This window comes from Micropterus salmoides, unplaced genomic scaffold (genome assembly GCF_014851395.1).
Source record: "Micropterus salmoides isolate LMB-PRFRI ecotype aquatic unplaced genomic scaffold, ASM1485139v1 Ms_hic_scaffold_12, whole genome shotgun sequence".
Lineage (NCBI taxonomy): Eukaryota > Metazoa > Chordata > Actinopteri > Centrarchiformes > Centrarchidae > Micropterus > Micropterus salmoides.
The window spans coordinates 28,380,690-28,450,002 of record NW_024040263.1 but is presented as its reverse complement, the minus strand read 5'-3'; the positions used below and the strand labels follow the sequence as shown (position 1 = coordinate 28,450,002).

Sequence of the window (69,313 nt, the reverse complement as noted above, 5' to 3'; positions counted from 1 at the left end):
GTCCACTCAGCAGCTCCAGGAGGTCTTCATTGTTTCTTGTAGAAAATGTTTGATTTCACTAACACCACTTATTTTGTCCAGACGTCTCCAGACAAAGTGGACTACGAATACAGTGAGCTACTGCTGTACCAGAACCAGGTGCTGAGGGAAGCAGGTCTGAACAAGGAGGCCCTAGAGCATCTGTCCAACTACGAAAAGCAGATCTGTGACAAACTGGCTGTGGAGGAGACACGAGGTGGGTCACTGAATCTTTGAAAATCCCTTGTTCGTCTCAGGAAAATGCATATGTACAGAGCTGTTATAGTCACACAAACTGTAGTAAATATTGACACAAACGTCCAGCCTCAGCAATGCCCTTCTTCATGGCAAAGATGAAACAATGTTGGCATATTTACTCTGTGCGTACAAAAACACAAGGTGATGTTTGTTTATGTTGTTGTCTTAATGCTCAACAGAGCAGGTGGCCTGTGAGAATGTGTAAAGTGAGCTGTCTGGTTATGTTTGTATTAGGCTCGGTTTATACTTGCAGTGTTGGGCTTCTCTGGCCTTTTTTTTTCTCCTTAACTTTCTCTAACTTTAAACAGTCGGTTGTGGTTTGAAGTTGTGCAGCTTTTGACTGTTTCTGTGTACTTTGACCGGAGCTCCTCCCTCATGTTTCTATAGGAGAGTTACTGTTGAGGTTGGAGCGTCTGGACGAGGCAACAGAAGTCTACCGACGTTTGCAGGAGAGGAACCCGGAGAACTGGTCCTATTACCGCGGCTTGGAAAACGCCCTCAAACCAAGTATGACACATTATCCTTTCTATTAGAAACGCCATCATCATCATCACTGACCACTGGCTATTAAATTATCCACATTCACTGTACAAGCTGTATTTGTCAACACTACTGAATGTTTATGTTGTTTTCTCCAGGCAGTGTAGAAGAGAGACACAAGATCTATGAAGACGCCTGGGAGAAGTTCCCCAAAGGACTGGTTCCTCGTCGGCTGCCCCTCACCTTCCTCTCTGGTGTGGCCAACAATACTTCTCCTTTCTACTAAAACAGTGACTTCAGTCAACCTTTCCATCCATGACGTAGGAATTGAATGAACAAGCTAGTAGCTGTATTAAGCTTCAGTTGATTGAGTGTATTCAGCCTGTTTCCCAGTTTTTGTTTCGCTTTTTACTCCATATTTTTGGTTTTTGTTTGGGGTTTTTTGGGCCCGTTAATGAAGTTAACCGTGCGTTAGAAGTGGGATAAAGTTCTCTGATCGTCTCCATATACCCTGTATTTGTCTGCAGGTGAGAAGTTCCGAGAGTGCCTGGACAGGTATCTGAGGATCAACTTGAGTAAAGGTTGTCCGCCCGTCTTCACCACCCTGAAATCACTGTACAACGACAAAGAAAAGGTAACAGTGCTGCTGTTGGAGATGTCAGATGACTGATCTAAATCACAGTGACGCCGTTAGACTTACGTAATGCACTGAAAGAAAGTAAAAGTGAGAAGAAAGAGGTCAATCTGACTTTTACTCTGAAGCATTCACTCACAGATGTGTACTTCATACTGCAGGTGAGGTAATGTGCTGTGTCTTCTTTCTCTTTGCAGGTGGCAATAATAGAGGAGTTGGTGGTCGGCTATGAAACCTCATTAAAAAGCTGTAGAATGTTCAACCAGAACGGTGAGGCGAGACTTTCTAAATCATCATGATGATGATGAATTTGATGCTTTCTCATCAACTGTATTGAGTGTGAAATGTAATGGGCAGTTTTTAAAAGTTGTAATCCTTTCAATCCTTCGCTGATCCGCTGACAAAAACAACGCAGACACTGACAGTCGTGTTTTGTCAACACATTTTTGATGAATGATTGTTAGTGCTGACCTTGACAGTAAAGGCCGCCATGGATAAACACTTCTAATGTGAAGCAGTAGGAAGATTTGTGTTTTCATTAGCAGTAACTTAATCTGACGCAGCTGTTGGAGAGTGAACATTAAACAGAAACACTGAGTTACATGCCGTGTTATTTCCTGTGAATTCTACTTGCTCTGGTAGGTAATTTGAAACCAGTGCGGGAATAGTGAACTCCACCTTTAACAATGCAAACTAAAGAATAAGTCGCGTAACTGCAGAATGTAAATACAATAAATAACTTTAAAAAGTGTCCAAAAATGGGGTTGGATTTGAGTCTGAGGATTATAACTTTAAAACTGAATCAACCCAAGTATCTAATTTTTATAAATGTACGCATTTGACTGTCTTTTGTTTACAACCCTGAAGACATAAACTTTCATAATGTCCTTGCACTGTCATAGATGACGGTAAGGAGGAACCACCGACCACATTGCTCTGGGTGCAGTACTTCCTGGCACAGCACTACGACATGGTAGGCCAACAGACACTGTCTCTAGAATACATCAACGCGGCCATTGAGAGTACGCCTACGCTCATCGAACTCTTCCTTATCAAAGCCAAGATTTACAAGGTAACACACGCCGCACATTTGTTTGTGAGTTTATTGTTTTAACAGAGGAGTGTAGTGTTGTCATGACTATTGCATTGACCTTTATCCTCCCGCAGCATGCTGGGAACATCAAAGAGGCTGCTCAGTGGATGGATGAGGCCCAGGCTCTGGATACGGCTGACAGATTCATCAACTCCAAGTGTGCCAAGTACATGCTGAAGGCTGGCATGATCAAGGAGGCCGAGGAAATGTGCTCAAAGTTCACGCGGGTGAGGAAAATCTGTGTGTGGGTGTGCACACGAGTACACACTGACTGCTGAGGAAAACGTTTGGTAATGTCAAAACAAAATCATGGGTGTGTTTCCTGTTAATCCTGATCTAATACCACCTGCAGATCTCATAGTGTATTGCCACCCTGCAACCTTAAATAACTGAGGGTGGAAATCTTTCTTTGCAAATGATTCACTTATGGCAGATTCACACAGGATTAACAATACAAGACTTTTAATATATAATGTCATATTTAGAAGTGATGTTAATAATAATAATGATGATGTTAATGGTAAGAGGACCACAAGTAAAAAGAGCTTATGTTTTCATTATATTTAGAAAATGGGGGGGTGTTAATGTAAGTATATCCCTTTAAAAGTAAATTTTCTCCTCATTGCTGGCAATGTTGACTTGCTACACGTGCTTTTCAGAAGTCCGTTAAAAAGTTGCAGCAAGCAGTGTGGCTGGCTATTGGCTAGTCAGTCGCTGCTAATGTTAGCTCTCTGAGAGGGTCAAAAACGAGCACTCGCTAATGTGAGCAGAAAACTGCAATGGCGAATAAAATAGATGAGGTCAGCCAGCATTGGTGGGTTGTTGAAACAGACCGCTTCAAACTCTCCTCTCCTCACCTCAACACGTAAGTTGACTGACCACGTTTTGGCATGTAGCGTATGACCATCAATAGTATCACACGTCTGATTGACCCTCGCTGTCCACTGCCGCTACAGTTATCTAGCTAGTTCAGTGTTTCCGCTGGTCATTTATTTGTGATAAGTTGTTCGCAATTCTGCTGTGAAGATGGCAGAAGGACGCTGTAGTAACAAACGGTGACTTTTTATTTGTCTTCTGTGGCAGCGAACACGATACTTTCAGTTAGTATTATCCTTAAATGGCCACGTTATAGCCCCCGTTACAGCATACACTTTCCTCTGACTGCGTGCTGGTACTTCTCTCACACACCGGGAGAGACTCGGGCAGTAGTGGAGGAAGTACTCCGATCCTTTGCTTCAGTTAAGTAAATGTTGGAAATGTTAAGTAAAGCTTTGTAAGTATAAGCAGGAAAATGTACTTAAAGTATTAAAAGTAAAGTACTCCAGCAGTCTAACCCAGTTAACAATAAATCAAACGGGTTAAAATGAAAAAGCAGCAGTCTCCACATTTGCCAGGCTGGGACCATGTAATGTTTTTACTGTTATCAAAATAGTTGATCGTAACGTTGCCCCCCAGGCAAAAAGAAAATCAAGCCCTTCAGGAACACTACATGTGCCCAGGCTTGCATCACACGCCATCACCTGGAGCTCCATTCATGCCAGAATTTGCCACACTGCTGACTGGAGTAGATCCAGAAATTAGTGCCCATATGTACTGAATCGTGACCTCAAGACACGTAGTTTGAAGAACGAGATGAGTAAGCTATAACAAAACCAAGGCAATAATAAAATATAGTAAGATCAAACCCATTTCAAGAAAAAATCCACCTAACTGTTAACCGTAAAACTTCAATTAATAGCCGAGTCCCAAATAGCCGCCTATCCCATTTACTGGCCTGGTGTGGGAACACATTTTGACAAATAAACGCCTGCCTCAATTTAACGTCTGGTCTAGTTTTTATAAAAGTTGTTTGGATGTATAAAACCTCTTAAACCCCGCGGCTTCATCATTAATACAAATATTAATGTTTAAACGTATGGACATGCTACACATCGTTAGATTCTCCACAGTTCAGTAGTTCAGTTCATTTAAGGGAAACAACGAGCCCCAAAGTCTAATTCTTATAGATTTACCGGTGTAACCTGCCTGGTTCTAGAGAGGAAAGGGGGGGGGGGGAGTGCTGACTGCCGTTACCTTTGAAACGCTCGTTAAGTCCGAATGTGTCCTTCCTTGATTATTTATATTCCTTTAGTCTGTAAGGGTCCACCCATCAAAAGAATCAAAACAGCTTTTCATAAAAATGAATCCAAGTTGTGAATCCTGTCATGTGAAGTCCATCGCTCTCTGTCTGCTAACTTCTCTCATCGCACCGTAAGCCGTCTGTCAGAGCAAGATCAAATGAATGATGTGTATTTGATATTATTTGATCATTTTTATCAAGTATTATTCTGTTTCAAATAAATAAACTGTTTAATAGTAGTTTCAGTTTTGTGCAAAAGGAATTAAAGGCCTGTCCCAAATATAGGCAGGGTCAATTCAGCCCGGGCTGCTATTCAAAGGTTTACAGTATATTCACGGTGTAATTACATCTGATATGCTTTCTTAATGTTTAATTAGTGTTTACAAATGCATCAAAAATGTTAAGATCAAATGCTTTGCTTTCTGGTTCTTCTCCAGCTCATAGTAGACGAAACAACATTTTTCATTTTATCATTTTCTTTATAAAATTGTAATTATTGTAACACATTTTTAGGTGTAGATGTGAAAGTACTTGGTTCTGTTTTGAAAATTGTGATATGCAACAAAAGCCTGTATCACTCAAAAACTAAAGGATCCTTCATGTTCTCCTAAAAGTCCTGTCTAATTATGACAACATTGATGCTGTAGTCCTATTAATGAAATTTGCAGCCATGTCTGCAAATGAGTTCACACAGTGTGAACCTAAACGAGCTCGGTCACTTGTGTCACCATATTTCTAGACATGAGTATTTATAGATTTTCACTAACACTAAATGACCGTTCTCTCACACCACATAATTGAGCCCTGTTTTGTCACTGACTTTGCTCATGCATGTGTCTGTGTTTTTGCCTTTGCTTTGTCCAGGAGGGCGCGTCGGCAGTGGAGAACCTCAACGAGATGCAGTGCATGTGGTTCCAGACGGAGTGCGCGCTCGCCTACAAGGCCATGAACAAGTTCGGGGAGGCACTCAAGAAGTGCCACGAGATTGAACGGGTGAGTGAGCCCGTTACATGCCATATTTGAATGAGAGTCCTTAGCTACCCACATTAAGTTATGTTTCATGTCTGTGTCAAATCCTTGACTGTTTTTTAATATTCCTTCCTCTCATCACTTTCTTCAGCATTTTGTGGAGATCACAGACGACCAGTTTGACTTCCACACCTACTGCATGAGGAAGATGACGCTACGCTCCTATGTGGACCTACTGAAGCTGGAGGACGTGCTCCGGATGCATCCCTTCTACTACAAGGCTGCCATCACGGCCATCCAGATCTACCTGAGCCTCCACGACAATCCCCTAGCTGACGACAGCAAGGAGCTGCAGGCCGACACTGGTGAGGGGCAGAGAGTGAGGATGTGTGTCTGTGTACAAGGGAAAAAACTTGAGTCTCATTTGCACCAATGAGTTAAATGCTCTGCTGGACAGAGTAAAAGAGGAAATGGGTGCGTTTTGTCCTTCATTAACGCCTTTTCGCTGCTCTCTTCTCCAGCTAACCTCTCAGACAAAGAGCTGAAGAAGCTGAGGAACAAGCAGCGGAGGGCCCAGAAGAAGGCCCAGCTGGAGGAGGAGAAGAAGAACGCAGAGAAGGAGAAGCAGCTTAAAAACCAGAAGAAGAAGAAGGAGGATGATGACGAGGAAATCGGGGGGCCTAAAGAGGAGCTAATTCCTGATAAGCTGGTCAAGGTTAGAGAGAAATACACGAAGAGTCATAAAAACTGAATTGTCCGTAGGGCGGTGAAAATCTTTCTGTGGCGTGGCTCACACAGGTGCACATAGGAAGCGATAAATTGAGCGGAATCGGTTAATGTGATGTTGACTTTTGTGTCCCCTCTCTGTCACATCCTGTTTACAGGTAGAAAATCCACTGGAAGAAGCCGTCAAGTTCCTGATGCCTCTCAAACACCTGGTCAAGGACAAAATAGACACACACCTACTGGCCTTTGAGATCTACTTCAGAAAAGGTTGGCAAGCACACTCATTTCAGTGATGCTTCACTGGCGTTCCTTGACATTTTACCGTATAGATACGGTCTCTTACCTGTCATTTCTGCTTTACAATCCATCTTCTCTTTTCAGAAAAATACCTGCTGATGCTCCAATCGGTGAAGAGAGCGCTGGCCATTGACCCAGACCACCCATGGCTACACCAGTGTCTAGTACGCTTCTTTAAAGGAGGTACGAGAGAGGGTTCTGTATTAATACCACAGCTGTTAAAAGCACCACATGTAGTCGATCGTTTTCCATTTTCATGTCTTTGTTTCACGTCCTTTGCGTTTTTAAAGTACCTTTTATTCCTATATTCTTACTTCCTTTATTTTTCTAACGTACTTCCCTCCACATCTTCTTCCCCTTTTTGCTACTTCTTTGTCTCTGTCTTTTGTTTTCTACATTCCTCCCACCATTACTCGCATCTCCTTCCCTCCCTCCCTCATCCCCCCCCCTTCGTTCAGTGTCCGAGAGCAAGGAGCTGCCAGAGGTGGTCAGGACGGTGCTGAAGCAGGAGATCACCCGGTTGTTCGGAGACAGCAACGCGAAGAGCTTCAACCAGGCCTACCTCACCAAGCACTCAAACTCCATACCACACCGACTGGCTGGTAGGCTCCTCTCTCTCTCACACACACACACTCTCACACACACTCACAATGAATAGGTTCACATTTTCAATAGTGAGGTTAACATGATACTGACAGAGCTTTAAAAATGTTGTGCTCTGGTTTTAGCAGTGTCCTTGTGGTTCTTTTCTCAGAACGTGTGAGCTCCTCACTATCACAGGTGGCTGTGTGTTGTGCCTCACCTATATTGTACCAGTCATCTTTGGATATTTCAATCTTGAGTTCTGTCTCCTATTTATCTCTAATGTACAGGGTTGAGCTTCCTCTGTCCATCAGCAAACCTTCAACCTTCAAACCTACAACACTGAAATCACTCTACCAACACTTGTATGCGTTGCACTGTGTCACAACTACTCTAGAAATCGTCCCTTTCTCACAATATGATCTTAGTTTTAGACGCCTAAAAACAGTCTTAGTTTTACAAGCTTTTGGTTTTGCGCCTGTCGTAAACACACACATTCCTGGAAACTGACGGGAACTCTTCTCTCCCTCCTGCAGCTGCTAAGATGATGGTGCATCTGGACTCATCAACTGAAACGAAGGCAGCAGAGCTGGCCACTGCACTAGATGAGTCACTCGACAACAGAACCATACAGGTATGCAGTCATGGAACAACAGCTGTGTGGAATACATCAGTGTTAGTAATAATACACAGAGGAAGTACTTTTATCAATCCAGTCCTTTTAGTGCGGAAGAAAAGCCTTTTTAACCTGAGCACAGCCCATATTTCACTTGTAAATTGTGTACGGCTCGGTTGATGGATCAGTAGTAATTAGGGGGGGATGTGTAGAATTTCCATTTAAAGTTTTCTTCTTCCTCCATCAGATCTGCACAGAGACCCTGGAGTGTCTTCGGAGCGGCCTCCTGGGCGACTGTAAGGAGCGTGCGGAGTCGTACCGCGCCGATTGTCACAAGCTTTACCCCTACACGTTAGCTTTCGCACCGCCCGGATACGAGGAGAACGCCAAGATCGCCAACGGAGACGTTTCCACGGAAACCGAGGAGCTAGCCAATGAGATGTGAGCGCGACAGAACAACAGCGGATGAGAAGAGGAATTGGGCCGAGCACGGAGCCTTGTGGTACGCCTGGCAGCCATTTTGTAGAGCCAGACACGGGAAGCGAAAAATGGGTGTTTCGTTCGTTGGCTCAGCTTAATCGGGTCTGACCTGGCATGGCTTGGCGCTCTCTCCCACACGGTGAAAATCAGGACTGTGTGTGTGTGTGTGTTGAGAGCATGTGTGCAGTTGTGTATATTTGTGGGAAAGGGGGTGGGGTGGGGGGGGAAGAGGAAGATAACAGAATGGCCATTTTACTTTTTTAATAGAGCTGACAACCGTGCTGAATATGAAAAATAAACAATAGTTATTGGCAAACTGTTGGGAGAAACTGTGACGGACTGATGCGGACTGTCAGTTTCCTCTGAGATGATCGATAACAGTGACAGAAACCACTCGAGTTTGACTCAGTGCTGCTCCGACACTCGCCCATCGCGTAACTGTGTTCCCCTTATTTTAAAAAGCTAATTTAAATGAAAATAGGACACAACTGTCACTGGGGGTCGGGAGACTGAGCTGAGTGGATCTGATCTGTGACAGATCTGTAGGAAGCTGAGCAGGAAGAGTTACTGAGGACCCCGACACTGAGGACATCCAGCAGCCACCGGTGTGTCTGTATCTGCTGTAACACCCCAGAAAGCCTCTGATCTACATGTGGCAGTGCAGTGGGGGGTGTGAGGGAGGGAAGGCCCGGTCTCTGCGTGAACAAAGTTGCCTCACATGTGAACGTTTTCTGGGGGGTCAGACTGTGCTTCCTTCACGGTTCCTGGTTAAACTGGGGAATATGTAATCCTCTGTCTGTTATTACGGAGCACCTTGTAGCACAGATTTAAAAACTGTATTGTGTGTTGTGCTCCATTTCATATACACTGCTACTCTAAACGTTTTTACATAGTTCTGAGAGAGCTGGATAGATCTAAGCAATACCATAGACACCTTCCTGTCCATAATGGATCAATGAAACTCTTGTTGATAATCATTTCTAGATCTGGTTACACTGAGCCTCCTGGCAGAGTCCCCTGTACTGCTGCTTTGTCACCGTTACAAATGGTTTTATCTGCATGTACACAGGGACTCTAACAGTCAGAGTGGAAACGAGTACATCTGGTACACGTACTGTACATTTTACTTCAGAGGGCTTTTCTGTGCTAATAAAAATGACTCTTCTGAAGGTCACAGTTCAGCATCCAGGCCCGTCGCCTGAGGTGACAGAAATGAAAACGTTCCAAGGCGAGTAAACGAACGAGCACCTGGAATTTGTTTGAGTTTTTCTGTTTCCCCATCTTTTTCTGCCAAGTAATCTCTTTTCTTCCCCTTTTTCCTCTAATTTGGGTTCTAATGTGAAAGATGAAATCTGAGATGGCGATGTATGATATCTCTGGATTTTTGTATTAAAACCAAACGAAAGAAAACAATCTGCTTCTTTGCATCTGTATGTGTAGGGTTTAGTTACGGACCAGGTCAAACCAAATGCAGGTGTAAAATACATTAAGTCGGTTAGTTAAAATTAGGATTTTATATTTTTAACCAACCGAAAGCCAGATTTTATGTCAGTCACTTGGTATATATATATTTTAGTATGAAGTCAAAGGATAGTTTTGTAATGGATGTCTCCCCTGAGTTTAGCACTTGTCTTCATGGCATCTTATTTTATTACATTTGAAGAAACGGATGAATTCTGTTGCCTGTTGAGGTTATGTCTATGGGCTTCCTGCTGGGTTTTATTATCAATAAATCACAACAACAAATGAAGACAGTGCTGCTGTTGAGCCGGACAGGGTTTTTACCAAAAGTTTGAATGGAAATGACAACTTACAGGCGAGCAGTGGCTGTGGGGGCCGGTGGGACAGCAGGTTACAGGTAGACAGAAATATGACTGTAAAGGGAACCTACCAGTAGGGGGCAGCAGCGTGCTGTTTTGAGGGGGGATCTGAGGAGACATGTCCCCACCACATTTTGAAATGGCTGATTTTGTCCCCACTTTAAGCATTTGTTCAAAATGTTCTGAAAATAGTGAACATTTCTCGGTGCAAGCTAAAAAAAGTAACAAGCTGCTGATTACTGCAGTATATTACGTTATATTTATGAAATGTCACCTGCTAGCTGTTTCTCCATAATAGACATTTTCACCATATTGGAAGCAGAAAATGTCTCCAGGATGCAGGAAATTGTGAAAAGTGTTTAATGCTTCAAACCTCTCCCAGACCCCCGTTCATGTAGGCTCATTTCAGCATTTCCTGTTTCTTCATAGTATTAAAAATCTTGTTGTCACGTCTCGTGGCCCATGGTGTAACATCACGCCCCTAATCTAAGCCCTTATGTCCCCACAACTTTCCAACACAAAGTAACGCCCTTGCGAGACACGTCACGCATTCACCGTGAGACACACGCAATTTCAGCCAGTTCACACGCCACACTTTGTATCCTCGAAGTTGTCATCATCATCATTTCTTCCGAGTTCATAGCTTTATCTGTAGCCTACTAAACGCCAGAGCCGTTAAGCAGGTAAGAAATTAAAATGTGTCGTTTTCGGGTGAACTCTGGAAGTTGGAAGCGCGAGACCCGATGGATGCGGTACCTGTAGGTTCCCCCCAACAGCATTTTGATTTTTCGTTTCCTGGACGAAATCACTTGCCTGTGATCAAAGATAGTGAGAGCGGCTGATGTTGGGGAGTGGAGCCAAATGCGTGCTGAATTATTATTCATGATGCAGTCAAAAACTCTCCAACCTCTTTGCAACCAGAAGCTTTGGCTTTTTTTAGCCAGTTGTGAACAAAGTAATTAGGCCTATTCAGATACTTTTTCTTTTTTTTTTCTTCAAAAACATACATCACTGTAAAATACTCTGCAAGCACTGCATTGAAAAAGTTTTAGTAAAAGTATGTAAGTAGGCTATAAGCAGAAAAATGTAGAAGAAGCCTATTAAAAATAAAAGTAGCCTACTCAAAGCAGAAAGAAAAATGTCCCATATGACTGTTATACTTTTATATATTATATAATTAGATTATTATTCCTTGTGCATTAATGTAGTTGGCTGGGGTTGAACTATTTTGTATCAGACTGCAATTAATGATTATTTTTATGTATTAATCATACGGTATTTCCCTTTGAGATGTGGTGAAGTAGAAGTTAGAAAGTGGCATGAAAAAAAATACTCAAGTTCAGTACAAATATCTTGTGTGCTGAAGTACAGTGTTACTTTGTTACTGTCCACCACTGGGCTTAGCTTTGGCTACCTGAAACTAAGGAAAGGACAAGAGAAGTTTTTCTATATTTTGTCTCTGGACAGAAAGCTATCATCCATCATGATGGTGAAAATGGCTGACCTTGAGACACAGTGCTTCAAGTGGGAGCCCCTTACAAGGCTTGTTCCAATTGGCGATTGGATCGACAATTGAAGGGATGATCAGCAATTGGTTTCGTCATGCGCCAATATTAAGGTGATTTTAACTAGGCTATATATATATATATATATATATATATATATATATTATTTTGGTTTTTGGTTTATGTTTCTCAGTATACAGTATTAAACAACTATATTTCTAATACAATAATAATATGTAATGCAATACATCCTAATTTGTTCCATTCACATTTGGGTTTATTGTAAAATGCTACAACAGCTTTCATTTTGTGCGTGTGTGTGTGTGTACTGTTATTGTAAGATGCTTACTATGAACAGTCTTAGTGGAGTGGTGCAGAATGACTGAGAAATCTGTGACTTATATATGTTGAAACTGGTGTATGAAACTCAAATTTGAACTTGTAAAACATTTTTGTTAATCTTAGAGTGACCTTCTAACAATAAAGCCACAGTATTGGAGCGAGTGAGCTCTCAAAGGTTAATTGGTTACTTTAAAATGAACTGTGGGATGCAAATAAGTATTGCAACCATATTTTAGCTTAACAACATTTAAACTTAAATGTGCCTAGTAACTATTTTTAGTCATGACAATAACTTTAATGCTGATGCAATAGTGCAGCAAAATAATCTTTTGTATTACACACATGTGAGATTGAATCAGCAGAAATATGTATAGTTTTGACAGCAAATGATAAGAGAGATGAGCAAGAAATTTCCATTTTAACATTTTTATTGATTGATTTATTACAAATTTAGAATTATGAAACCATTTTACTTTTTTGTGGTAATTTAAAATGATCAATTGCTAAATTGTCTTGAGGAAAGTGGAAACCGGAGCACCGCAGTAGGTAACACACAAACTCAGAAAGGTTCAGGAGCAGGACATGAACTTTTGCCTTCTAGCAATGCAGTCACACTGCTGCAGTCACACTGCTGAGGTGGCCCTCAGAGGTCCAGTCCTGTCCCACATCTCAGTTAACCAAGTTAACCTCCTGCTAGTGCCTCAATGATGGACAGAGGCCAGTGGAGGAGAGAGTAATCTGGACGTGAGGCAGGACTTAAGCTCTCTATAGAATTCATTTTGAAGGAAAAAAAGAGAACACCAGACATTTTTTTTTTCCTTCAAGATGAATGTTACATTTAAACCATGCCACCACAGTAGGCAACCCACAAACTCAAAAAGCCTCAGGACCGGGGCTCGAACCTTCACCTTTTAGCTATGCGGTCCCACTGCTAAGATGGCCCTAAGAGCTCAAGTCCTGCCCCACATCATGGTAATTTAGAATGATCAATTGCTGAATTGTTTTGAGGAAACAACGAAACAACAATGAGTCATGAACATTTTTAAATCATTTTGCAGAAAACAAACTCCAAAATACTCTCAAAGAATACCCTACAAAACAAGATTTTCTGTCATAGTTGGGCCAGAAACTAGCACATTGCTAAGGTGAAGTGCTTCAATGTTTAACATCTAAAGCGTGTAGTTATCGCTTTGCCCAGAGCTGAGAAGAACTTGCTGATGGAGCTTCTCCTACTGTATGGCTGTGGTTGAAAATAAACTCTCAGCAATGCCGTACAGTTCACACCGGTCCATGAAAACAGCCGCTGTGTGGTTTTCAAATGTGTTTGGGGGATATCAGAAAAACATTTAGGCATGTAACTTTGAATTTCTTATTTGCTTCCTCGATGGTCAGCCAAACTAGTCTTTCTGCAAGTAAACCGATGTCTATTTTTCATCCTGAGGTTTGCATGAATCCTTCATCTTGAATTCACTTTCAATGTCGTGTTCAATATTTTTCAATTTAAGGTCCATCTTTCTCTGAGCGTCTGCGCTGTGATAATTCTGTAGAACTCTGTGTACAACTGTTTCTGGTCAGGTCTACAAAATAATAAATAATTTATCAATTACCCCTTTATATAATGTTCTGTGACCTAACAAAGGCGCGTCAGGAGACTTAAAAGGAATGACTTGTTTGTTCATGACATGACATGTACTTGTTTTTTTTTGTTTTCGTTTAAAAGTTGCTCAAAACGAATAAACCACAAGGAACTTCACCTAATCATTACCTATCCTGTAGCCTACCTAAAGTTGTTGTTCATATGAGGGGGAAAATGCAAGAAAGTTTTGCCTACCTGCCGAGATTTGCATCCACCTCTTTTCTCAGCATAAATGACCGATAGCCTATCACCTGCGAGGAGCATGCGATTCTCGGCAGGCAGGCAGAATTCGGCACAACACCGGCTGCCGGTGTGACAGTTTAAATGGTGGTTAAATTAACTGGTGATAGCCCCAGGCTTGGTTTCAGGATCCATAGACTGCTAACCAGGAAATACGATCCGATATCTACTTAATGTATCGTCATGTAGATAATGTTTCTGAATGTAGTTTGTAGGCTGCATCGTTAGCTGCACGATGATGCACAGGGACCTCATTAAAACACTGCAAAACGTCAATAAACCGTCCAAATGTTCATGTTGTCTGTCTGATACGGTCGGTTTAAATGTGTTCTTACTTACATACGGGAAACAGGCAGAGGTGTTTGACGCTCAGAAGGAGACAGGGAAAATAATATAAAGAAATATAAACAGAAGGACAGGTTTTCTTATACCATCTTTGCTGCATACAACTTTCTGTGCCTTCTCAGACAGGTCCCTCACCAATTAAACATTTTGGACAAATTAAAAGTTTGGAGGACAAACACATGGACCAAAATAATTTTCAGAGCAATTCTTCGTGTGGATCTGCCTAGAAACTAAAGCCTTATGCTGATTGCTGCTCGTCATTTCATCAACTCTCCACCCTCAGACTTCATCACCATGCTGCCAACTGAAGAGCAGAGAGGGAGGCAGGCTCGCTCCCTCTCCTCTCATTCACGCTGCTCAACCCCGTGGACAGTTTACAAGAAGAGGTTTGGCGTAAATGTCAGACTAAACCATCAAAAGAAACTATATTTTTGCGTAACAGTCAACCTTAGAAACCTTTCCTGGGGATAACGTTTGACGCCGTTTTTGCGCTTTGTTTTCTATTGAGTTTGCTGTGGGCGACGGGTAAATGGAGTCCTCTCTTGAGTTTTCCAGCTCCCTGGGCAGCGTGTCCTCGCTGCTGACTCGCTGGCGGACCTTCAAGGTGCTGGTGATCGGAGACTCCGGGGTGGGGAAGACCTGCCTCACACACCGACTCTGCGCCGGAGAGTTCCCCAGCAGAGCCGAGGCCACCATCGGGGTGGACTTCCGCGAGAGACTTCTGGATATTGATGGAGAGAAAATTAAGGTAACTGGTGAGGTTTATGCATCACTTCAAACAACACAACGAGACGGAGGAGAAATGCCTTTTTACGCACAGTGGTGGTCCTCCAAATGTTTTAAAAACCGAGTGCTAATAAAGTTGTCCTTGAAGATTGGCCCTTTGGGGTTTTATGTTAATCACCTGCAATTATCTAAATGAATTGGGTGGTATTCAAAGGCCCAATTCAACTAAAGAAAAAAATACTGAACCACCTGCAACTGCTTGTTGAAAAGAGGACAAAATAGTCCTGTGCTTTTAAAACTTTATCATGCTTTATATTGCATTTATCTCCCCTGTTGGCTCTAAATGTTCTAGAGGCTCTTAAAAAATGTCCTGCACTGCAGTGTGGCTCTGCTGAATTCACACAGAGTTATTTGTCCCAGACTGAATGACCCAGAGAATTCTCTGGATGGCAGAGCTGCCTGAGTTTGCAGGACTAATGCAGCCTGTAAGTCACTGTGAGGATTGCATGCTTCTTGATTATAGTGGCATTTTTGCTGTTTACATCAACAGCCTCATAAATCATCTGATTCAGCTTAGATTTTTTTAATCCTGCAGTTGTGATGTGAAGTTTAATTTGAACGCATCTTGTAAACACAATAAGGGACTCTGCCTATTTCATGATTCTATATTAAAACTGTGGGTGTTAGTTGGATTGTGCTATTTCCTGAGTGTTTTGAAACCACCACATGACAGAGGAAGTGCCCGCTAGTGTGGATTTGTTGATATAGGGTAGAGGCGATTTCGAGCTTTGTTTCCAGAACAATAAATTGATAAGGTGATTGGACAGTCCTATGTGTCTTTGGTTCACAGTGAATGTATAATGTAAGAAAGGTCCCAGGTTCTTAAAAAAGTACTTGGATGTTGAACAAAACTTGATCACAGTAACCAGAGCTGTTTTGTTAGACCTCTTGGGCAAGTCCAAGTCAAGTCTCAACACAAGTCTCATGTCAATCAAGGTAAGTTAAATAACAAATCTCAAGTCACAAGTCCTCATAAGCAAATTCACAGTGTGTTGCAGATTTTTCTGGTCTCCAAAGGCTGACGGTTAAAATGACTGTATCTGTACGTGTTTACTGTGTTTATACAAAGTTGAGACTGAGTTCTTTTAAAGCATAGACCTAATTATCAAATAGTTAAGTGTGTGGCTGTGCAAGGCCGGTCCCTCGTCAGTTAAAAAAAATCTGTTGTCAAATGTATTATTATTTTAGAGAGAGCCACATAGTTGATCCCTGATTTGAACTGACATTAAGAACTTAATTTATCTCATTCAAAGAAACCGTGACAAAGCCCAGCAGAGAGATCTGACTTTCTAATGATCAGATCAACTTGTTGATTCCTTTTCTTTGTTCCATTTCAGTGATGACACATCGCGCGTGTGTGTGGGAGTGTGTTTTTTCCCCTGGTTTGGGGTATTTCAACACACGATTTCTTTTCCCAACCGTGCCTTCCTCCTTATTCATTTCCTCTTTCTCGTGTTTTTGTCTCTACCACCTCCTCCTCTGTGCCAGCTGCTGAGAGAGAGAACCTACACGCAAATGTCAGTCGCTCACTTTCTCCTTTTCATTTTCCCTCCTCGCCACCAGCTCCAGCTGTGGGATACAGCGGGACAAGAGCGTTTCCGGAAGTCCATGGTGCAACACTACTATCGTAACGTCCACGCTGTGCTCTTCATATATGATGTCACCTGCCCTTCCAGCTTCAGCAGCCTGTCTGCATGGGTAGAAGAGTGCAGGCAGAACTCCCTCGGACAGGAAATCCCCAGGTAGCTACATCAGCTCTCTGCATGTACTGCTACTCACTAAAGGACAGGAGTCTTTGATTTAATCACATGGAACACTTCTACTTCATCCTACGACCATATTACTTTTTTTTTTTTGTGTAACTCTTAATATCATCTCCCTTTATTTGTCCCTTTCTGCTACCTATTCTCCTCCCAGGTTCCTGGTGGGTAATAAGAGTGACCTCCGTGACCCCCACAGGACGGACGGCCAGGTGGGGCAGGAGCGAGCGATGAGCTTCGCCAAAGCCCACGGCATGATGTTTTTTGAGACGTCGGCCAAGAACCCGCCAAACAAATGTGTGACCGGTCGCCGGGGTAACGGGGAGGTGCCGTATCAGCAGGATAAGGTGGAGGACATCGTTGTTGCTGTTGGTGCCAAACTGAAGAGGCAGAAGAAACCTTCAGCGGTGAACACCCTGACGTACAGCGGGTCCTTTAAACTCATAAACAAGACAAACCCAAAGAAAGAGCTGTGGACCTGCTGCTGAGAGAGAGACAGAGAACTGTTGGCCTTTTCAAATGGAAGAACATGACTTTTTAGCTCTTTATGAGTGAATGACCACATTGTGCACAATTTTCATTTTTGACCAAAGACACCAAAAATGCAAAACCTTTACATTTGAAATACATTTGCTGTTACTCCCACACACAACTTTAATATTTATACTCTTAACTAGATGTCCTTCTTGGAAGTGTTGTGTATATTTGTGATCTTCTTGTTTACAATAGCTGCAAAATAAAGACTGTGAATGTAAACATTATTCTGAGCCAACTGACCTTTTAGTGCGGTGATTATGTGTTTATTTTAGCATGTGTGGGAACTACTGGGAACTAGCTGTGGCTGAGTGTGAATCCCCTCACAGTATCAGAACACTATCCACTATCGGGCAACTCAGTTCTGTGAATGCAGAGTTGGTGGTGTGAGGGTTGAAAATACTGTTCATTAGCAGAGTAGCTCCGTAGCTATTAAATCTGGGTTTAATTACCTACGAAAGATGGACCTTGGCTGACGTGAGGCGTCCATGTTTGTTCACTCTTACAAATTATTTAGCGCAAACTCAGATAAACTGGAGTTCACAGAAGAATCTGTTCCCAAGTCAAAATCATGATTTGGATGTTGACATAAATGTCAGAAACTACAAATGAAACCAACTGAAATATGATTTTGTGGTGGACCACAATTTGACCAGCATCATGTGAACACCATGATGTCACGGTAGAAAAGGGGCTATAAACATACACAGCAACCTCTACTCGCTTTCAGCCACCAACTGTCTTAGGCCCTGTAACTATTTCTATAAAACTAGCTCTGCTAAACGTTAGATCTCTAGCTAACATACTTTTTGATGAATGACCTTATTACAAATTAAAACTTAGGTGTTATGCTTTTAACTAAAACCTGGTTAGACACGAATAACAATGCATCTCTGACATCTGTCAGCGAGACAGGAAAAAAGAGGGGGCGGAGTCGCCACTGTTCACTCAAAACTGTTTTGCGATACAAAGGTGCACCTGGGTAGGTTTTCATCGCTTGAATATCTTGCCCTTGTGCTCCAGGCAGAACAAGCAATACTCATTTTAACATTATTCGGGCCTAAACAGCTGTTTGTATTTGTCCCATTATTCTCCCAGCTGGCTGCGCTTCTTTTCACCAAATGTAATCATCTTAAAGGGAGACTGACTCTAAGGCTATGAAACTTAAACTGTGAAAGCCTTGAAAGTGGAAAAAAATATTATTAACAAAGATTACATATTTACAGAGACTGCTACAGTAATACTGGACACATTGCCAGGAGGGCTATACTTTTCTGAGATCATTACAGTTCATTTCCTACTATTGACAGACAGTTGAATCCTTCCCCCCCTCCTGACCTCTGCCCCTAGATGAGAGGAAATTGCAACTTATTTTAACAATAAAATCACAACCCTCAGAGCTGGCATTGCTAAATCTGCCTGTGACCCGTGCATTCAACCTTGTGAAAGGCAGGCAACCATGAGCAAACTCACCAGCATCTCAAGCCCGAAACTTTGCAAGATTGTTACTCTGAGCAAACCGTCCTCATATCGTCTTGACCCCGGTCCCCTCTCTACTCTTCAAGAGTCTCTCAAACTCTGTCTTAAACATTTTAAACACATCTCTTGAAACTAGAGTTTATCCGGAGGCTTTCAAAACTGCTGTTGTGAAACTTCTACGGAAGAAGGGTTGTCTAGACTGTGGACTGCTAACAAAAACAGAGAGAGAACACATCACTCCAGCTACACTGCGCTGACTCACTGTTGCCTCGAGAATTGATTTTAAATTAATTAATTTTTTGTGTACAAAGCTCTCAACAGCTTAAGACTGGCCTAAATCACACATTCCCTGTTGTTTTATATTCCTTCAGGGTCCTCTACTGATGTTTTTTAGTTACACAAAACTGCAGAAAAAAATGGAGATGCAGCTTTTTTTCAGCTATGCTCCCAACTTGTGGAACAGCTTACTCAAATATATTAGAGAGGCAGGCTCTGTTTAAATTTTAAACAGCACTTTAAACAGATCTCTTTAACCTAGCTTTTTTCTAGCACCACTGCTTATGACATGCATGCATCACGTGGAGTCCCACATGCCGTTTTTAAATGGACTTTTTTATGCCTTTAAATGTCCTTCTTTTGATCTTTCAAATGGCTTGCTGGCTCTGTAACGCTAAGCACTTTACCTTTACCTATCTTTTCTCTTTAATTTGTTTCCTGTTGTTATGTCTTTTTAAATGTAAAGCACTTTAAACTCCCCATGTGTAGAAGAAGTACATCTCTGACTTTGGTGCTCCCAGTAGTCCATCAAAATCAAAACACAGCACACACTCTTCTCTGACACACCATGCCTTATTCAAGTTTTTAGCTATTCTGCCTTTACTAGTGGTGATACTACAAAGGGCACTGTTCCAGTCAACAAAGCACAATGCTAATGCACATGTAGATTGAGCAAATTGTCACAAATCATTTGATTGGATCCGCTTATGTAGGCTATATGCTAGATGAGTCATCACAAGTATTAGTATTTTTGCATGAAGAGAAAGGAGCTGGATTTTTAAATATAAGTATTATATATGTATATAGTGCCACTCTTTTAACATGTATTTGACAAAGAGATCGCAGAACAGACTGCCCACAGTGCAGTCATGCACCGGTCTTGTGCATGAGCAGTGTGGGCAGTGTGGGTGTTGGAAATGTATCACATGTGTTGTGATTCTGTGTCCAATCGATGATTCAGAGGTCTTCACATGATGAGGGCAAACCTCCTCTGGTCATTGGTCTAGACAAATGTATATCCTGCAACACAACAGGGGTAACGGCAGCCGGTGTGTGTGTGTGTTCACATGCAACTGTCATATTGGTGCAACATTCGACAGCCAATTGGTAGATGTCCCTCTCCAGACTCAGGAAAGACTAGAGGAGCGGATGTCCCACGGCAGTTCTTTTATGTTCGTCTAATTTGTAAATTTATAGAACTCTAAAATAAAATGCAATGTACTGAATTAGTGGGAAAAGTGGAAATAATGTGTAGAAAATAAAAAATCCTTTATTTTGCTGACTATTTAATGTTATCATTTCAGAAGCGTATTTTTGGCCATCTGACAGTCTGTAACAGATACTTAAGAGACGGCCTAGTTAAGTGAGAAAATGAACAGAACAGCACTGACACAGTTAGAAACTGGGAGCGTAGAAAGACATGGGAGTTTATCGGGCAGGAAGAGACTTTTCAGAAGACACAGTGGAGTTGCAATACGGGAAATGTGGGATCCAATGTTTTTAGAGCTTCAGCACAACTAGGGAGTAAAAGTCAGGATATCTCTACGTCTGCTGCTTCGATTTTGACCAAATACATTTTATATGTGTCTGTTTTTTCATCGCATTTACAAATGAAAAGCAATACAATGCCCCTTTTCTAAATTCAATACACTCAGGGATGTTGCCTCTACAGTCCTACTTGGTCTAGTATGACCAGTAGCCTATCGTCATTGGCTAACGCCAACTGTATTGCTGTGTAACTGATAATACAGAGAGACAAGAGTTCTTTCCACTTGTGCTACTGTTACACTAGCACTAACATCATCCTGTACCTGTCACTCCTGGCAACAATTAAGCAAAAGTACATTGTCTTGCTTTAAAATTACTTTTGAAAGTTACTAAATACAGTAAAAAAGAGAAATAGACCATCACAGATGGCTAAATTCCCAAATTTACACTGGTATTCTGTTGGTGTTGTTGCCTGTTCAACCACTGGAGGGCGACAGAGACACTACATGGGAAGCAATTCTAGGTCCTGTTTTGCCTTTCTACAAGCCCCTCATTATGATTTAAAACAAAGAGAACAGCAACTTTCTCCCTCATCTTTCCATCTAGTTTTGGCTTCGACCCTGCCAGTCAGAGTCAGAGCTATACACAGCTGCAGGGCCAGGCTCACAATAGTTTTGAGACAGTGTGATGCAACCTACAGTTCACTGTCTCTTTCCACGCAACAAAATGGGACTGTAATCCACTTTAAACCAGCGTGAGCGATGTCTGATCCCCCACGCAGTCACAGCACGGTCAACAGGAGTTAGTCTCATTTTGGGATTGATTTCAATGGATAACATCAAGTAGATTATACAGTATGTCACATACCTAAAAATATAATATAATAATATAAAGTCAATTTAAATCCATAACATCACAAAAAAATGAATACTTGAGAATATTTATGCTAAAGTAACCCACCGCAGAACTATTGGAGATCTTTCCAGCCTCACATGATTCTGCGTGTGCGCGCCTGTAGGGGGCGCGCTAGTGCACTAATCTGTTCTCTTTTTTTAAAGGGGGGCGTCCTCTTTGCAATCAGCATTGGAGAGCATCTGAGTGCTCCTTCTCATTAATCTTGAAAACCTGCCGCAAACACACGGACACGCACTCGCATAGCTGCTACTGATAACCGAGCGAAGATGTTCTGCAGACGGGCATGGCAGAGAGTCGGGCCGCTGGCACGGAGGGCTTTCAAGCCCACACCCACGAACGGTGAGTCGGGTTGTCAATTACCGACTTCTAAATGGTCCCACCTCATTTGTCACCAAATTAATTAGCGAGATTAAAGTAGAGTTTTTAAAAAAGCGTTTTCGTGCGTTTACCAGCACGTCTGGGCACAAATGCACTCCTTTAAAACGTTTTCTGAATCTCACAGGAAAACTGTTCAAAGTGTGTTTAGGCTACTCGTACAAATCCAATGGCCTTAAAAGTTGATTTCTGAAGCAGAGATTCCTTTCAAATCTTTGCGTTGTATTGGTTATGTGGAAGTAGCCTATGTGAAAAGTCCTATAAAGAGATTCATTAGTGGGTTTTCATTGTGCAGGCAGTCAGGAGGAGGTGTGTCCTGCTTTGGGAACACGCAGTTCCAGGCGCACTGGTTATGAAAGGGCTCATCACAGAATAGGCCTGCAACCTTTTCGTTTTAAGTTTTATAACCAAGTTGCATCAAGTGTACTTTAGTTTTAATGCAGGTGTTTAAGTCTCAAGCACGTACTTAAGCCCAGTATTTGTCAAGAAATAACAATTTATAAGCGATTCTTTGTCTTTTCTATTTTCTCTTATTGGATGGGCCACAGAAGTTCCAGCCCTCCCGAGTATGACAATTATATAAAAATGTTATTTATGCCTACATAATACTTAAAATGTACAGCCAGTGACTTTGCATCCGTTGCACCTGAAATGAATGGGATTTGACACTTGTATTTTTAGGACGTTTTTCCTCTTTTCACGCATCCTTGCGGATCAGCCATTACTTTTGCATCTGAGCATGTGGAATTCAGCCTGAGGGCGAAGTGCTGCTTTAATTTCCTGTTTAAAAAAAAATAAAATAAAAAACGTGTTGAAGCTCTGACTGGTGCAGATGAGGAAAAATTCTACCTGCAATACCAGAGGCGTTGTTTTTGTAGAGTGGAAAAAACCCCAACAAAAATAGCATGTGTGATGGGGCCTCAGTCCTGCCCTGTAGGTCCAAGACTATCCTCCCTCAGTCTGCCTCAGTGAGCACATGGTAGTTGACAGACAGTAGCAGGAGAGCATACATGTCCACACACATGTGTCACTGCTACCATAGCAGCCATTTTGTGTGCTGTTGCCTGACATGCGTGTCCATTTTTACAGGCTTGAACCTCACTGCAGGGATTAACTGATTACTTGTATAAATAACCTGTACTTGGCCTTGTCCCTGCATAGTGCTGCTGTGTCATGGGTATTAGAGGAAGGAGGGAGGATTTACTGCTATGTTGGCTCAGCATCCACAACAGGACTGTGTCCAGCTCTGTTTTGGTTTCATTCAGTTGTCTTTATTCATCACCTGTAATTTAGTGATACTACATTAAATATGTACCTTGAGCCAAGAAACGGGGATAAAACTGGTCAGAAGGTAACAATCTGCCCATGAGCACCTCTAAACATCACTAAAATGTTATATATTATCTTATTTGTTTCGTGAGTACAAAAACCGAACATAAAAAGGACACAGTGTGGGTTTTATGGAGGTTATGTCAGACTGTTTCTTGGCCCAAAAAACACAATTAGTCATTTTTAAACTATGGTTTTTGTACAGATTAAACAAATATGACTGTTAATTAGTGTTCTTTTAGAGGTTGAACAGAGCCAGTGTGGCTAGTTTCCTGTTCCCAGACTTTATGCCAAGCTAAGCTAACCGGCTGCTGGCTTCAGGTAAGTTACATAATTAGCGGACAGACGAGAATGGTATCAATTTCACATCATAGTCACAAAAAATTAGTGAATTGACCAAAATGTCAAACTATTCCTTAAATGAGAAGATTTTTTTCTGAAACAAGTTGTGAACACATTAACAATGTTGAACAGTTTCATATTTAAACATCCAGAAGTTACAGTGTAACATTATCGTGATTTGTTTCTAACCACCAGGTGTATGCAAGTCCAATAGCTAAACTCTTTGTAGCTGTGTTTTTGGTCTCTTCCAGCTCTTAAACGTCAAGCTCTTCAGCTTCTAAACGCTCCACTCTTTTCACCAGCTAGCTGGTAGTTTACAGTGAGTTTTTACTGAAAATAAGATGCCTAATCCAGACAATGCTGTGAAAGTGAACCAAAACATTAAAGTTGCGTGCGGCCAACGTCAAGTGTGACCGTGTGTTGGATTGATGTAACTTGGAACAAGCCATTGTTGCTATTAAATTTTTTTTTTTTTTCCCCAATTGTTATGATTTGTGAAAACGAGGCCAATTACCTGACATTATCTAGATGCTGCATATTTTTATTACATTTCTGATAGCCTGTCTCAGAAATAGTGACCTTTTTGGTCTGAGAGTAAAAAGGTTGCTGCATCCAGTAATTATCAGGTACTTGGTGTTTCTCTCACCTTCTTTAAAGGTGCAGTGTGTAAGAATTCAGACTATTCTCCACCTGTTGAATTCATTCTGGGTGAGCGGGCAACAGAGCCAGGCTCAGCAGCCTCCCAATGAGCACAGCTGGGCCTGTACCGAATACAGCCTTCAAAACCAACAGGGCTAGTTTGACAACTAGGAACAGCACCCAGGTAATTTACTGCGACTCTGACCAGGACCCTGACTTGGGGACTACAAAGACGCACTCCTTTTGGCATTGTCATTTGATTTATTATTAAAATATTGGTTTAAAGGTGTTATAACTTTTAATGTGAAGATAAAGGTGTGGTATTTGTTTTAGGCCATTTTATTGAAGGGTAAATGAACTGGGTCTTACAAATGTGTAATCTATGAAATGGTAACCTTTTACCTGTGATGCAACACCAGCTCCTGTAAAGTTATTAAACAAATGTTTTAATGATAGGAAAAGCCACGCGACAATGCAGGTGGAATTTGATTTCGGTACAGTATGTTTAAGCTCTGCATCATGTGTATACACCACAGATGTTTGTGAAGCGTTTGGTCTTGGTGGAGAGTGACCTGTAGCGCCTCCCTGAGGGGAAGGCGATGGAAGAGGTGGCGAGCAGGATGTGAGGGGTCGCAGATGATTTTCTTTGCTCGCTTCACAGTCCAACGTGTAAAGAGGGAATCAACTGAGGGCAGTGGTTTTCCTATGATCTTGGATGCTTTGTTGACAGTCCGCTGTAGTTTTTTCTGTGTTTGACTGTCTGTGCTACCATACTGTGATTGATGATGTAGTAATGGACTCGATGATAGCGGAGTAGAACAGAACAAAGAGTTGATGATGAGAGCTGTCGGTGCAAAAATCACAGGATGAGTTAAGATTTGCCTGGACACATCATGAAATATGGGAAGGGGCAGAAATTGGCAGCGTGTGCTGTACATTGTGTTCTTTTGCTGCTTCAGACGGCCTCCTCAGCGGCATGTGCACATACAGAGGATGTCAATCATTCTAAAGATGGTAGATGTACTGTAACTTTTGGTGTTGCTGTTTAAGGTCTAGTTAGAGTTTGGACTCGGACTGTGTTTGGGATGCAGGGTGGTTTTATTTATGGCCTCTCCTGCATGCACCACTGGCAGTTCTTCTTCAAACACTAACAAATCTCTTCACAGGGCGCACTGGCTCCAGGCAGCCACACCCACCTGCACACACCACAACAAAATAGCCTATTAATTATTCACAGATCCTCAATAAGTCCTGACATGTGTCAAGAGAATAGTTCCTATGCATTGTAACCCACTAGATCATTTTAAAGTTGTTTATTTATTTTCTTTGTGTTGCAAGTTGAACATCGTCAGGCAGGAAGTGTTCGTGTGTGCTGGGGATTTAATCTAAGGGACAGTTTGGTGTTTAGCTTGGCTGCTGCTCCATCTCCTCTGATACAAATGAGCTGGGCTGCATTGTGTAACTGGATTAAGGGATGGAGACATGTTGACGTTATCAGAGTGCACTGACCTTTGTGCAGAGTCATACTTTTATTGGGACGGTTTCTTCAAAACGCCCACAAATGATCAAATGCATATTACATTCTCTTATCTCAGATTTCCATTCCAACTTTTTTTAATCTTATTAATTTCAGCACCATGTAAACCCCTTTGCTAAAGGTCAGCTGCGAATCAAATTTCCAAACTAACTCTGCGCTGCTGTCTCTCAGCAGCTCCAGTGCGATACATGGCCTTTGGGGTTCCTGGTGGTTCCACCAACATGGCGTACTTTGTTCTGTGTGGAGGAGGCCTCACTGCTGCAGTTGTCTATGTGAGTATCTGTGTGACATTTCACCTTCAGCCTTGTTGTTGATGACTTGGAAGTCTGCACTAATACCCGTCCTCCTGCTGTGATTTCATGAAGTGTTGTCCCACTTAAAATCTGTCCTTAAATATCTGTGCGGATATTGGGTGGAATATTACGTGAGTGCTCCAATGTAAATAACATTTAAAAAGTGGGAATTAGTCTTTCCCTTCTGTATATACTGAGAACATGAAGTCCAATGTCAATATTAAAATTATTTAATTAAATTTCAATGTCCTTTTCCATTAGATGTTTGACAAAATGTAATATTCATAATAAGGGAAGGGTGGAAGATGAAGGATTCTGGTCAGTAAAAAAGGGTGGGAGAAAAAAAAACCCCATCTTGCCTACAGGTTGGTATAGACAAGATTGATTCAAAGAAAACAATAGAAAAGCAAACTGTATACAATCTTTATTTCATATAGCCTTAATTTCTGTACTTTATATTAATATCACAGGACATGTATTGGTAACTATACATTTCTTATCCAATGGAAACATTACGGTACTATGCAGCAAAATAATGCAGATCTGTTGATTTTCCTGCTGTGCCAAATTGTGAAATTTATGTTAAGTAGACTTGTTATGTGAAACTGAGCCCAGAAAGCACATAGTCCTATACTGTCACTCTACGATCATGTATTAATACTTTACATACACTTGGATAAATGAAGGTTGGCATCATCCACAAGATATGTAACGACTGTGTAAGGACTACCCAGTCCTGATTCCAAACCATAGAGAGCTGCGCTGGCTACTTGTGATTGTCCCTCTGTACTTTGACAGTGTTGTGTCGTGGCTGCATATAAACTGGGAGCCAGTTAAATACGCAGCCTCAGGACAGACTGGTCTGCGTGTAGCAGACATCACCACAGCTCAGACACCGAAAGGTCCTTTGCCCAGACAATAGCTGTGTGTAGAAAGCACACATTTGTTCCTGTTTACTGTCTGACTCAAGCACATATCAGCTGTGGTGGTTCATGTTAGACAATGTCATTGTAAGTTGGTGTTTTGAAATGCTGTTACTGTTTAATACTCTTATCTGTTGTGTGCTGGAATATAATAAGTGCATATCTGCCTTCTTTTCTCTCAGGCCTACAAGACAGTCAGTGGTGATAGTGAGCGCTATGAGGACAGACTCTCCAACATGGGCTCCACAGCAAAGGGTCAGTTGCTGACACACACACATGAAATTCCCACTCAACCTCCTGAGCACAATTTGCATTTAGCATGCTAACATTTGTTAATTAGCACTAAACACAAGGTCTGTTAGTTTTGCAGATATTTGGTCATAAAACCAAAATACTGGGCCTATTGTTGACCTGATGATGCCTAGTTGAAAAGTTAAGGGATCACCAAAGTTATTACAATTCATCCCCTGGGGATCATGAGCGTCAGCTATCCAATTGCGATATTTCAGTCTGGACCCAAGTTGTGGACAGGCATCGTCATCCCTAGCATTGCTAAAGATAAAGACTACATACAGTTTGTCTGTCTAGGGGAACAAAACTGGATACAGAAAGCCAAAGCAAGGTAACTTTAAAAATATTAAATAACCAATTTGATCACCGCTACACAAGAATATTGTAAGGTTTTTTTGAGGCATTTCATGAAAGATTGATAGTACTACACACAAGAAGGTGCAACTCACGTTTGCCAGATCAGTCATACGAAAGAGTCAGAGAGCCAGTTTTTAATTCATGAATACACGAATAACTGGACAAACTTGTTTCTGGTTCTAGGAAACTAAAATCAGAAGATCCTAATGCATTTTTGAATCAGTTCTGGCTTCACCACACACATTTAAAATACGGTAGAATGATCACTCTCAATAGCTTTATCTTGCCTGTCTGTTTCGATTTCTGTCTGCAAATTATTTGACTATTCAGCCAGTTTGAGTCCAGAGAGATCATGGCTCTGTGCCCAGAGCAGCCAACTAGTCTGTAATGGGTGGGAAACGCAGCAGCTGCCACTGGCTCAGTTGTGTACATGGAGCCTGGAAGTGTTGTGTTTGGTCTCTAACGGAGCATGAAGCTCTGCTCTCTACAGGGCTAGAGATTGTACTGCTTTGGCTTTAAACTGGCCAGTGTATTATTATGTAATCAAGCAAACATTTCCGGGAAACAAAGTCACAGAAACATCTTGATGTACATGGTGATTAAAGTGATTGTGATCAAGGATCATATTGTCCTGACACATTAATCTGAGGACACATCAGAGTATCATTACAGTGCAATTTAGTGTTCTTGAGCTGTTGAGGTTATCATAATGGACCTAAACAGATATTAAGCTACTGTGTAGAAAGGTCAGCAATTAAAGTTGAGGCATACTGTTGGACACAAGACTGCATTAATAACTTTGCTGTCAGGGCCGATGTTCTCAACTATAGCATTTTATTTTAGCCTGATATTATGCCACATACATTCCTGTGTTGGACCAAGCAGATTTGAAGAACTACAGTTACCCGTTATTTCAAACTCAGATCCCAAGTACCTAAAGCTAGTAACATTTAGCAAGCTGTAGCTTTCCTTTTACAAAGTTGATTTTTTCTGTAATATAGACCATAGCACTACTATGCAAGGATGAGCTAAATCTTGTCTAGTTTCTGCTGCAGCACATGGGGCTGTGCGATATGACCAAAAACTCATATCTCAATATAGGTCACTTTATATTCCAAAAATGATGCATATACCAATAGAACATTTTCTGTAGTCAATTAATAAATAGTTTATATAAAATGACCACATGGAGAGGTCAATTTCTTATCACATTTCGAATTATATACAAATAAAAGGTACTTACTCATATTTGATATTTCAAATTTTATTCAGCAAATCTTCAATTAAGCATGTATGAGTGATAAACGATGGTATGTATGTATCATCATATCACACAGCCCTACTCACAAGTAGTGTGAGTCAACTGTTTCATTTCAGCACAGCCCTGGTGGGGACTCAAACCCCGAACCTTTGAATGCCTCCTCTAATGTCCTATTTATAACACCACTGTATGACTTCAGGCAACAGCACAAATGACTAATTATGTTCCAAAAAAGGAACAATTGTATACCCAAATATTCAGTTTACTGTCACAGAGGAGGAAGAGGGGAGGCGGAAAAAAACAGAAAATATTCTCATTGAAGAATCTGAAATCTCTTTCCTTTTAAAAATAGACTCAAAGCAATAAATTGATTGTCAAAATAGTTGGCAATTAATTTAATAGTTAACAACTAATAGACTAATTGTTGCAGCTCTACTTTACTCATTATGCTGCTTTATCCAGCTCTTATCCTTCAACCCTATGTTACCTATTGAAAGGAGTCTCTAACCAAATACTTCAAATCGGACTTTCATATAGTTTTTATTGCCCAACTGGATTGTTTGGACCTGGTGTGGTCATAATTTTAGATTCTGAAACTTTTTTTTTTTTACCCCTTTGGATTTCCAGTGTCATGAAAGTTTATTTAAGGCCATCAGAAACGTGGTTTTGTGTTTGTTTTTTATTTTATAGGAACCTATATTCAAGCCCAGACAGTGTTGTTCTCAGAAAACTGTAGCTGTGTTGCAAATGTGATTAAATCTTGTGGCACTGATCGAGAGGTGATTTACATTTCTAAACAGCCAAAATTGCCATAGAAATCTAAGGTACATCATATTAGCTGTTCCCTCAAATTAGTTTTGGTTAAATTTATAGCAGTGAAGAGAAACGAGTCCAGAAAGGTTGCTTTAATTTCTGTTCCCAACCTCCCTTAATCGCCAGCTCCAGAGGCAGCAGCTCCGGTACGAGAAGCAGCAGAACCAGAGGCAGCGCCGACCACCGAGGTCGTCACCGAGTCTGTCGCTGCTGCTGCAGAACCAGTAGCAGAGACCGCTGCTGAACCTGTCGTCGAGGCCGTGTCTGAAGAAGAAGCAGCCGCCCCGGCCTCTGAGGTGGTCGCTACTGAAGCTGCAGGCGAGCCAGCAGTCGCAGAAGAAGCTGCTCCAGCTGCAGTGGTAGAGGAGGTTCTTGAAGCTACTCCTGTCAGTGTGGAAGTCGCTGCCACAGAGGAGACGCCAGCAGAAGTCCCTGCAGCAGAGAGCGCTGGTACGGCAGCAGTAGATGAAGCTCCCCTTGCTGAAGCAGAGCCAGTCTCTGCAGTCCCTGAGGCTGAGGCCACCCCTGCTGCAGAGTTGGCTGCATAAAGCTGTGATGGCTCTGTAGTTCGCCCAGAAAGGAGGGCTGGGAGTTAGTTAGTGCTGTGTCCCACCTCTCTGGGCCCAGAAAAAGGACTTATGAACCCCTTTTTTGAGGAGGTGGGAGGGTTGGGTCTTAGTTTTCACTTCCGGTTGGTGAATGAATACTGAAGGGTTCATCAGTCCAGTTTCCGGGTGCCTGGTTTCCCCTAACCTCACCCAACCTTCCCAAACCAGAACATTTGGCATTAGGCTGTGTTTAGATTCAGTTTGGAAAACTTGGTTTCTGTAGGAATTTCTATTACCAGAGCTAATCCAAATAATGGTTTGGCTGCTGTACAGTTAATAGAGACCTAATTTTACTGGGTGAAATTATATTCTAAGTGCCTTTAAATCAGGACAGCCCTGAATCTTCTTTTACTACTTTTTACTTACTTTAAAATTGCTTTTTGTTCTCTTCTATTCACTTCATAACGATTCGCACATTCAATTACTTTAATTCCATTAACATTTTTCTATCTACATCTACAGCAGCCTGCACCCGCTTTATGTTACTGATCATAGTTTTGACATCGTTACAGTTTACCAGCCACGTATGTGACTTTTTGTGCCTTTTTTTTTTGTGTGTGTGTTAAACTTACTTCTGCTGTCTCTTTACTGTGAAACTTTAATCTGTCAGGGAACACTCCAGAAAATGTGTTCACCTCTGTCTCTGAGCAAGTTGCCATTATGGTTAATGCAGTTAAGTGTTCAAAGAATAAAACCTCACTGGATTGATATAAAGAAGTTTCTTTTGAGGTTGCTTGTGTGGTCATTGTATGATTGAAGCTATTTTTTTGTTGTTTGCATTTGTCAAATTCTATAGGTTGTAAATAACTAGTTTAGAAAAAGTATTTAATTTGGGGCCGATCCAAAGAAGGTTTAAGTCAAGCGCAACTGGACTTGGTTGAAGATACTAGAATTTTGGGTGGAATTATTTTTCAGCGACCCTTTTAGCTGCTTGTGCTTGTTGTTTTTGTTTTTTTTTTGTGGTTAACATTGTATTGTAGGTGTAGAAACACCCATTTCCTGTTGAAATTATCCCTTTCCTGAAGAATCCCTGTCATGTTCATGCTCCTGTGCCTTCAAGCTGAAGATTTGATCAACAATAACCTAAATAATGTTTTTGCTGAAACTGTGTTGCCCAGGATATTGTTTGGTTTTTTTAATGAGCACATGACAACACTCAAAAAATTGAGAAATGAAAGGAGGAGTCTGCGATCTATCTAATCAATGAGCGATCACAGAATGATTTCTGTGTGCAACATAAAACGCAATATAAAAATCTACCCATCCTCACCCCTCAAGTTTTTGCAGTATTTTGATCTGTCATGGTTGTACAGAGGGTGGGAAAGCACTGTAGACAGTCCTCAGTAAGAAACTCAGGTGGGTGTGGCAGTGCAGTTTAAAGCAGTCAAACGGGTTAAGACTAATCCTAGATTACAGTGCCTGTTTTAGGGTGTCCTGGTGGCCAGACGCCTGGCACCCCATTGTGGGACATCATGGGACATTTGTTGATGGGAACACAAGGTTGTTTACAATCCAACAACAATAAATGCCATGTAATTAAATTATTTGTACGTTGTATGGGGATCATCATTTCTGATATCAAAGGGTTTAATCCATGTGTTAAACACACAAAAAAACTTCGCGTTCTCCAATTAGAGTATGACGACACACTAAGAGGCTAGGTGTGTTTTCAAGTTCCTTTTTTCACACTTTTTCTAAAGGTTACACCAGCAGAAGGAGCATGAACTGAGCAGGTAGTTTCCTGTAGAATATTTCCTGAACCTGTGGTGACTGTAGACCGTCCAGTTATAGACACCTGGTCCGGGTAAGTGGAGAGAGAGACTGTGTGTGTGTGTGTGTGTGTGTGTATAAATAAAAGCTGTAATCCTATTTTTACGTGAAGGAATTCACTATGGCTGCAACAAATTATATATTAATTGGTTAAAGAATCAGTAATCACTTGAGGTTGTGAAATGTCAAATGTCCATGTTTTTAGAGCCCAATGTGATGTCTTCAGATGTATTTTGTCTCTGTCAAACAGTCCAAAACCCAAGAGAAAGATATTTACAATCATTCAAAATACAGAAAAGAAACAAACCATCACATCTGAAAAGCTGAAAAAAGTAAATATTTGGCATTTTTGTTTAAATTAATTCAACTATTAATCAATTATCGTAATTGTTGCATTTATTTTCTGTCATTCGACAAATTACTGGCTTGAGTGAAATTGTATAATGCAGAGAATGCAACGCTCCAATTTTACTTGACATGTCTTGTATGGCACCAGGGTTCAAACAGAGATAAAGACATTGCTGTTAAAGCATTTTTACTGCACATGGAGCTCATCTATACTCCGATATTAGGAGCGGTTGGAATGTGCTTATATTCTATATTTCAATTTCTCAGCCACTACTTCCTGTCTCTTCCTATCCGTCAGAGTCTTTGCCAGATATGCTCACAGCTGTGAAGGTCTTGACCGGCTCTACAGTTGAGATTGCAGCAGCTTCTGTTTGTGAGACGAGTCTTGTGAAAGCTGTCCGGAAAATAGAGGGAGATGGAAAAGGTTTGGACTCCACACTGGAGGTGGGAGAGCCCGAAGTCCAGGAAGCAACCGCAGAAGTGGTAGCTAAAGAAGCAGCTGAAGAGGCGACTGTTGTGAATGAGGAGGAGGTGACGTCTGCAGAGGCTGGTGCTGATGCAGAAGATACAGAAGCTCCGGGTCCTGAAGACTTGATTAAAGAGGAGACGTCATCTTCTGTAGTAGCAGAGGAAGAGGCAGCTGCACCTCGGTCTGAGGAACCTGCAACTTCAGCCCCTATAGTAGAGGTGGTGGGTGAGGTTGAGGCAGAGGATCAGGCTCCAGTACCTGGAGCTGCTCCAGAGGATGAGACGGAAGCCTCACTTGAAGATGCTGCTCCTGCTGAGGAAGCTACACCAGCTGAAGAGGACGCCACCTCTGCCGAAGCTGCTCCAGTGGATGAGACATCACCAGATGAGACGACACCTGCTGCTGAGACATCAGTGGAGGAGGCAGCAGCTGAAGCTTCTGCAGTGGACGCCGTTGAAGCTGTAGCAGTTGTGGACGCGACTCAGCTGGCAGCCGCCTCCTCTGCGTCAGACCTGGAGCTCCTTTCAGCTGCTGCACCAGAATCTACATCAGAGGCTCCAGTACAGGAGGCCAAGCACTGCCACTCCTGCCACCCTGCTCCATCAGCAGCAGAGGAGGTGGCGCCACCTGCTGCTTTGGGGGGGCAGCTGGCCAGTGAGGTGCATGAGGCCAAGGAGGCAGAGTTACTGGTTGAAGGACAAAGTAAGAACATACTGTATGAACTGCCTGTCAAGTTTTTGAACACCCCATAGTTCAGCATTGTTATGCTACTATACTATAATGTTACACTTTTCTGTTCCATGTAAATGAAGTAAATAGTGGTAGTAAAGGATGACAGGACTTTGTTTTAAATCAAGACCCTGGTCCCAAAGACTGAAGTAAGATATAATTGTTTTTGTACTGTCCCTAACCACATATTATATTCATTATCTGGATTCCAAATGTACACAATGTAGGTTTAACCCTGTTTTGAAAACGACTAATGAATTACACCCAAAGTTTTACCTTGTGTCCACCTGTAAGGCAATACTTAAAAAAATAGACTACGATAAGATAGGGTAGGGCGAGGAAGGTCGCCCTCAGATCTAATTTCTGTTCTTTCTTGACAGTAAGACAAGTATAGTAAAAATATTCAGTCTGACATCACAAATCATCATGTGGGCAGCAAACACACTGACTTGTTAAACACAGGGGTGACTTATTTTATTTAATGTGCCAGTGTCAGGGTTGTACATGCTGGCTCACTGAAATGGCATTAATAATACACAATAACTTGAACTGAGCCATTGTTAACCTCGTTAGTTCCACCTGTGCATGTCCTTCTGTGAGAAAGGTCAATGAGGGTTTTTTTTGGTAACTATATTAAACAAACTACCTGAACAATGGATGAATTTGTTTCAACAAATTAAAGGCTTATGAACAAAAGAGAACTTGGGTAATCTTTAATAAAGGTTTTAGAGTTGCTACAGGACCAACTGGTCCCCTCTCCCAAAATCAGTTTGCATGTGGACAATTTCTTAGGCTAACTTTCAACATGTGCTTCTTTTGTTGTGAGCTGCGTTTACCTTTTAATGATGACAGCTACAGCAAACACCTCCATTTTTATATTAAAGGGCTTTTAAATTGGAAAGCTCTCAGATCCTAAGGACTCTTAATTAGTGTTTATGAAATGCAGGCGCACTAAAGCGACCACCTAATTAAATACAGAATGTAAATGTAAAATACGTCGACATGTTTTGTTTACAGTTTAGTGCTAATTGACTCTTAATAATAGGATATGTAGTTTAATGTTCCAGAAATTGAACTGAGCATCACATTAGTACCACACAATAAAGAAAACAATGTGGCTAAAGGGATTACCACTTTACTGTGGTGCAGAGTCTACTCTATATTTGGCTCTGACCAGATGTATTTCTGCCTGTATCCACAGAGCCAAAGGTGTCTATCTGGACTGTAAAAAGCTGCTCAGTGATGTAATAGTACAGTTAAGGTAAATGGTTAAGATGGCACAGCTATAAAGACAGCTGTCTGTGTAGACACTAGTGACAGTAGAATGGACATCTTCAGGATAGGTATTATTAGCAACGTTTTAGATGCTCAGACTTGGTGAGGACAGTGTGACTCGTATACACTATTACTACACTTTTCTTTGCTCTAAATCCTGCTGCCCATGTCCATTCTACTTATTTAAGCTCTAGTGTAAGCAAAATACAGTAAACTCTGCATTTCTACCATTGAAACTGGGTTGTGCTTGTTTGTTGCAGCTGCAGAGACTATGCTGGTGGTGACAACCCAGTCATGACATGAGACAGTGTGCCTTCCACAACACTCGCTTATCTGTCAACCAAGCCAGGACGACCGATGAAAACAACACGAGGAGAACTAGCTAATGTGTCCTTTTTGAAATATTATCAGTTTTTTTTTTTTAAACGTTCCCTTTCCTTCTGATCAATCTTTTATTAGCATTTGTGAAATGATTCCCATTGTGTCAGTTGCCCGCTAGGTGCCACTATTGCAAAGCTTTTCATGACCAGTTGAATAAAACACAAGTTCCTGTCGAGGTGTTTTAGTAGACAGTGGAGGTGGGTTTGTTTTTGTTTTAGTGTAATGTTTTGATAGACTGCTTTTCATAGATATTGACTAATTAGCCTATGTTGAGATATTTAAGTGTTTAAAACACTTTTATTGTGTTCCTAATTTGAAAGAGATACAAACCTACAAGAAAACGTCACAAAAATACCAGTGACAAATACTTCATCAATGCTGATACTAATAGTATATCCATAAATCAATTTTTTCTTCTACAACTTATTATTATATTATATATTATATTACAGTAACATGCCAAGATGCTAAGAGTTGTAAATTGATTCTTTGTTTTAAATATTTAATTGCACTGTATAAATGTTCATGTTAGCTATATATTATATTAATACATTATAGTTAATATACCCCTTTTTAACTTGGCTAATTACGATGTCTCTGTTGTCATGATAATATGCTCAGATAGACACTTTAAATAAAGTGATGTGTCAACATTTGAACTCAATGTAGCTGTGTGTGAAATTATTTATGTGTTAACCGGTGTTATTTATGAACTTGGCAAGGCATTGCGCTGTAGTGAATTTAATGTGCGCTGGCCACTTGGTGGTGACATATCTGTTATTTGATTGTGTGTTTTAGCCTATCCGCTTTTTTAATAAGGAGCTTTTTGGAATAACTTGTGACCATAGTGACATGTTGCAAAGAGAAGCAAGAAAATACATTCTTATAAAATTACATATCATGCCTTATCATCTGCTCTGGTTATGGTGCGACGGGAAAAGGATTCAGTATTTAGTAACACTTGGCAATAAATAAAAAAAACAAACAAAAACAGAAATGACTTTATTCTGGTGAGCTCTGTTTGTTGTACGCAGTGACGTCACGAGTGTAATTTGCCTGAACAAGCGGAGAGTAAACTGACAACCGGGTCGGTCTCGCGGAGGAACAGACTGTCGCTGTCGCCGCGTGAAACGCCAGGGGCGCCGAGGTCTGTCCCCTCATCCGTCTGGCTCCAGGGCTCCTCATCATTAATACAAACCGCTAAAGTTAAGGCTAGGTTAGCTAGCATTTTGGTTAGCAGCGGGACTCCTCAGCCTGACAGTTGACGGCTGCGGTGGGATCAGAGGAGGAGGAGGAGAAGGAGGAGGAGGAGGAGGAGAGGTTCCACACTCACAGCAAACTCTCATTAGCCAGCTAGCTAACGTCAAGTTGCTGCCTGTGAACTAAGTTGGTCGCCAGCAAGGAGCAACAAAAGGGACTTTGACGGTAAGTGAGCTGACGTTAGCCAGCATTAGCCGCACGGCTCGTTGTGCTTCTTTCCTGACAGCTTGTTTTCTGTCACAGTGCTAACTAAGCTAGCTAACGTTAGCCGAGTGAATGTCAATATTCAGCTCCTGTATCTGTTCTGTTTGCTTCTTGTGTGCGACGGAGTCTCCGAAATGACGGTTCTTGGAAATGCGTTTTATAGCACTGAATTTCGTGACCAACTGCGCATACTCAGTAAAATCAGGTGAATGATGCACGAGGTAATAATTCATTGATAAGGTTAGCTGCATTGGAGAGCAAAGGTATGATTGCAACAGTGGATTCCCTCTGTGAGTCCTTGTACGTCAGTCAACTGGGGGTTGTAATGCCAATTAACTTTGATCTAACCTCGCTGCTTTTTATGTGCCAAAGGCAAACGCGATTCATGTCAACACACACGGAAAATATATTGGCTTTGTAGGATAGCAAGTGTGATATTATAATCCAACCATATGATGTAGTATTAGATGGTGATAAGTAGGCTTTTGAGGCTGGTGGCATGCTGTCAGGACTTTGTTTGTCGCCTTTTTCCATTTTCTCATTGCTTGTGTTGAACATTTTGAATAGATAATAACTGACGTAAGGATTTACTTCCCTCACCATTCTACTTTGTGATATTCATAAAAATGTAGCTGATTTGGTAAGTGAAAAATGTTGCTTTTCTTGTTAAATGTGTTAACTACTCAAAAAGAATGACAAACATGTAGTAAATTTTTGTATTTTTGATAAGTAATGATGACTTCACAGAGACCTGGACCTGCAGTTTCCAGTGTGAGTTGCAGTGTCTCTGCTTCGTGCTAGTAAATGATTGGCCAGCCTGCCTTTTGCTCAGCTGGTATATCCTGCAGCCTTAGCTAACAGTTGACCTGTTGTCTGAAGGTTTCTGCTGGGTGGTCGCAGTCATGCCTGAATGTTCTGTAATTGGGATAAATCATGAGAGGCCTGCCAAGAAAATACTAGATACAGACACTGAGCACAGGGATGCCAATCAATTGGATTGGACTTCGATGATAGTGGGAGGCTTCGTGTGTTTGTGTGTGTGGTAGAGGTGAGCAGCAGAAGTGACTAATGGGTACAACAAGTTTTGGAATCGATGGCTTCAACTGGCAGCCGCAAAACATCTGTAGTGGCTGCAGTGTATAACTTTGGAGAGAGGAGTTTGTTGTGTAAATAGAGGAACTGCTAGCAAGACTTTAATTCCTAACATTACTCCAACACAACAAAGTCCCGTCTCCAACTCTGACTCATGTTTCCACCTTCGTTTTCCTGCAACAACTCGCCTCTCACAAGATATCGGAGACTTCACTGTCTTGTTAAAAACAAAAGGGTGTTACTGGGAGTCACCCAAAGGGATCCTTTCCATGATGTTGTCAGACACCTATAACAGTCTGAGCCTGGCGGTGGCAAAAAAGAAGCACTTTTTGCGGACGTAATTTTTGACGGGCGGGCGCAGTTGCCTTGAAGGAATACGTTACAACATCTGCAGCCGGTTTGAGGGTGCTTGTTGAAGCAAACTACTGCACGGATTCCAATACCTTTTTATACCTACTAGTCATTTCGACACTCAAGTTTAAAAATACTGAAATTACCCTTTAACCGAAGGGAATGTATGACCCCAAAAAGCTAACTCAGGAGATTAAATGTGACCGTAACACATGACTATATCTTTGTTGCAACTGAGTTATAGTGGAATTTGTCCATGTGTGTATGGGTTGGGTAAATGTCAAGTAAATCCTGAGGTCATACTTGCCATGTATTTGCTCATTGTGCCATCACTGTGTGTGTGTATATGTGTGTGTGTGTGTGTGTGTGTGTTGGTAGAGGGCAGGGCACAAGGCAGGGCGTTGTATCTTTACCAACAGCCTGAGCTACTTGGAACAAAAGCTCTGTTGTTGAAAGATCATGTGACTCTGTGTGTGTTCCACCCTTGTCATGTGATCTGAGCTCAGGGCAGGGTCTGAGAACTGCTGAGTTGCTCTGAGAGGTTCCTTCCACCCAGGGAACAGGCAGACAGCGAGCATGCAGGCAGAGAGAAGAGATGGACGTCCTGATGGATGGATGGATGGATGTCAGGCAGAGAAGAGATGTGGGAGAGTCAGAGAGACAGATGCAGACAAAAGGCCTGTTGCTTTCTCATACCATGGCAAGAATTCACCTCTCTCGTTCTCTTCCTCGTCTCTTTGTGGATTTTTTAACAGCAGCCATGTAAAGATGTTAGCCTGCATCTACTTTTCTGTCGCAAGGCAAGTTTGGACTTTTGTCTTTTTTAATTTTGATGCGTTTGGTGGTGGAAATGTTGACGTGTTAGGATGACTCTGCTGTGTATTGTGAAGTCTTGAGACTGCTGCTGACTCACCATGTAAAGGAATCAAGCTACTCGTCTGCTCTCACCCTGGCAGTCAAAGGTTAAAAACGAAATGAGTTTGACGCCATTACAGTGACACATGTAGCTGTAGCTCTTATCCAGAATGATGTTCATTGCAGCAGAAATATTTTCAGTTCCTGAAATACCAACATGATAAGTAGCTAATTGTAAGGAGTGAAAAGGTGACACCTTTTTTTTAAAATGATTAATTCCTTTGCTTGTAACGTGGCTGGTGTCTGCAGGTAGTTTCTGAATTTAATGGTAATAATACAGCCGCTTAACTCATTTATCTTTGAACTGAAAAGCTACAAAGCAGCCACGTGTTCAGTCGTCTAGCAAGTTCTGTAACATTTGAATCAATGCAGCCTGCAAGTCCTGCTTGACAGACTCAACTCCTACCAGATTGTGTGTGTTTTGATGTTTTTATATCCTGGTGGGGACCTGAATGCACACTAACCGACTTGTGTACTGCTTTTTGAGGGTTAAGACGTGGTTCAGGTTACAATTAGGTTAGGGTCAGGGGCTGGGGAATGCATTTTATCAATGAGATGTCGCCACGGGGATGGAGGAACAAACGTGTGTGTGTGTGGATTGGTTCATCCATATTACATTAACTTGCATTTATTAATTTAGCTGACGCTTTTATCCAAAGCGATTTACAATTGCTAATTGTCAGAGATCGCACACCTCTGGAGCAACTAGGGGTTCAGTGTCATCCTCAGGGACACATTGCTGGATGTGTCACAGTGGGAATTGAACCCTGGTCTCCATCACCACCACCCATATATAATATGTTGTCATTTTAGTGCCAGATCATGGCATACATACATACATACAGGCATCACATACAGGACTCTGCATGTTGACCCTCCCTTTCATACAATGTCTTTCTGATTGAGTTTCTATTAAAAGGACTAGATACTTGGATTACAAAAGCTCAGTGTGTCACAATATCCAACTCCTCCGTGGACTTGCATAACTTCTGTCAGTTAAACAGCAAAATAACGGCAGATGGTGCAGCACATGCACGCACCTCTCTTTGGTAATAAATAGAGATTGGAGGGAGGTGATTTGCTTAAGTAAATGATTTCCTGGGACTTAGGAGTAGCACAAGATGCCTACACCTGTGGATGTGTCACATGATGGCCTACTCCTGAATGCAGACTGCAATTCTGAATTAACCTAACCCCTCCAAACATAACAAACATACAGCTCTGTGGCTGAGTGCTGTATGCTACTGAATAATTGAACAGAGGATTTCTATCAGAGCTAATAGCACGTTGGTCTCGGAAGCGGAGGGAACACCATCACAGCATGGCTCATCCATTATACAGCAGTTAGAGTAACTGAGCATGAACCCATACGCACCATGTTAGAGGAGAAAAAAAACTTACTAGTGAGAAAGACTAGTCTTTGTATGAACAGAAGAATTTGAAGAATTTTCCGTAGGATTATCTTAAAGCAGACGATGGGCTGTAGATGTGGGGAGATGAGAATGGAGTTTGCACTGTTTGGGACCACGTTTATGTTGAAAGTGTAGCGTTGAAATCTTGTAGCTGTTTTTAATGGCCACACTTGCAGCCAGGGTTAAAAGCCTTCCTGTCATAGGTCGGGCACAGACACAAGGAATTGGACAAATAGCTATAATGATGCACTCTTTCAGTTTCTCCTCATTCACAGTAAGGCTAAACTATTAATCAGAATTTTATCAAAATCGCCATATGGCATGCTGTATTTTTCAAATCACAGTTGGTGCAATATTTGTTAAAGGCGTCATATCATATTCTAAAGACTTAAAGGTTCACTGTGTAATATTTCTGAGGATCTGTTGACAGAAATGCAACATAATAAACATAACTATGTTTTCAGTGGTGTATAAAAACCTTACATAATGAACCGTTATGTTTTTATTACCTTAGAAGGAGCCATTCCTATTTACATACACTGCAGGTCCCCACACGGACGTCGCCATGTTTCTACAGTAGCCTAACTGGACAAACGGCTCTACAGAGCGTGTTTCGTCATTACATTGAATACATACAAAGAAGAAGGAAGTAGTAGTAGTTTGTCTTGTTTGTTGGATGTAAAATAGAGAATAGAAATTTGGATAATGGAGGAGCACACTTATCATTTAGCACAAGAGCCGACAGTGTGTCGGCGACAGTAGCTTCTCCTCCACGCTTGCAAAGGGAGGGGTGAGCGGTGAGTGAGTCATTGGTTGCTATTTGCAACCCTCACCACTAGATGCTACTAAAACCTACACACTGAACCTTCAAGAAACATCTTTGTTTTGTACAAATCCCCTAAAAATCTGCCTTAACACTGCTGTTTTAAGGGTGGATGTAGTGAGCGGTCAGTTCTGATGTGGGGGTTTCAGATGCTATAAGCACATTGTTTGATGTAAACTGATACCACCAGTTGCACTTAATGAATTTACATCAAATCCCAGGAGGTAGGTGGTCAGTAAATTAAGAGTTGGTGGCACATCAGATTAAACGCTGTCCTGTAAATCTGCCTTCCCTTTGTCTTATATTCTCTTGTTCCCCAGCAGAGCAGCATGGAACAAGATCTGAGGACCATGTGGTTCTTAGCAGCTGTTAACCATGCTTCCAGTCTGCCCTGCATAGATCTTCCACTGGACTGCGTGTTAGAGGGACTGACTTGGCTTCCTGTCAGTGCATTTCTTCCTGTAAGAGCAGACAGACACTTCCTGTAGACTAACAGCAGAGGAAAAGATTTGAAAGGGATACAAGATATCTCTGCCTTTAATGAGGTCTTGGTCTGCAGTTGGCACAGAGGGTGGAAGGTGTAGTTGCATTTTTTGCTGAAAGTTGGATGAAGAAATTGATACAAAGCCAATTCCAGCAGATAGTTTGCTTAGCCTAGCATGAAGATTGGAAACAGAGGAAAATAACTACCCTAAAAATCTCTACCAGCACGAAGGCAAATAAGCATATTTTTCAAAAGATTTTATTAAGGATCCCATCTGGAAAGTTTTCTGCACGAGATGATTAAAGCACAGGGTCATCTTGATCGAGACACGGCACAGGGCTGACACAGGGAAATAGGCAGACTTCTGTCATCATCAAACCCCCTTTTGACAAAATCTGGTCAGATACTAATGATGCATCACAGACTTTATGTATCAAACAAAGCTTTGTTTACAAAGTACGTCTTCTCTCTCCAGGGGCCTTTGTTCAACAAACTGCTGGAGGCCACGAGACAGCGGTGTGACTGCGTCTGTTGATTCCTGAGGAGCATGAGTCATGACCTCAGTGGTACTGGTCGACACTGGTGGGACGGTGGTGGAGTATGTCGCAGCAGAGGAGGATCCCCAGCAGGTGGGTTGGACACAGACACAAGAAAGAGTAAAACTGCACCTGCAGCTCACAACAGAATCTTCTTTTCTCATTACTGTCTTATTCCTTTATTAAAAAGTTTTTATTTATTTATTTTTTTCACTCTCATGCACTCTTCCCTCTCTCAACCCGTTTCCCCTGCAGGAGGGAGAGACTGAGGTGGACCTGGAGCTTGAAGGTGAGATAGAGGGGGAGTGTGAAGCTGAGGAGGCCTATGAAGAAACACAGGACAGAGAGGAGGCTGAGGACTACCCGGCAGTGATAGTGGAGGAGGTTCCTGGCGCCAGCCTGGCTGAGGAGCAAGGTTACTCAGCCCAGGTGTTTGTGTATGATGACGTGGCCTACCTGATGCAGGAAGTGGGCGATGAGCAGGAGGTAGAGACAGAAGGGGAGGCAGGTGAGACATAATAAAATATGATTTATTGTCGCTTCATAATCTTCCTTTTAGCGCTGTAGGTTAGTGACCCAGATCACAGTCTTTCTTGCAAGACGCAACACTACACAGAAAAGCCCGGAGCAAACCTTGGTTGTTAAGCAACCTGCTTTATCCTTTTACCCAAGGTCCTGAGAAATTTGACTCATGTTTCTTCGCTATATCCTGTTCCCATTGCTGATGCACCACTCCCATTTCCTCTGGGTCACAAAGGTTTTATATTGTTTAAAAAAAGAGAGGAATTTTATGTGCTGCTGCTGCCTGCTGTTACACTGTTTATATTTATGGGCTGCATGTTTCTGAAACAAGACATTGGTACTTTTACTAAGAGGCTGAGCTATCCATGGTTCACATACACAGTTGTAAAGATGTCAGCATTTACATATTTGTGGCCGATGCCACTGCCAGAGCTACTTAAATAGGCAGTTGATTTTGCCCTGACTGTGTCCTAGTCCACCAAGTCAAAATTCACTTAGTCTTTACACCATCCAACATCATTTAAAAGTATTGTTTTTGTGGTATGTCTGCGGTCTGTAGTACAATTTTGTTCAAATGTTGATGATCTACTATATTGTTTTATTTCCAAAAGTGTTTTCTGGTATATTAGAGGTTAGAGCATGTTTTGAAAGGTTTGTGAGTTCACATGAATCTAGAGCCAAGGTCAACATGTCGTTCGCAAAAAATCAAGCCTAGAAAGTGTTGCTTTTGTTTGTTGTTGTTGGACTGAAATGGGGAATATTTGTCATGTGATTCTGCACCAGAGGCACAGTAAAGTAGGCTGTGGGGGTTACAGGCATCTTGGTTCACATGCCGCCACCTTGTGGATATTTTTGGACTATTTTATGAACAGCGGAGGTATCCAGTATTAACTGTCTAATCATACATTAATCCCTTATTAATGATGACAAGTGTCCAATCCAATGCAACGTTCACACGTATAAAACACACTGAAAGATGGAGGCAATGTTATTTTGAACTTCACACTGTCCTAAATTCCATCTCCATTTTCACATCTTAATTAGAAGTATCTGCTAGCAAAATAAAACATGTATCATAATTACCAGGATTTTTTAATACACTAATAGTTTACTGCAATTTTGAGCCTGGTTCTAAATGAAAAATGTGCTGTCTCAAAAGGAGGCTTAGCTGAAGAAACTACAATATTTAAAATGGCCTACTTTAAATACATAATAGTTGCATTTTTGTTTAATGAATTTATGTTGTGTCTGTTTTATCTCAGAGACAAAAACACAGTAATACCTAACAATTGAACAGTAGGAAACTATCCTGTATATTTATTAACCGATATGTTTACCATGAGAGTTTGGGTCGAGTCTTCTGGTTTATAATGTGATCCTGCTTAGGAACACTAATGTGGCATCAGACCTTAAATTCAATTTCATACAAAGTTCTAGCAAACCTGAAGAATATTTTGCACTTTTAATTTCCTAATGGTTATTTGTACTTAGTAAGTGTTGATGCTAATAATTTAATTAACATAATTTTATACATTACCAGTTAAAAACAACACATGCTGTCAAGTAATTCTAATACATAGTTTAAACAGAGCAACATACATGTAATCACAGTCATTTCTAAACATGTGGAGTTATTTTGTTTTTAACTGAAGTGGGTGAGATGTCCTTCTTGTTGAAGTTGTAGCAGTCAATTTGTTCCGTTATGATTATATCCGTTATTAACAGTTATCACGGTACAGCTTTATTTGACGTAGTCACTACGCAAGTGAGTGAGGGTGAAGGAAGGATTTCCTGTGTCGGCGGCGGAGGGATACCTTTCTGCCGCCGTATTGGGCCTCGTTGAATTCAAGGAGATTTCCTATTTGCGGCGGAGTGATATGAGCTAGTAGCTTCCTATACAATTCAGTGAGAACTCAATGTGAATCTGCAGCAAGGGGAAAACATGGCGACTTCACAGCATGAGGGGCACGCAAACCAGCTCGATCTACTCATCAGAGCCGGTAACGGATCTTAATGTACCGATAACCTCGATCCGGAAGCTAACGTTAACGCACGGGTAGTGTTTTTAACCTCGACCGCTGCGCCTCGGTCTGCTGAGTAGTGTCGTGAAGTAATGGAGGGCAATCAGGAAGTGATCACCTTGGTAGCAACCTGCATGGCGTTGCTACATGGTTTATAAAACCCGGTTGGTTTAAAAGGTGAAAAACGTCTGTAGGGCTTGCCTGTCTGCACAAATAGATGGTTGTCTGCACGGAGTGTGTTTTGCATGTTGGAGCAGATTTTTCTTACTGCAGTGTGATTTAAGAATAACGGTTTGCAGATCGGCTCTGCACAACCAGGAAGTGTAAAGATGTTGTCTTTCCTACGTCTTTGCCACGCTGTCTGAGTCGGAAGAACATGTGGGTTTATTTTTACCATCTTAAATCTGGTCCACACGGTCAGATATCACCTTCGTTATTGCTATGAGGAACGTGTGTCGTAGTATTCAACCGTGGCTGGCTGTAGTTTGTCACCTTTGTTGGAATTACGTGCACTACGTGCACACATTGTCCCTGAATTAACAATAAATTCCACCAGAAAAGTACGACTGTATTATTGTATTTTTGTGAGTTTTAGGTGTGGTGAGCACATTTTATGCATCTGTAGTGTGTGAGGTTTAGATATTTTTGTTCCGTGGTTTCCGTCATGGTGTTGTGGAGCGTGTTTCGGCCTGGCTCACTCGCTTTCTTCTGTTTCAAGTGCGGCTTCAGCCTTCGACCACACTGACCTGCGAATACACACATTTTGTGTGCTTTCACTCGCGTTTTCATGAGCGATGTGTTGTGAAGACACCGCGTGGTTTCCACTAATGTTTAAGCTCAGATGTAAAGTTTTTTTTTTTGTCCTTTTTCGATGGCGGAAGCATTGTGTATTTGAGAGGGCGGGGCGTGGCGTTGATTGATTTGCCTAGTCACCCAATAGCGTGCGCTCAGCTTTAGGACGTCAGCATGAGTCCAATCAGGTTTGATCGAGGGCGGGCTCTTAACCGGAGAATGAGCCAATAGGAGGCAAGGCGGGTGTTGAGTGACAAGAGGATTTGTGAGCTTCTTCGAAGAGAACTGGAGGGAAAGGATGAGGACTGTAAACACGGAAGTCACCAGAGGCAGCTCTACTTTTTGTCGGACTTGCTGTTTTTCTTGGCGCCGTTACATTGTAGTATGGGTTCATAACTAGGCATTTCCCTAACTTGAAAATATTCCAATACTTGTATTACACGCTACCTACACATAATGTTGGTGTTCTTTTATTTATTTACAGAATTGTCGACGTGTTATTTTTTGTTATTACAGATAAATACAAATCCTAACATTCTGGACTTACTAGAAATGGCCAAAGTGTATATGTGGTTATGTAGGTCAAGCCAAGCTGCAACTCTCTGACCTCGCGCCTTTTGGTGGTCTTATTACAGCGCTGCTGCCTGGTTTCAAGGGCAGCTCTGCAGGCTATAGGGTCTCTGCTGTGAGGGCTACCAGCATGTCCTGTTTGTTTGTGAGAGGGACTGAATGAGTGGGACAATCTAAAGATAGCCCATTTTTGTGCCCTATGCAGCGTCTGTTGCCCCAGTGAGAGAGCCAAACATGGACAGGGCAGGGTGTAACGGGGTCTCCGGTTCCCCACCCGTGATTGACAGCAACAGCAGGTGCCCTGGGTTCCTTCTCAGGGTCCCAGATGGGGCCACGTACCATTCCCTTTGCAACAGGCTGAATCTAATTTTTGATTTAAACAGCACTGTTTTCTTTTGCAATGTCATGCCATATTTTGAGATTGTAAATAAGGACTATATTTAGGATTCTTTCAACTGCCTGCCAATGACTTTTCTGCATGCAGATATTTGAGGCATTTTACTGGCTGAACCTTTCCTTGTGTAACGCCTTCAGTATCCTGAAACAATCTTTGTACCTTGCAACGTCAAACAAAAGCTAAAAGTGCAGTGTAAAAATATTAATAAAAAACTTCTCACACTAACTAGTTTAATATAAAGAGGCAAGATAATGTCGACATTTCTGACACATACTGTGTCTGGATCAGAGTGAATGTGTCTACCAATGGTCTCAAAGCAATTGGTTTCTCCACTAGGGGGCGCCATATAGTAGCATTTTGTGTTCAGCACATGCAGCACTGTATTAATAGAGGTGACTTGCAGTTGGTAGTATTTATTATGATTTGTTTGGGAAATTATTAAGTTGACCATGTAAATTAATAAATTGTGGCTTCTTAGCTTTGATATTGGAAAGCAAGATGGAATAATGTTGGAATGTCCTTGAGCAGGACAGGTTTTCCCTGCTGGGATTAATAATGTAACTGTATTTTGGTACAACAGTCTCCACTGGGCTCAACCAGTAATTTTATTTTTCTTAAACTTGTGTGTTTCAGTGGAGGCTTCTGTCCATGGCACCGGTGTCCACTGCTCTGATAAGACCTTTGAGGCTGCGGAAGCTCTGCTGCGCATGGATTCACCTTCTAGCCTCAGGGAAGACCGTAGTCCAGGTAACGCACAGTATTTAATAATACACAAAACCCGGCTAGTTACCCATTTAGAAATAGGTCCACTTGAAACTGATATTTGAAATGTTTTATAATTAACACAACATAATTTTATTCATCTGTATGGTGGTCAAATATGAAAATGTGGTCTGCTGTTTGAACATGCTGTACATACAAGTGAAGTATTTCAAGCTTAAATATTTCTTAAGGTCCAAAATATAGTTTTGAGATTTCATAGCCCCTACAGAGATTTTATTTATCAGTTTTCTTAACCCTTGTTACTATTCTAAGACCGTAAGCATTATCACATAGATTCTTGTAGTTACTGCAATTCTGGTGTAAAGGCCCAACATTATGAGATAAAATGTTTTAACTTTTGCTTGCCCATAGGGAGCTTTAAGCCTTGAGTACTATCAAAATATAATAGTGAAAATGTCATCAGCCAAACGGTTATTAAAACTTCATAACGCAGCTTCAGTTCTAACTCTTGCCTCATTTATTTCTCCATTCAGAAGCTTTTGTTCCACCTTGCGTTGCGACACCAGACTTCCTTCACGCTGCCATGCGTCCCGACATGATTACAGAGACCGAGGTGGAGATATCGACCGAGGAGTGCTTCGAGGAAGGGGAGGAGGAAGAGGAGGAGGAGGAAGATATGGTCACCCTGCTTGAAGAGCCAGAACCAGAGCCCAGGAAGAGAAGAGGTAGACAGGAGTTTGTAGTTTGTGCCAACACAGAATTGTATTATATTAAGTGAGGAAACTGAAGCCCTAGTAGTCTAAAGCTGTGTGAAAGCATGCACAAACAGTTTGATGTTGTATACCCACCACCAGCAGCATATTGTGGAGCTTTGGAAAAAGGACAAACTGTTGAATGTTTTTGAAATGGAAAACATCTGGCAGCTCTGTGGTTAACCTCACAAGCCAGGCCACAAACCTCAAACCACAGGCTTGAAGTCACACTGTTAATTACAGATGTTGACTTTGTCCAAGAGCACCGTCTAGTGGTAGACTCTTACTGATGGGTCACAAATTCAACCTCGCAAGTAGGGGATCTCCATCAGTGATTCAGTGATTGAAGCAAATCATTAAGTCCTGTTTGAAATGTTTCCTTTTTAATAGCTGGACGGAAGCCAAAGACGCATCAGTCAGTTATTTCTAACAGCTCGCTGGACCTCGGTATCAAGAAGAAACCACGAGAAGGGAAAGGTACCGAACAGTAGTAATGTACATATATACATACATCTGTTGGCAGTTTAATGTGTGAAGCGCCGATAAAGATGGGTTACTGTTTAGCAGCACGTTGAGTTTGCTTGATTTCCAGCAGGGAGCACCACCTACCTTTGGGAGTTCCTGTTGGACCTCCTCCAGGACAAGAACACCTGTCCACGGTATATCAAGTGGACCCAGAGGGAGAAGGGCATCTTCAAGCTGGTCGACTCAAAGGCTGTGTCCAAGCTGTGGGGCAAACACAAGAATAAGCCAGACATGAACTACGAGACCATGGGACGGGCCCTCAGGTGAGCTGTGTGTGTGTATTTCAGATTGGTTCTTCTTATTTGTGTTTTTTAGGAAGCAGCATCATTAACTCCCGATTATCCTTTTCCCTCAGATATTACTACCAGCGTGGCATCCTCGCTAAAGTAGAGGGCCAACGGCTGGTTTACCAGTTCAAAGAGATGCCTAAGAACATCGTCATCATCGACGACGACAAGGCAGACATGCCCGCCCCCGATGGTCTGATCAGCTCAGAGGCCGTCGCATCCTACGAGCGTGTTCCGCCGCCGCCAGACATGCTGCAGTCGACCGAGCTGTCGTCCTCCAAGAAGCCCAACATCTTGCGGGGCGGGAACAGGACCAATGTGGTCCACACTCCTCTCGCTATGGGCAGCAAGACAGTGGCAGGAGGTGGTGCAGCGATGGCGGCAGGGATACCGAGGATAGTGACTGTTTCAACAGCGCCAGATGGGAGTCAGACCCAGCAGTCTCACACCGCTATCATCTCTACCGCCACTGGGCCCAGGTTAGACTCCCGCAAAGAGACGAGGGCCTTCAGTTTGGACATCAAAGGGTGTCTCATATTAGCGGGGCTGATGCAACTTGTAACTTTGCAACTGTAAGTGTTGACTCTTGACTCTTGACTCTGTGCTGTCTTGCATCTCGTGCACAGGACGGTGCGGGTGGCCATGCAGGTGCCTGTGGTCATGACAACATCGCTGGGTCAGAAGATCTCCACTGTTGCCGTGCAGCAGCCGGCAGGAACAACGGGGGCAGCCGGCCACGCCACCCTCCTCGCCAACACTTCTGCTATTGGCGCAGCCGCTGGTAACACCAACTCACAACAGAAGGTGTGTACGTGTGGAAACTTATTCAGTTCAATTCAGATGAGCTTTATTGGCACGAATGTGTAACAACAACATTGCCAAAGCATCATACATACAACATCAAGAACAATCAACCCCATACATTTCATTAAACAAGTAATTAAAGCGTAAAGTAATCAAAGCGTATGTGTGTTTGTGAAAATGAAGAAATATTACTCTTCCCTGTGATCCCTGTGCAGACTTGTTTATCAGTTTAGGGAATAGTTTGTAACATTCTTGGTTTTAGTCTGTCTTTGTTAACTTTCATGAAACGCATTCATATTCAACATGTGTGTTTTTTTGTTTGTTTTTTTTTTGGGCAGGTTGTGATCCAGACCATCCCCACCATGGTTCCAGCCACAGCAGAGAACGGAGACAAAATCACTGTCCAGCTGGCCAAGATCATCACGATCCCAGCCCACCAGCTCGCTCAGTGTCAGCTCCAGGCCTCCACCGGCACAAACAAGTCCAGCGTCGGGGCTTCCCCAGCCAGCATCAGCCTGCTAGGAAGCCCCCTGACGGTCCGGGCCCTGGCACCTGTCGGCGTCGCGCCAGGAACGCAAGTGATGAGACTCACCATGCCGACACAGACGCAACAACAGACTCTTGTGGTGTCACAGCCGGGAAGCGGGGCCGGCGTGGTAACGGTATCAACGGCTAATCAGACGGTGACGGCCCAGCCTCGGATCATAAGCGGCATCATTAATGGCTCAGAGCTGGTGTCTTTGGAGAAGCTGAAGGCTGCAGGAGTCCAGGTCCAAGCTGTGCAGGTGCCCGTGACGGTGGCAGTCCAGCAGAACGAGGTGCACCCCAAAACTGTCCAGAACGTCCAATCGGAGGTCGTGGATGCTGAGGTTGTTATCAAACTGGAAACGCCTGATGTGGCGATAAAGACAGAAGAGCCCGAGTGCTGAAACACATCTACCATAATCCATCTTTTCCTTCTCTGCCAGAAAGGGTTAGTTTGTACATGTCTGGCGTTATTTTTACTCTTGTAATAACCAGCAGCAGTCTGTGAGACTTTAAAGACTCCCGAAGGCCTGTTTTTAGTCCTGAACCTGTCAACACATCTTCCCTAGAACTTAAGTGAACTAAGCCGGTCTCCCTCAGAACCACAATGAAACCTCTGAGTGTCGTGTGCAGAGTTCAAACTGTACTCTGCAACAAAGGAAATACACACAGACTTTAAAAGAACTTGTTGGGAAAGGTAAAGGGACCAACCTTGATCACTACAATTTATGCCTTCTAAATAGATCGTTATGACTGACTGACATTGGGGGAGAACCTTGAAAGTACAAGGGGGGGGGGGGGGGGGGGGGGATCTGAAACACTACAAAATGAGGCAAATAATTAACTAACCAAAATGTGAACTATCAAATAAAAAAAGACACAGTGCGGGGTGTAATGACGCTTCTATGGAGACCTTTTGTTTAGTTTTTGCCTCTACAGATGTTAAAACCAGCAACTTGGTAATTTTTTTTACTTATCACTGTGCAGATCAAGTTAGGGTGGTGCTACTTTGAGTCCTAAAAGAGTGAGCGAGAGGGATATGGAAGGATATCAGACAGAAAGTGGTCATGTGTATACGTACGTGTGTGTATGTAATAATAAAATTTATATATATATAAAAAATAATTAATTACACACACACTACAGTTTACGGAGTTAAAAGAACAGCCTTAGATTTTAACTTTTTCATGTATTGTCTGAACAGGAAGCTGAAATTTGTCTTTGTGTTTTGATACCTTGTACCAAGCACAGTATTATTGAAACTAGGGGAACTAATATTTGTATTATTAGATCCTCTGCCTCCATCAGGCTTAAACGCCCATATAGATTGAGTCTTACAGGAGGAAGAGAAACGTGTTGAAGATCAGTGTGCCCTCCATCGTCTAGGAAAATCTGTAGGCTTGAATTTCAGACTCTGTTTCTGAGTTATGTTGTTTTTTTGACAGATGTTTGCTCTTTTTACAACTGTACACAGTCTGGCTGCATGGAAATGCAAAGAAGTGTGACTGAGCTGATGCATGCTGCCATGTCTTGGAAAAAAATAATCCAAATAAGAAAGTATGTAAACTCAGAGGTCAGTAAAGAAATGAAGCATAATTTTAATTAAAAGATGTCTGTGAGAAATATCAATCCACTGTCGATCCCAGGTCACTTTACTTCTCGCTTTAAACAGAGGGCCAATTTGCTAGTATGCTTTTTTTTTTTTTTGTCACTGCCACTTTGGCCCTGCCCCTACATTTCATTATTTTTGATCTAAAAAGAGGGAAGATGTAGAGAAAGATGTTTGTGTTCAGACTGAACTGTTTGTATATTCAACATTTGAAGTATATTCTATTTTGCTGTACTCTTGTTTCAAAGTGTATTAGATTTTACTGAAATATAAAAAGAAATCTGAATCCAGTTCTCATGGTTTTATGTATTTTTATTTTTTACATTAAAGCTTGGAGGTTACTTGTAAAACCAAATCCGACTGGAAGTAACCTAGTTTATTTTTGTTTTACCAGCATGTCGGAAGCACGTAGAGTGCAGACTGTTCATGTGGTTACTTTGCACGTTCTGCCCGCCAGTTGCTCGGGTTTACACACAACGTATTGTTTCATTGATAAGGTAGACAAAGAATCAGGGACAAATTCAGTTGTGCTATACCTGAAAAGATGCTCATGAAGAAAATTATTTTAAAATGGTGCAAATGCAGAGTACATCAGTGTTGTTTGGTATCGGAAATGGAAGACTGACAGTTTAGTTTAAAACATTGATACACTTAGTTTCTGTGCATCATACTGAAAGTTGAACACATGCAGCATGTCGTCTCAGACACACTGTGGTTGCATGTTTGTCATCCAGTTGGTCATTGTATGATATGGTTAATGGTAAATAGACTTATTAAACAGTACTTTTCTGGTCTGACCGCTCAAAGCACTCTACAACACTCACCCATGCCGATTGTTTTGGTTTTATTTGCCCAGGTTATGATATGTCTGCCTCCATCCCAATAAATGGAGGGAAATATGATTTAGTTTGTGTAAATCAAAGCATTAAAAAATGGAAAATGCCAGTTACAGACAACATGCTGTCAGCACTTTCTGTAAGGACTATGATTAATTCAAAGTAACCAGGATATTTTTACCATAGCAAAAAGACACTTACCTCCTTTAGCTTGGGGTGGACAGACCGCAATCTCAAAACCTGGACAAATAAAACCGAAACTATCTGCATCTCTAATACCAATAGACGATGTGGTCATTTGGATCAGATGATCCTTTAAGTCTCAAACCAACAACAGCGTAGTCGGAGAGCGTAAACACATTATATACTCCAAAAGCAACAGTTGTTAAACCTCACATGTACAGCAAGAACACTTATTCTCAGGTATAATGGCAGTGGGAAGCACAACATTTACTACAGTTTTAATGAAACATCGATTTTAGGATAAAAACAAACATGTTTCATTCTCAGTCATTAGTGTCACTGTGCAGTTTGTGTTCGAACACAGGAAAGTAACCTGCTGCAGAAAACACAATCGCACAGTGTTAGACTTTGGGGAAGCAGATTATGTTGTTGCAGGAGTACCACTGCAACTTTTGCGTCAAGAGTCATCTGACTGTTCAGTCCGGTCACAGTAACTTCCCCTTCTGGTTTCTCGGCCTCCTCTCGGTTTCACTCACACGTTACGTCTCATCTGCACGCCTTCTTGTTGAGTGAAGCCAAGCAGGAGACGCTCTCGACAGCCTCTTCACATCGTCGTCGCTTCCTGTGTGCTGGTCCATCAGTTCCTGCTCACTCCTTCTCCTTAAAGCTGAAGTCACAAACCAGAGAAAGATGGTCGGACGGATAGCTAAATGACGGAAGCCTGTTCGGCCCAATCTGTTCCTCGGTGGGCATGTCCAAAACTGCGTCCACTCTCAGTGTGTCCTGACTGTACCAGATGTAGTCCAAAGTGGTACAGCATTCCCCCGTAGGTCGAATCTTCCATGTCGTGTACTCCGGCTCGGTCAAACCGTCTTGGCTGAGTTTCTTATAGGCCGAGTCCAAACCGAGAGGCGACCCGGTGAAACGTCTGTAGACCTCCTCAGTTGGGACTGCGTTGAAATCACCACATATGAGCAGAGAAATGTCGGTGCTAGGGGCGCCTGTGGGCTCACCGGCGTGTTTCTGGACCAGGTTCTGCAGGTGCCGCAGGAGGTCGGCGCCCTGGGCGCTGCGGAGCCACTCCCAGCCAGAACGAGCCTTCAGGTGGGTCACGCACACGCACACGCATCTCCCTGTGCTCCGACAACGTAGCATCGTCACTACAGCAACCTGTGGCGAGAGAGCGGCGTGTTAGACGCTTATGAGGTTTTTGTGTGTCCAAGTGTGGCTCTATTCAGACTCTACCCACCTGATTGGTTGGAATCCTCATGGCAGAGAGGCGTATGCTCACGCTATCCAGGAACTCGTATTGCGACTGATCGAAGAACAGCGCGCAGCCGTCGGGGCCGTTGTTGCCCTCCACATCCAGGCACGGGGACCAGGGTTTAGGACAAAAGTTGCTGCTGTAACCCAGGCCTGCCAGAACCGGCTGGAGGGTGTCATAGTAGTGGTCGACTTCCTGCAGACACAGGATTTGAGGTCGATATGTGAGGATCTCCTCTAAGATGAGGTACTTCCTGCGGGTCCAGCTGAGGGCCTCCAGGGGACACTGGACAAAACTGTCAAGTCCTTCGCCCAGAGCTGAAGGACAGGGGAAAGAGGGACATCTGACTTCAGTATAGAGTTAACCTCGAGCAGCTGCACAATGCGCCGCAGTTTATGTTAGCAAGTGTTCAGTCAGGATATTGTCTTTGCTACAGCTCGGAAATGTTGATGCTTAGAAAAGAACACAAGTTTACATTTCTCAGAATTTTACATAATTAAACATAATATTTTAACATTAAAAAAAGCTTAGCTCGACAGTAAAGAAGTAAACAATGAGACGAAATATGCTAAAATGCTGCATAGTGCTGGACTGAAACAGAGTCAGGTGATAATTACTTGTGGGTTCACGAGTGACCTCTTCTTCATTACACACAGCCATTTCATTAAATTGCTAATATAAAAACATTTATTAGTGCAGCTTTAACTGGCACATAAATGAATGGAAGCAAATGGAGGGAAGGGCCTGATTAACACATATCAGAGCTTATAATCCAGTGTGATGTGATATTAGACTAAAAGCAGTCTACCTTGGGCCAATATGTTCCACTGCATCACCCTGATGGTGCTGCTGGGGGCGCTGTCTCCATCACCGAGGTGAGTGAACTTCCTGTGGAAGCGAGGTGGTCTGTCTCTGAGGGCTTCCTCGCACTGTCGAAGCAGCTCCACTGGATCGGACACCTTGATCTGCTGCAAGACAGACATGACGCTTAACATTTATTTAGCTTCCGGAGGCAGATTACTATACATATCTCCTGTGTCACTCTTTGAAAACTGTACTGTGAACTGAAAAGAATGAGTCACCTGGCAGAAATCTGGATCCAGGTTTACGTCCGCAGGCTGGTGGGGGTCCAGATGGGACGGTGGGAGGGGGAGAGGGGAGCTGCTTCTCAGGGTCTGAGTCAGGGCGCTGTACAGCCTGGTGGCCCCTCCACCCATCGGACACACTGAATAGAAGAACAAGACAAAGATGGTGAGGTGCGTTTGTGGATTGTCAACTCAGATAAGGAGACGACGGAGTGAGCACACCTCACAGCTGCCAGATCATCGGCAGCCGCCTGACTGTGACAAATCCCAGCTTTTTTAAAATCACATGATGACTCAAGTCTTTCTGTTTCATGTCTCAGCATGACTGCTGCTCAGCTCGCCTTTTGTCCCCCTTCAACATCTGTCAGAAATGCAACCTAAAAATAAGACTGCCTCCCAGCGACAGTCACAGACAGACACCGAGTATTATCTCTACCACTGTGGTAGTCCTGTGTTCACTCTTCTTTTGGGTCTGTTGCTGGTGTTGTCAACTCACCAGCAAACCACTTTGCCTGCCATTTGGTGCTGGTTGTGAACAGCGGGAGTTTTAAAGCTTTGTCTGTGAAAAGGTTGTGCCTGAAATGAAGGCTGAAAACAGACAGAACCAAGACATTAAAAGTTTCAGGCCGGAACAATGAGCCTTTACAAACACCGAGTTACTTGATCTGTTGCTAAGAAAAAAATATTGCTTAAAGCTGCTTAAAATGGGATGAATAGACTCTCATGCTCTTGGATACCAAGGTAGCATTTTTATTGGAAAACCACAAAAGGGAGGCAACTTTCAATTTTAAATTGCAGGTTTAAATTGCAGAAGTCACACCATGTTTATAATAAGCACTGTCACACACAGGCACCATCTGTTCCTCTAGCTTCTGCCTCCATGAGTATTTAACATAGTGGTTAGTGAGAACTGTACAGCAGGCCAAACCAAAGTGGGTCAAATTGACTGGTAGTAGAGTCAGTTGTAGGTAGTAAACAATAATTTAAAAGTATACCTTAGCTATTTTGAATCAAATGTTCTAAACAGCATTGGTCAATCATAGTTCATATCAATCATAGTTTTCAGTCCTGTGACATGCGCGGGAATTTGGAGGGCAAAACAACAGACCAACATAGCGACTCACACCGCGAAGATCAAATTTTATTTGGATCACCTCTCAACTTAAGAAAAAGAAAGATAGGAACACAAACTGCAAGTGTTGGCCACTTCCGATCTATGTTACAGCATCCGCTGCTGCATTTCTACCGTTGAAAACCGGCAGGTCCCTGCCGCCGCTCAACTGAAGTAATGTTTGCGTTTACCGTTTGGGAAATCCCTCACCGAACACAGCCCAGGCCTGTCTCCTCCTTGATTAGTGCATCCGAAAGCACAACAACCATCCAGTGTTTTGGCAATGCAAAAGTAACAAACTCAAAGTAATAGTGTGTGACTTGGTTCCTGGTTGCCCTCCAAGGGAGGGTTTTCCTTGGAATGTGAAGTCACGTGAAAACTATGAAATTCATAGTTCTCATTTTCAGCAAGAACATCAACCCCCCACCCCAAATTTGTGTTCCCTAGTTGAGATTTGTGTGCTTTATTCTTTTTTATTAAAGTAGACATTTTAAATGTCAGCTAGAGTCCTAATAGACATTAGTCATTTTACAAACAAACAATGAAGTGCACACTTCTCTGTAATGGTATGTCACAGTTTGCTTCAACAATTTCTGTTCTGCAAGTCTGAAATAAAAATGTTGCACATGTTCATTTACACAAAACTGAGACCGACTTCTACTCTGCTCCTCTAGACCAGGGGGCCTCGTGACAGACATTTCCTAACTGCTTGTCTTAAATTAATTTTCAGGGATACTAAAATTCCTAAACTCATGGCTGTATGTTAAGACTGTACACGAGACTGCCTGTCTTCCCTTCGCACTGGCTAATTAGCTTGCTATGATGGACAAGAAAAGACAGGCCTTCAGTTTTATTATTGATGTGTCTGAGGCATTACTCATGTCGGTGGAGGAGAGGAAAACACACCTTCTTGGGAAGTTTTCTTCCCAATTATTGATAAAGATTTCAAATAGAGTCGCCCCGGCAGTTAATATATACATTAATACATAGTCTGGGAAATTTAAAGCATCATCATGCACTTTTATTTCATTATTTCATTTTTTGAGTAGCCTTTCAATCATAATATGTTGGTGTAGTTCCCTATCTTCAGTGTACTTGCCATATAGACCTAACAACTATGGTGCTGCAGTTTTTGGTGGTTATTTTGAATTTAGCATATGGTCTATGCCTTCCTAACTTAGGATTCTTAACTTTCCTCAGTTAGGACAGTTCTGTAATACCTTAATTTCTATTCTAGGATAAGATTTTTTTTCTCTAAATGCAGTTAGGAAATATCTTTCTGTAATAATAAAAATCCTAAATGCCATCGTTAACTGAGATAAGATAGAATATTAGATTTTCTGTAATGAGGCCCCAGAACTATATGACCATAAATGGAGAGATCAGATCCTGTTGGACCACTGATGTTTAGGATCTGTCCTATTCTCTGTGAGCGAGTGATGACCGGACGTGACCAGAGCAAGCTCCCACTCCTTTCCACACATAAAACAAACTCTGGATAAATTAGATAAACATAAACTGACCTTATCCGCCCTTTGGATTGTAATGGTTATAATTATGTGTACGCTCTAGGTTTCTCCAAATACATGCCAGCACCAGACTGAATATGGTGATTAAATCCTCACTCTGCGCTCCACAGAACCTCATTGTCACTGTAACACCTTCCACCTCTGATCTTTGATTTTGTCAAAATATAACAGATACTGTACATCCCAACATCACCTTGTCTACAGTAAAAGAAAGAATAGCTGCCTCTTACCCATAGTCTCCATCACTGTCCACAGCTATGTCCACTCTGCACTTGAGCAAATTGTCCTTGACGCCTCGTTTTAACACTAACACTACTCGCCCCAACAGACACTGTATGTTAATGTCAGCTAATTTAAGCTTCCTGGCGACGCTGAAAGTGTTTTCACTGCAACAGGAGACAGTGACAGATGCGTTTGTCTCCGTGTGAATGCAGAAATCTGGGAGGGGGAGGGAGAAAGACAGAGAGAGAGAGATTAGGAAGTATCGACGTCATCAGGCCATATGTGGTATTACAGGTCATGTGCTAGTGAGGGAGAGAGGGATATACTGCTCTCTCTCTCTCTCTCTCACTTTGGGCTTGTGTGTGGCAGATATATTGCTGATAGATAAACTGTACTGACTTACACCCTCGCCTGAACATTGAGTAACATGGTTCACAGTCGGTTAATGATTTCTAATATCCTGAACCGCTGTACAACTGCACAACAATGTTCCGATCGCGTGTGTTTTCACAATAATAACTTCCTCAGTTTGCATGTTGTAACAGCACCCAGGTCACATTCGATAACAACTTATCATCACTAATGTTACGTCAGTTCCAAACTGATAGCACTAAAGTGGATAATATTTTGAGCTGGAATCAAATGTGTTCATTGAGATAACTACACTATAAAGCAGCAGTTTCCCAACCTGTGGTTCAAGGCTCCCCTAAGGGGTCGCGGCATAAACATGAGGGTCCATGAGATTTAAGAAAATACATTTCAGCAGCACATAATTCAATAACAACATTACTCTTCAGCTGAACTGCACAGTCCCTATACACATGCAAACTATGTAACACAAGTGGACACTATAACAGTGGTTCCTGAACTGAAATGTCCCAACAACTATTGAATGGATTATCCTAAAATTTAATACAGAAATTCACTTCCCACTCATGATGAATTGTATTAACATTGGCTTTTAATCCTGCGCCATCATCAAGTCAAAATGTCTGTTTGTGCCAATAAGATGTTGAGCATGGTAAACATTGTACCTGATAAACATCAGTATGTTAAGACTGTCATTGTGAGCATGCTGACATTGATTAAGCTCAAATCCACAACCACATTGAGTTGATAGCGTGGCTGTAGACTCAGTCTTGTTCGCATGCGGCCACACGCCGCAGTCAGCAGCAGCGAGACAGGCCTGCAACGTAGACTTTGCGGGTTCAGATTATAAGTGTCTGACAACATTATGGAAAGGATCCCTACAGAGATAGACCTTTTACAAAGCGTAAGATCCTTATAGTTAAACCAGAAAAAGTCACTATATCGCCACCAGACCCGTCACACAATTGTTTTTGTTAGTTTGTGTTATTGTGTGAATTTGTTGTTTTTAAGTCTGGTGGCTTTGACAAGTGCGATATAGTGACTTTTTCTGGTTTAACTATAAGGATAACACAAACTAACAAAAACAACAAAGTCACACAATAACACAAACTAACAGACCAAGGCTGCTGTAAACCAGCAACTCTTGTTTTCTCTTAAAACTACTGTTTTTACTCAATGAAGTTTGGTCACTTTGACAGCAGCAATATAGAAACTGTTTCTGGTTAAACAAAAAGGATCTTATGTTGTCAGACACTTGTAATACCAACGGCTTCAGTGGGCGTACTTTAAAGTGGCCCGCAAGGATTAAGTCACTCACAGCGACATTGTGAAAGTTGAATGAGCACCATGACCCTAACCCTAGGCCCACTGAGACACAGTCATCCAAGTTTCTGAAGAGTGCCCTTTCTCTTGCTCTGGTAGCCTCCGTTTGCCCAGCGCTCTCATTCCACAACTGCATGAACACATTTTCAGTGCGCAGGGCCTCAACACACCGTGTGGCAGCATTCACTATCTGGACGGCTGTTGGAAGGTCCATTTACTCTGAATGTAGCATCCTGTAGAGTGGCTCAAGAACCGACAATAACTTTTAAGGGCATGAAATCTAAACCTGGGATCAGCAACCCTGCTGCCTCCATCTGTGTCCTCTGGAAATGATGCTTAACATAAATCAGCACTTCAGATATATCCTGAAAGGATTTCAGGATGATCTGCACTGTGGCCAGGTGCTCTGTCCAATGCTGTCTGAGTCAACGCTTCAGGATTTCTCTGCTCCGCAGAGGCCCCATCGTAAACTTGGCAGCATATTTTGCCTGTGCTCGGGCCAGCTTTTTTTGTTAGTTCTAAAAAGCTGGAAGTATCTGAGAGACTTTTTGCATCACCTGCGGCAACTGCCAAGAGCCTCTATTTTATGGTGTAGCTTTCATCAACAAACCACAGTTGTGTCTCGGGTTCCATCTATTTTGATTGTGAAAAAAAAAAAGTTACCTTCTTCCTCAACAATATCCTCTGTCACCAGTTTGCTCATCAGTTCTATTATTTCATTTTGAATGTCACAGCGTATGTAAGCAATTTTTGCCATCTCTGGATCTTTTTCGAAGGTATATTCAAACATTGACAAGAATAACCCACTGTCCGAGTGCGCCATACATTCCACGTCATGGCCTCTGACGGCAGAAATGCCAAAACAATGATGGAGCCCATATAATATGTATTGCAAGCCAGCTGATCTTTGTGCACAAGCATTGTGATTTCCAGACTAGTCCCAATGAGCATCTGTATTTCTCTTAAAAGTTTTTTCACACACTAGATGGTCCTTAGAAGAGGTGTCCATTCAGTCCCTTTTGTAAGGCATGTTTCCAGCCTCTGAAGCCTTTTACTGTAAAAGTTAAATCTGATGATGCATGAGCCATAAAGGTGAACAGGATGCAGCATCGCCTTTCACTTAAGTACTCAATGCAGTCTGTTTTGGTACCATGCACTGGCAAAAGTGTGTTTCTTCAGTGAGAAGAGCCGAACTGGAAAACTATCTGTAATGGCAGAAAAGTGATTTTACTCGTATACATGCTGATAATCAACAATTGTGTACTTATACACCTCTGTGGTATTATACAGTTCACTATGCCAGGACAGTGTTTAGGTCAGAGGGGAAAACTGTGGCCTTGTTTTCTTTTAGGAGTACTTAATTGCGTTTATCTACCCCGAGGTCATCTGGAAATACACTGCTTAATTCTCCAAGATGAGGAGGTTAGGTGAAGGGCTGCTAACAGATGCACATAGCTGCTGGTGGCGGAAACGGCAACCAAGGTGCCGGTAGCGGTGGTGGAGGTAAGGGAAGAGGAAATGATTGGAGAGATGGAACAGTGGTAGCTGCACTTGTCCCTGCTGTGGCCGCCGGCTTGGTGGTAACATCAACACAAGCGGCCAAAATGAGTTTCCGCCGTAGGGTGGCTGGGCTCAGCCTTAGAGATATGGTGAGGAGCTCTGACATCCGCAGTGAGCTCGGAGTAGAGCCGCTGCTCCTTTGCACCAAAAGGAGCCAGTTGAGGCTCCTGTTGGAGGTCTTCCATGCACGTCCAACTGGGTGGACATCTCAGGGTTGACCAAGAGCTCACAGGAGGGATTACATATCCCATCTGGCCTGGGAATGCTTTGGGATCCCCCAGTAGGAGCAGGAAAGCCTGCTGCCACCGCGACACAATCCCACATACACAGAAGATAATGGATGGATGGACTAAAGTCAATTTAAAAACTGGTTCAAAAAAAGCTTGCCAAATGTCAACTATTCTGAACCTAAAAATATGCTGAGTGCAAAATATAAAAACGCACATAACCCAGAGGGTTTTTTCTACATGTGTACTTCAGCTGAAGATAATTGGTAATCAGCAGCAAGATGTACTGATGTAGAACTGTGGCACAAAATCTCCTTGGAAGAAGAGTTGTGTTGTAGCATCTATCACACACAGACACAATACTGATTAGTAGAGCAGCCACAGAGAACAGGGACAGATACACTGGTACAGCCTGAATGTACTTAAAATAAAAATAAGTCAGCAACAGTTTCAAATATGATGTGTGATACAGCCTGACCATACCATAGAGCTCAAATGTCACATGGCATAAAAAGAGTTTAAAGCTAAGTTTACTTCATGTTCATGTAGACTTACATTAACTGGAATAAACTGCTGATTCACCTTCTTCTCCACTTGTGCAGCTGCTGCCTGGTTTTTCAGCGGTCTTTCTTTGCCTCTATCTGGTCCTGACAGTGTGCGGCACAGACGCAGTGAATGTTCCTCTCTGTGCATGTGTGTTTTTGTTCCGAGGGAAGTGGTTGGTTGCTTGACCCTCTCGCTGCAGGGCAAGGTCACGGCACAGAGAAACCTGGTACCTGCTGCCATCTGCTGGTAGGAGCCACACAGGGACCAAAGTGTCGAACTTCATACAGCAAGTCTGAAAAGAAACAAAAGTTGACGGTCGTTATTCCGTGGGTTTAATTATATTTACAACCTGATGGATTTGACAGGCAGCAGATAATATAGTCTTCAATCTTGCCCATTGATTTTCTTTTCAGTTTTAAAAGATAAAGAAATTTCAATAAACAATTATATTTTAAATAGTAAAACACAGGAAATGCAGTGGCTCTCACAATTAGTACACATTTGTGGAATTACTCTACAAAAGAAAAAGAGCGAACATGTCAGTAAGTTGTTAAATAAATATGTTATAAAGAAATGCAAAAACCCACTACCATTGTTACGCATTATAATGTATTCATGGCATTCATAGAGGAGAAATCACCCAAAAGTTTGGGTTTACTTAGTAAAGTTGCCAAAAAGGTGTTTCAAGACCTGTCACACCACTGACACGGAGCATTACAACAGGGTATGAAATTAAAGTAATGCACTTTGTCTTACATTTAGAGCAGTCTGCTGCTAAGTGCAAGTGTAGTTGGCTTGTGAAATCTTAAACAATTGTTTCAATAGAGGCTGGAAGATGACAACAGCTGTTGTATGTATCAAACACTGTGTATATGAGAAATCATGGGTCTTGTAAATAAGTCATAGTGGCAACAGTGACTTCATACTTTTCTAATGTTTTACTGGCTTACATTTAACTTTTAAAAGTGGACAGCAACCCTTTCAGGTGAGCGTGTTGGGACATAGATATTCCATATAAGGCCTCTATTAAAAAAAAACTGAGATCTGAATTGATTGTATCTGTCCAAGTTGCCTTGTTGTCAGACATTCTGCTAAATTACTGCAGTCCAAATTGTGATTTACTGTAGTGAACTGTGTGTCAAAAGTACAAAACTAACTGAGCAATATTTACAGCAGAGATTTTGACTTGTCATAGTAGGTAAAGCACAGGTTTTACTACTAACATTAAAACGGGACATGTTCAGTTGTCCACAACACCAAGTCCCTGATAATTAAATCAACTAAATGGAATTCTGAAGTCATCGATTTGATTATTTATACCTGTGCTTTTGCTACTGTGACTTGTCGAAATGTCTTCTGTGAAAAAGTCTGAAGGGAAATTACAAATTATAAACGAACTCATACAGTGTGAAGAATGATTTGAAATTCCACTTCAACCAGTTTTGTCCATCTTAAAATAAACCATGTTCAATTTCTGTGTCCCTAAAATTGACTGATATCCAACAAAATTTACCACAGATTATATTTGTGGTTTCACAGCAGACACTTGCTGATGTGTACACATGTCTACCCCAACGACTGCACCTCAAGAGACCCATCTGTCAAACTCCTGAAGTTCGCTAACAACACAACGGTCATCGGCCTCATCCGGGACGGTGACGAGTCGGCCTACAGACGGGAGGTTGATCAGCTGGCTCTATCGTGCGGTCAGAACAACCTGGAGTTTAACACGCTCAAAACTGTGGAGATGACCGTGGACTTCAGGAGGAGCCCCCCACTCTGCCCCCCATCACCATCCTAAACACCCCTGTGTCTGCTGTGGAATCCTTCAGGTTTCTGGGATCCACTATATCCCAGGACCTGAAGTGGGAGCCCAACACTGACACCATCATCAAGAAGGCTCAGCAGAGGACGTACTTCCTGCGTCAGCTCAGGAAGCTCAACCTGCCTAAGGAGCTGCTGATCCAGTTCTATGCAGCCATTATCCAGTCTGTTCTCTGCACCTCCATCACTGTCTGGTTTGGATCTGCCACCAAAAAGGACAGGAACAGAAAAAATAATCGGTGCCAACCTGCCCTCCATTCAGGACTTATACATTTGCAGAGTCATGAAACGGGCAGGAAACATCACTGCAGATCCATCTCACCCCGGACACAACCTGTTCCAGCTCCTCCCCTCTGGTAGGCGCTACAGAGCACTGTACGCCAAAACCAACACACAGAAGCAGTTTCTTCCCACAAGCCATCACTCTGACGAACAGCTGATTTCTGACTCACAGTGTCAGGAACAATTCCTGTGCAACAACACAGTAGCTCTGTCTCTAATCAGCACCTGTTTACTGGTTTCCACTTATTATTTATTTATTCACCATTCTCTATTTCAGCGCTGTTCATACTATGTCATATTGTATATACTGTATACCAATACACCTACCTCAGGTCATAAGGTCTTATTTATTTTTTCCAGCATCCTTTGCACTATGCTCCATCACACTGTGTACATGTATGTGTACCTGTATATCATATCCACCTTCAACATTGTGTCTGATTTTATTTTATTATTATTTTTTTATTATTGTGTTATGGTATTTTTGTACGAGTAAGCACATCGTGAGCAATGTACAATCCTGAGTCGAATTCCTTGTATGTGTACACATACCTGGCAATAAAGCGGATTCTGATTCTGATGTGTCATTGCAGGAAAGGCACAGGTGGAACTCATAACATTAACAATAGCTCTGTTCTTAAGGCAATGCAGAAATGAGTCATGTGATTAGTGACACCTGTGTTTGACAAGTCAAAATAGTGTATAGTTTGGATGCTCCTATCTGAAGTCTACTCAGGAGAGATGCATTCAAAACTGAATTTCAACCATTTGGAATATTTTTATGTATACAAGCCTGCATTAAAAATAAACTAATAGCCATGACGTCATATCATCGTGTTGCTGTGAGCTTTATTTAAAAGTTATTACAAATGAATATCAACTTTGAGTTTTCCTTGCATGTAGTTTAACTGAATTCACAGACACGACAGGTCAGCATACATGAATTGAAGAGACACTAATCAACTCAACTCTGCTGTTCTACAGCTGTTTTATCTCCCAGTCGTTTGCTGAAATTTAACATTTGTTGGTGTAGGAGTGTGCTGACATGGCCCAACTGTTGTCTCCTGGTCTTCAGGTGGTTCAACATGGCATTCATAGATCCCAACAGAACGCCATCGCTGCTCTGACAGTCCTGCGTTACCAACAAGTCCCCTCTCCATGCTTCCTGTAAACTCTCAAACAAGGCCTTTATGTCCTGTCTGAGCTGGTGGGTCTCCTGCCAGCATCTGTCTTTGTTCTCCCTGGCCCTGCTAACACCCTCTGTCATCTCTCTGATACGGAGATGCAGCCTGCTGTTTTCCACACTGACCTGCTCCAGTTTCACGGTATTGTCATAGATGCTCATCTCTACAGCTCTCAGCTCTGAGGCCTGCCTGTCGAGAGTATCCATGTAACTTCCCCGCAGCTCCTCCAGCTGGGCCTTCATATCCTCTCTGGGCTGAAGCAGGGAGCTGGTGTTCATCTTCAGCTCCTCAATCGACAGCTCGAGATCTTCCCTCTTCCCCCTCAGCTCGGAGACCAGCGTTTTCAACCCCTCGTGCCTGGACTGCTCTTCGTTCCACTTTTCCTCCACCTCCCTCAGCATCTCCTCTTTCTCCTCCACCTCCCTCTGCTTCTCGCCGGTGCTCCTCATGACGCTCTCGGTCTCTGCAGTGCACCGCTCGATCTCCTGATGGCGTTGGGTCTCCTGTTGGTTGTACTCCGCCTCACACTGGGTCACATGGCTCATCAGCAAGTCAGCATCAGCGCTCTTGGGCAGACTTCGCTGGAGAGTGGCCTCCTCGTGTCGAAGTTCCTGGTATCTCCGCCTGGTGTGGCTGATGTCAGAGGTCATTCTCGCCACGTGCTCGTCCTGCTTCCTCTTTGTCTCCTCCAGGAGCCTCCTTAGCCGCCTCTCCTCCTCCTCCAAATGGCTGACGTTCTTTTTCTTCTCATCCACGTTACCACACATCTCTTCCTTATTGCTCTCAAACACGCGCTTGTTGATAGTGCCGGCTTCCAGGAGTTCTCCGATCTGCTTGTCCATCTCTTTGACCTCCTTGCTGTATTTAACAATGGAGGTGATGCACTCCTCCAGCTGCAGCTTGGACCGCTCCAGCTGCTGCAAGACGTGGAAATGCTCTGCCCTTACATCGTTCTCCTCATCGCGCTGCTGCTTGAATATCTCATAGATTTGAGCCAGGGCGTCTTGATAGAGCAATCTTGATGGTCGACCCTCCTCTATTTTGCCTTCCACTGTTGCAATTTCCTCTTTAAGAAGCTGCACGGCAACCCTGAAGGCTTCAACTAAGTCACACAGCTCCTTCTTCATCGTTTCTCGCTGTTGACTCGAATCTTTTTGCTTCTGGGTCTCCTCCTCCAGCCGTTTCTCCCACTGGCACCGAGATGCTGTCAGTTTTCGTGTACTACTCTCCAGCTTGGCCACCTGAAGCATGAGCTCGCCCAGGTGCCCATGTGTTTCCTGTTTCTTGTCGTTAACGCTGTTCAGCTCTCTTCTGCGCCGCCTGATCTCTTGCTTCTGCTGCTTAATTTCCTCCTCGACCTGTTGCGCTTCTCCAGCCAGGTTGTCTTTTATCACAGTGAAGGCCTCTCTCTCCAGCGCCACGTTTTGGCGCAGTGTTTTTTTGTCCTGTTCGACAGCAGCGATGCAGGACTTCATCTCCTCTACCTGCTCCCGTGTCTGATCCAGGTGCAGCTGCAAGTCATACTTTAAGGTGATATGATCATTCAGAACAGCAATGATCTCTTCATGTTCAGCCTTCACCTGCTCTCGCTCTGGGTACAGTGCTTCATTTTGGCTGCAGATGTCGTCCTGCCACTTCACAGTGGCTTCATGGAGCTGAGAAACTGTGTTGAGCTCCATATGCAGCTGCTCTATCTCCTCGACATTGGACTCCCGGGCTGCTGCTATGTCAGCCATGATTTCCTGGCTCATTCTTTGTCTTATGTTGTTAATTTGGTGTCTTAGCTTGCTGTTTTCTATGGTTTCCACTTCTAAATGTTCCCGAGCAGCTCGTCTGTCCCCCTCCAGCTCAGTGATGGCAGCAGTTATCTCTGTCAGATGGAGGCTGGCTTCAGGTGAGAAGCTTATTCCCTCCTCTTTCAGCTGCTTGTCCAGTTCCTTCAAATGCTCGAGAGCAACCATGACGGCCGGGCAGTCCGGGACCAGACAAGAAGCCATTTGTTTTTTTATTCGTTAATGTGGCTGCGGTTTGAAGTTCCGGTAGTTTCTACACCACCGATAACTCGTGAGTGGGGTCGCCATGGCAACACCTGCCCGAGAAGAAGACGGCATGCTACGGCAAGTCAGCGAGGCCAAACGGCTGTGAGCAGTGGCTAACCAAAAGCTAACCGCAGCCACGTGAAAACCAAGCAACTGCTGTCACTAGGTTGTAACTTAGCGCAAGGAAGTCAGCTAAAGCTAGAAGAAGTCGGGTGACCTTTTGTATTTGAAGCATGAAAGGAAACGTTTGTTAGAAGTCGTGCGAGAGAGCCTGTCGCGACTTCTCTTTTGAAAAAGAGAAATACATTCTGAAGGCTTTAGTGTTTAACTCACCTGAAATATGTAGCAGCAGTACCCGAGCAGACATTTAGGAACAACTTGCTGTTTCACAGCATCTGTGTTGGAGCGAGCAACACAACTAATCATGCTCACTTGGGATGACAACTTCTTCTTCTTCTGTTCCTTTCCGGCAGACCAGGCACTGTTAGTGCATTGCTGCCTCCCACTGGTGCTGGAGACAGTCTACATTAAGGCTCCTCCTGGCCTGTAGTTTCCAATACAGGCCTGCAGATTTTAGGAATTAGTTCCAATACTCTCTCTTTTTGATTAGGATCAGAGTTTTCAAAGATAGTAGTTCAACTCGCAGATCAACAGACTCCTTTCCTCAGCATATCTCAGACAGTGCATGATGATATGTTTGACCGACTCCTCTACTCCACATTCTTGACACTTGCTTGTCCCTGTGTTTCCCCACCAGAAACAGTCAACTTGCCAGCTTGCAATGACCCAATCTTAATCGGGCCAACTTAATTTGATCCATCTGTGGCAAGTTCATTATATTATATTTTCCCTACCTAAACTTTCCCAAGCAGCCTCATCAGCAGCCTCATTACCCTCGACCCCCACATGTGCTGGAACCCACAGGAAACCCACACTACACCCCCGCCTCTCTAGCCTATAAACCACTGTTAAAATTTCCCTGACTAAGTCTGACCTAGCCCCATCTCTTTCTCCCGCCATCAAGCCAGACAGTGAATCAGAGCAAATAACGGCTTTCTCACTCTTTCTAAACACTTTGCTAGCAAAGAGACTGTAGGGAGAGCTGCCGATCCATATGCAAGAGACCCATAATCAAAAACTGATCTTATTATAGCTTTATAAATCATCAGCATAAGCTTCCTGTCTGCACCCCAAGAACATCCAGCCAAACACCTCATAATATTGATAACCTTTCCACACTTATTTACCATTCTACCTACATGTTCTTAAGACTTAAGTCTATGATCCTCTTCCTGCCCAAAACCATATACTTTGTTTTTGTCAATGATAACCTAAAGCCCCACTTCTCACTTCAAGCCGGCACCTTGTCCAAAGCCCACTGCATCTGTTTAAATAAATGCCCAGTATTACGGCCTCTTTTCAACATTGCTCCATCATCTACGAACAAAGATCCCTGAAATCCACTCCCTACCTCATCGATCATATTATTGACCATTATATTGAACAGGACTGGACTGATGACGCTACCCTGTGGAGTCCCATTATTTACAATCACAGGGTCAGAAAAGCTCCCTCCCACTCTTACCTGGATACTCCATAGCCTCTGAAAGTCCTTAATCCAATTAATCATTCTACCCTGAATCCCTGCATCATACAGCTTAATGACTACTCCTTCTTTCCACAACATATCTTAAGCCTTTTGTATATCAAAAAATATTTTACAAGGGCTTTCTTGATATTGTCGTCCAACACTAAAACTGAGTCCATAGTTCCACGACCAAGTCTGAAGCCATTGTGACAAGTGGAGAAAAAAACTTTCTTTTCTAATCTATATACCAATCTGTCAGTAACCATCCTTTCCACAATCTTACAAATGACAGCTGTGAGTGCAATTGGCCTATATGATCCATGGCTTTCAGCTTCCTTACCGGGTTTTAAAATTGGCACAATAACTGCATGTTTCCATTCAGCTGGAATCGATCCTTCC

General features: G+C 42.5%; 6 protein-coding genes across 16 annotated transcripts in view; 4 read left to right on the top strand and 2 right to left on the bottom strand.

The window, feature by feature from the left end:
- Positions 1-9,685, top strand: part of naa15b (N-alpha-acetyltransferase 15, NatA auxiliary subunit b) — a 16,713-nt gene extending 7,028 nt beyond the window's left edge. Inside the window, exons 6-20 of the mRNA XM_038714383.1 lie at positions 82-235; positions 664-783; positions 915-1,010; positions 1,284-1,390; positions 1,588-1,660; positions 2,293-2,462; positions 2,558-2,710; positions 5,467-5,595; positions 5,723-5,936; positions 6,093-6,286; positions 6,456-6,564; positions 6,679-6,777; positions 7,053-7,196; positions 7,713-7,810; positions 8,040-9,685. Of these exons, the coding sequence (XP_038570311.1) occupies positions 82-235; positions 664-783; positions 915-1,010; positions 1,284-1,390; positions 1,588-1,660; positions 2,293-2,462; positions 2,558-2,710; positions 5,467-5,595; positions 5,723-5,936; positions 6,093-6,286; positions 6,456-6,564; positions 6,679-6,777; positions 7,053-7,196; positions 7,713-7,810; positions 8,040-8,237 (2,058 nt within the window). The 3' untranslated portion in view covers positions 8,238-9,685. The remainder of the gene's footprint in view (positions 1-81; positions 236-663; positions 784-914; positions 1,011-1,283; positions 1,391-1,587; positions 1,661-2,292; positions 2,463-2,557; positions 2,711-5,466; positions 5,596-5,722; positions 5,937-6,092; positions 6,287-6,455; positions 6,565-6,678; positions 6,778-7,052; positions 7,197-7,712; positions 7,811-8,039) is intronic.
- A 4,776-nt stretch (positions 9,686-14,461) lies between these two features.
- Positions 14,462-17,467, top strand: LOC119899705 (ras-related protein Rab-33B-like). Its single transcript, XM_038714382.1, has 3 exons — positions 14,462-14,908; positions 16,510-16,688; positions 16,864-17,467. The coding sequence occupies exons 1-3, from the start codon at positions 14,690-14,692 to the stop codon at positions 17,192-17,194; spliced, it is 729 nt and encodes a 242-aa protein (XP_038570310.1). The 5' UTR covers positions 14,462-14,689; the 3' UTR covers positions 17,195-17,467.
- Positions 17,468-21,552: 4,085 nt separating this feature from the next.
- LOC119899928 (protein bangles and beads-like) lies at positions 21,553-34,076 on the top strand. Its single transcript, XM_038714754.1, has 6 exons — positions 21,553-21,737; positions 25,792-25,892; positions 27,019-27,091; positions 29,685-30,100; positions 32,142-32,149; positions 32,467-34,076. The coding sequence occupies exons 1-6, from the start codon at positions 21,665-21,667 to the stop codon at positions 33,503-33,505; spliced, it is 1,710 nt and encodes a 569-aa protein (XP_038570682.1). The 5' UTR covers positions 21,553-21,664; the 3' UTR covers positions 33,506-34,076.
- A 2,117-nt stretch (positions 34,077-36,193) lies between these two features.
- elf2b (E74-like factor 2b (ets domain transcription factor)) lies at positions 36,194-52,030 on the top strand. Of its 8 annotated transcripts, none has more exons than XM_038714371.1 (11): positions 36,194-36,563; positions 41,519-41,656; positions 42,155-42,308; positions 42,471-42,723; positions 47,151-47,264; positions 47,774-47,965; positions 48,383-48,469; positions 48,585-48,780; positions 48,873-49,283; positions 49,431-49,608; positions 49,947-52,030. In XM_038714371.1, exons 3-11 carry the CDS (start codon positions 42,234-42,236, stop codon positions 50,535-50,537), a joined length of 2,097 nt encoding a protein of 698 aa, XP_038570299.1. In that variant the 5' UTR covers positions 36,194-36,563; positions 41,519-41,656; positions 42,155-42,233; the 3' UTR covers positions 50,538-52,030. The 8 variants fall into 8 exon arrangements, with proteins under 8 accessions (XP_038570299.1, XP_038570300.1, XP_038570303.1 ...); XM_038714372.1 differs by having other exon boundaries at positions 41,516-41,656; XM_038714375.1 differs by lacking the exon at positions 41,519-41,656 and having other exon boundaries at positions 48,588-48,780.
- Positions 52,031-52,507: 477 nt separating this feature from the next.
- Positions 52,508-67,810, bottom strand: LOC119899704 (nocturnin-like). Of its 4 annotated transcripts, none has more exons than XM_038714379.1 (7): positions 67,660-67,810; positions 62,007-62,289; positions 57,981-58,188; positions 55,108-55,250; positions 54,834-54,990; positions 54,011-54,342; positions 52,508-53,931 (listed from the first exon to the last, which is right to left on the bottom strand). In XM_038714379.1, the coding sequence occupies exons 3-7, from the start codon at positions 57,991-57,993 to the stop codon at positions 53,410-53,412; spliced, it is 1,167 nt and encodes a 388-aa protein (XP_038570307.1). In that variant the 5' UTR covers positions 57,994-58,188; positions 62,007-62,289; positions 67,660-67,810; the 3' UTR covers positions 52,508-53,409. The 4 variants fall into 4 exon arrangements, with proteins under 4 accessions (XP_038570307.1, XP_038570306.1, XP_038570308.1 ...); XM_038714378.1 differs by having other exon boundaries at positions 54,834-54,993; positions 67,660-67,809; XM_038714380.1 differs by lacking the exon at positions 57,981-58,188 and having other exon boundaries at positions 54,834-54,993; positions 67,660-67,809.
- LOC119899927 (coiled-coil domain-containing protein 175-like) lies at positions 65,068-67,248 on the bottom strand. The gene has a single exon (XM_038714753.1). It carries the CDS (start codon positions 67,246-67,248, stop codon positions 65,068-65,070), a length of 2,181 nt encoding a protein of 726 aa, XP_038570681.1.
- Positions 67,811-69,313: the final 1,503 nt, after the last annotated feature.

What these genes read in the sequence shown, in the direction of transcription:
- LOC119899705 (XM_038714382.1), top strand. Translation starts at nt 14,690, where the DNA reads ATGGAGTCCTCTCTTGAGTTTTCCAGCTCCCTGGGCAGCGTGTCCTCG. An exon ending in TTGATGGAGAGAAAATTAAG is followed by an intron (nt 14,909 to 16,509) that starts GTAACTGGTGAG and finishes CCTCGCCACCAG; the next exon opens with CTCCAGCTGTGGGATACAGC. An exon ending in CTCGGACAGGAAATCCCCAG is followed by an intron (nt 16,689 to 16,863) that starts GTAGCTACATCA and finishes TTCTCCTCCCAG; the next exon opens with GTTCCTGGTGGGTAATAAGA.
- LOC119899928 (XM_038714754.1), top strand. Translation starts at nt 21,665, where the DNA reads ATGTTCTGCAGACGGGCATGGCAGAGAGTCGGGCCGCTGGCACGGAGG. An exon ending in CAAGCCCACACCCACGAACG is followed by an intron (nt 21,738 to 25,791) that starts GTGAGTCGGGTT and finishes GCTGTCTCTCAG; the next exon opens with CAGCTCCAGTGCGATACATG. An exon ending in TCACTGCTGCAGTTGTCTAT is followed by an intron (nt 25,893 to 27,018) that starts GTGAGTATCTGT and finishes CTTTTCTCTCAG; the next exon opens with GCCTACAAGACAGTCAGTGG.
- elf2b (XM_038714370.1), top strand. Translation starts at nt 42,234, where the DNA reads ATGACCTCAGTGGTACTGGTCGACACTGGTGGGACGGTGGTGGAGTAT. An exon ending in CAGAGGAGGATCCCCAGCAG is followed by an intron (nt 42,309 to 42,470) that starts GTGGGTTGGACA and finishes TTTCCCCTGCAG; the next exon opens with GAGGGAGAGACTGAGGTGGA. An exon ending in AGAGCCCAGGAAGAGAAGAG is followed by an intron (nt 47,966 to 48,382) that starts GTAGACAGGAGT and finishes CCTTTTTAATAG; the next exon opens with CTGGACGGAAGCCAAAGACG.
- LOC119899704 (XM_038714378.1), bottom strand. An exon ending in TGGATCCAGATTTCTGCCAG is followed by an intron (nt 54,994 to 55,107) that starts GTGACTCATTCT and finishes TCTGTCTTGCAG; the next exon opens with CAGATCAAGGTGTCCGATCC. An exon ending in GTGGAACATATTGGCCCAAG is followed by an intron (nt 54,343 to 54,833) that starts GTAGACTGCTTT and finishes CCTGTCCTTCAG; the next exon opens with CTCTGGGCGAAGGACTTGAC.
- LOC119899927 (XM_038714753.1), bottom strand. Translation starts at nt 67,248, where the DNA reads ATGGTTGCTCTCGAGCATTTGAAGGAACTGGACAAGCAGCTGAAAGAG.